This window comes from Hypomesus nipponensis, chromosome 19 (assembly GCF_054491055.1).
Source record: "Hypomesus nipponensis isolate SF chromosome 19, ASM5449105v1, whole genome shotgun sequence".
NCBI classification, from domain to species: domain Eukaryota; kingdom Metazoa; phylum Chordata; class Actinopteri; order Osmeriformes; family Osmeridae; genus Hypomesus; species Hypomesus nipponensis.
In genome coordinates, this window is record NC_140379.1 from 14,233,189 (window position 1) to 14,302,631 (window position 69,443).

At 42.8% G+C, this 69,443-nt stretch overlaps 7 protein-coding genes and 1 long non-coding RNA gene across 17 annotated transcripts; 2 read left to right on the forward strand and 6 right to left on the reverse strand.

Moving 5' to 3' along the window:
* Nucleotides 1-11,627: 11,627 nt before the first annotated feature.
* Nucleotides 11,628-13,388, reverse strand: LOC146247162 (uncharacterized). Its single transcript, XR_014732280.1, has 3 exons — nt 12,805-13,388; nt 12,591-12,663; nt 11,628-12,338 (listed from the first exon to the last, which is right to left on the reverse strand). It is a non-coding gene; the product is annotated as an uncharacterized LOC146247162 (long non-coding RNA).
* Nucleotides 13,389-13,794: 406 nt separating this feature from the next.
* On the reverse strand, nt 13,795-19,119 carry ccne1 (cyclin E1). Its single transcript, XM_084681750.1, has 12 exons — nt 18,664-19,119; nt 18,110-18,154; nt 17,788-17,872; nt 17,609-17,671; nt 17,204-17,370; nt 16,922-17,057; nt 16,307-16,453; nt 16,122-16,217; nt 15,734-15,868; nt 15,206-15,317; nt 14,842-14,999; nt 13,795-14,706 (listed from the first exon to the last, which is right to left on the reverse strand). Exons 2-12 carry the CDS (start codon nt 18,121-18,123, stop codon nt 14,506-14,508), a joined length of 1,314 nt encoding a protein of 437 aa, XP_084537876.1. The 5' UTR covers nt 18,124-18,154; nt 18,664-19,119; the 3' UTR covers nt 13,795-14,505.
* Nucleotides 19,120-19,161: 42 nt separating this feature from the next.
* Nucleotides 19,162-22,562, forward strand: LOC146247164 (uncharacterized protein F13E9.13, mitochondrial). Of its 4 annotated transcripts, none has more exons than XM_084681751.1 (7): nt 19,162-19,373; nt 19,481-19,565; nt 19,922-20,004; nt 20,257-20,437; nt 20,534-20,684; nt 20,798-20,925; nt 22,294-22,562. In XM_084681751.1, exons 1-7 carry the CDS (start codon nt 19,341-19,343, stop codon nt 22,482-22,484), a joined length of 852 nt encoding a protein of 283 aa, XP_084537877.1. In that variant the 5' UTR covers nt 19,162-19,340; the 3' UTR covers nt 22,485-22,562. The 4 variants fall into 4 exon arrangements, with proteins under 4 accessions (XP_084537877.1, XP_084537881.1, XP_084537880.1 ...); XM_084681755.1 differs by having other exon boundaries at nt 19,162-19,347; XM_084681754.1 differs by having other exon boundaries at nt 19,162-19,565.
* Nucleotides 22,563-22,604: 42 nt separating this feature from the next.
* LOC146247165 (uncharacterized) lies at nt 22,605-25,746 on the reverse strand. Of its 2 annotated transcripts, none has more exons than XM_084681757.1 (4): nt 25,603-25,746; nt 24,247-24,420; nt 23,885-24,029; nt 22,605-23,753 (listed from the first exon to the last, which is right to left on the reverse strand). In XM_084681757.1, the coding sequence occupies exons 2-4, from the start codon at nt 24,386-24,388 to the stop codon at nt 23,525-23,527; spliced, it is 516 nt and encodes a 171-aa protein (XP_084537883.1). In that variant the 5' UTR covers nt 24,389-24,420; nt 25,603-25,746; the 3' UTR covers nt 22,605-23,524. The 2 variants fall into 2 exon arrangements, with proteins under 2 accessions (XP_084537883.1, XP_084537882.1); XM_084681756.1 differs by having other exon boundaries at nt 23,885-24,053.
* LOC146247166 (protein C19orf12 homolog) lies at nt 25,339-28,231 on the forward strand. 3 transcript variants are annotated; one of them, XM_084681760.1, is made up of 4 exons: nt 25,339-25,357; nt 26,140-26,249; nt 26,880-27,069; nt 27,321-28,231. In XM_084681760.1, the coding sequence occupies exons 3-4, from the start codon at nt 26,910-26,912 to the stop codon at nt 27,584-27,586; spliced, it is 426 nt and encodes a 141-aa protein (XP_084537886.1). In that variant the 5' UTR covers nt 25,339-25,357; nt 26,140-26,249; nt 26,880-26,909; the 3' UTR covers nt 27,587-28,231. The 3 variants fall into 3 exon arrangements, with proteins under 3 accessions (XP_084537886.1, XP_084537885.1, XP_084537884.1); XM_084681759.1 differs by lacking the exon at nt 25,339-25,357 and adding an exon at nt 25,734-25,915 and having other exon boundaries at nt 26,700-27,069; XM_084681758.1 differs by lacking the exon at nt 25,339-25,357 and adding an exon at nt 25,736-25,915.
* A 1,323-nt stretch (nt 28,232-29,554) lies between these two features.
* plekhf1 (pleckstrin homology domain containing, family F (with FYVE domain) member 1) lies at nt 29,555-31,469 on the reverse strand. The gene is made up of 3 exons (XM_084682315.1): nt 31,351-31,469; nt 30,824-31,062; nt 29,555-30,609 (listed from the first exon to the last, which is right to left on the reverse strand). Exons 1-3 carry the CDS (start codon nt 31,407-31,409, stop codon nt 30,002-30,004), a joined length of 906 nt encoding a protein of 301 aa, XP_084538441.1. The 5' UTR covers nt 31,410-31,469; the 3' UTR covers nt 29,555-30,001.
* Nucleotides 31,470-33,340: 1,871 nt separating this feature from the next.
* On the reverse strand, nt 33,341-35,945 carry pop4 (POP4 homolog, ribonuclease P/MRP subunit). 4 transcript variants are annotated; one of them, XM_084681517.1, is made up of 7 exons: nt 35,450-35,945; nt 35,035-35,105; nt 34,685-34,908; nt 34,411-34,488; nt 34,181-34,263; nt 33,962-34,063; nt 33,341-33,879 (listed from the first exon to the last, which is right to left on the reverse strand). In XM_084681517.1, exons 1-7 carry the CDS (start codon nt 35,457-35,459, stop codon nt 33,743-33,745), a joined length of 705 nt encoding a protein of 234 aa, XP_084537643.1. In that variant the 5' UTR covers nt 35,460-35,945; the 3' UTR covers nt 33,341-33,742. The 4 variants fall into 4 exon arrangements, with proteins under 4 accessions (XP_084537643.1, XP_084537645.1, XP_084537646.1 ...); XM_084681519.1 differs by having other exon boundaries at nt 35,035-35,087; nt 35,450-35,940; XM_084681520.1 differs by having other exon boundaries at nt 34,181-34,242; nt 35,450-35,932.
* Nucleotides 35,946-47,779: 11,834 nt separating this feature from the next.
* Nucleotides 47,780-59,910, reverse strand: vstm2b (V-set and transmembrane domain containing 2B). The gene is made up of 5 exons (XM_084682823.1): nt 59,838-59,910; nt 58,945-59,132; nt 58,054-58,083; nt 57,163-57,562; nt 47,780-48,722 (listed from the first exon to the last, which is right to left on the reverse strand). The coding sequence occupies exons 1-5, from the start codon at nt 59,908-59,910 to the stop codon at nt 48,634-48,636; spliced, it is 780 nt and encodes a 259-aa protein (XP_084538949.1). The 3' UTR covers nt 47,780-48,633.
* Between the last annotated feature and the right edge of the window lie 9,533 nt (nt 59,911-69,443).

Sequence of the window (69,443 nt, forward strand, 5' to 3'; positions counted from 1 at the left end):
TCTACCATGGATGGCGTCTCTCACTCTTTCTCTCTCTCTATTTCTCTCTGTTTCTTTCTGTCTCCTCCTTCCTTTTTCCCGCTGTCTCTCCTGTTCAGACTTTAACCGGGCAGGGAATTGTGTGTCTGTAGAAAGACATCTGAGTGTCTTAACGTGGGCTGGAACACACACATTACGCTGTGCAAATAGGTACTCCCTCTCATTATCCTGTCCTTTCAGGAGCGGGAGAGGCGAGATGTTTGTGGTGCCTGCGCATAATTTCCCCCTCACTTATACTTCAAATATGGACAGGCAGGAAATAGAGAGACAGAGAGAGAAGAAAAGGTGGGGAGAGAAAAAAAGAGAGGGAAAGAGTGGGAGAGAGAAAGTTGATTGCTCTATTGAGAGCGAGAGCAGGAGAGAGGACAGAAAGAAAGAGGTGGGGTTGGGGTGATGGAGGGATAGGATGGGCAGAGGGGGTGTGGAGTGGGGTTAGAGGGCTTGTTCCCATGAAAGGGTTCTTATTGAGTTACTGTAACTTACACCTAAAAGTTTTTCAAGGTCTTCTGTGAATCCGATGCTGGTCTCTAAATTCTTCACCACTTCGTACAGGTCATCAAATATTGTTTTTACATCTCCAAGCGTAGAGAATAGAAACAGAGAGTAAAGGGAAATTGAGAGAATTACAGAGAGAGTTATGGAAAGTATAGAGAGAGAGAGAGAGAGAGAGAGAGAAAGCAGGAGGAAGGGAGATTGAGGGGTGGACGGGTGGAGAAAAGGAGCCAACTCAAATGAAATAGAAATCTGAATTGGAAAGAGAGGAAGAGATCAACATGTAATCCTCCCTCTAGCTGGAACAAGATGGAAAGAGCAGAGATTAGGAGATACCTACGGTATCATTACAGTTAGTTTCTGCACAGAACACTTTAAACTCACATTGAATAACTCCTAACAGGGTCAAGGAAAAGATGATTTAAGCCACTACTATATTTATGTGCAGGCTAAAACAGGATTGGGTCGTTTGTCTCTGTCGCGGTGTGTTTTAGAAACATCTGGCTCACGGAGATTTAGGTTAGACAGGTAATTAGTGGCACATATTTGTCCTAAAGACAGGTGTATTTTCATTTAGGAATCAGTTTATCACTTTTTGAGTTGTGAGCCTGTTTGTTATTAAATGTACATTCACATTCATACACACATGCAATACGCAAAAAGAAACAAAAATACAAAAATATGCACATATAAACTTAAATAAAGCACAGACATGTGCACTTTAATGCTGCATCGAAATAAGGAGCATTATCAGTGTACATTTTCATAATGTTATCGGCTGCATATTGTAAATATGTAGAACACGTGCTGACTGCAGGGAAAAGAGATCATGACCACCCATGTACTTGCAGGACGTCGTTTTCATTACACAACCTTTGCTTGTTTAAAAACTGTGTCTTTAAGCAAAGTCATATTAAATCTGAAGTATTACTGGATTATATCATCAAGAATTTATGTTGTCTCAAAAAAACTGAGTCTCTCTCTTTCGCTCTCGCTCGCTCTCTCTCTCTTTTTCTCTCTTTCTCTCTGTCTTACGGATGGTTGTTTAGCTTTTTTCCAGCTCCAAACTTTTTCCAGATTGAGCTGTAAAGTCTTTTAAAATGGAAATGTACTTCATCTTGATCATTTGGCACCCAGTGCTAATAAATCACAGGGCTCCACCACTGCTGCATCTGAACAGGATGCAAACAGAGCTGGCCGATCCTCTCCTCTGGTCCTAATAGAGGTCACATTCACAAAGACTCATTACACACACACTTACACACAGACACGTGTACACACACATATATATATATCCATGTACACAAACACACATTTTACAATCACACACCAGTTCTCTTGATTGAATATTCTCACAGAGCCATGAAAAAGACAAGCCAATCTCAAGACATAAATTGAGTTCATTTGACAATCATTGTAAGTAAACAAAATAAGATAATAATTACAGACCTTCTAACACAGACAAATATGGCAGTGTATTCCACAGGTCCATCAAGAGTCTATCAAATGCGTAGACTGAACTATACCTTACTGTGGCAGTAGACATGGTATTTCAAATTTGTATTGTAAGACGGAAAAAAACAATGAGATCACTTGTGATTCATCTCATTCCCCTGAATGGAATTATCTGCACACAAAAAGAAAATTCAAAATGTCTTGGCTGTACGGGCTCAATCAAAATATTCTGATCCTAGTTACAGAAACTGAATATGTATGAACAACTCAAATATGCTGAATTTATTTTGAATATTTAATGAGATATGAAATATAAGGCTATCTCAGCAACTAATAAAATCAGCTTTGTGTGTGAGTGTGCCATAGATTGAAAATGAAGGAAAGAGGTGAAGGAAGATAGAAAGATGCAGAGAGAAGGAGAGAGAATGAGAGAAAGAAAGAGAGAGAAGAAACATTAACGGTGTCAGGGCTTCATCAACATTCTATAACAAAATACCACGGCCGTATTTTCTAGCATCATCCACAGTCAAAATACCAACGAGCAAATCTAAGCAGCTCTTCACACGCTCTCTTTCTCCATGTCTTATTTCCCCTTTATCCCCCCCTCCCTCACTCCCCCCTCCAATCACACACCAGTCCTTCTCAATAAAACAAATTAACTGATTAGACATTTTAATCTCAGTTGTCTTTGACCTTGTAGAATATATTACTGGTGTCTACATCGCTATTCTTAAAGACAGAACTGCCCTTTTTAAAGGGGCCATGCAGGCTAACAGGTTGGGATGACTGGCTGACAGAGGCAACACAACCCCCTTCTCCCTCCTCCCTCCTCGCCCCTCCCTCCCTCCTCCCTCCAGGCTCCCAGCACCGAGAGGGTTAAGGCAGAATGCATTAACAAAAGAAAATTATAGCGTAAACAGTTCATAAAATCTCACAGCCCCTGATGTCGCGCTAGATCATTAAATTTCTGCAACAATTAGACCTTTTCTCACGACGGCAAATTGGACCCGTTGCCATGGCAAATCTGAGCCCTTAAGTCATATATCTTTGATTGCGGAAAGGTCAGATGCAGACAGCCTAATAACTCAGGGAGCTGTTTGACAGATTTCATCCAAGCATGATCACATAACAGAGCCCAACTATGTCGGCAGTTGTTAAAAGCAGGGAGGGGTCAGGGAGAAGGTTGAGGTTATGGAATGTTTTTGCTCCACTGAGCCCAGCTAGATAATCTGCCTGACCGAGTTGAAATCCTGTGGAATAGCAGCATTTTAAGGGCATATTTTTAACTATAATCAATGTGGGTGTGAGGGAGGAGAGAGAGGGCAGGGAGAGAGGGGAAAGAAGGGGTGTTTTAGAGTGTCTTTCAGGGGGTCTTTCGCTCGACCAATTTTGGATTAGCCTATCCACTGTTGTTAAGGATGGGTAATTTAATGTGTACATGCTGAGAGCAATATTCATGAACATAGAATAGAACAGAGTAAAATAGAATAGGCTGACAGGGCACCGCGTTGTGAGACCACAGTGATCAGCCATGATTTATTTAGATGATGACATACCCCCTCAGCTCAAACACATATGTTGAGGGAATTGAGATGGATGTCTGTTCTCGTGGCACTGGGAAGACTGAGATCCCACCGATCGACTTCCTAACGACCTTGACGGAGGAACTTTGAATAACAATAAGCCCTCTTTACTCTGTTAACACCAAATGTCTGATGTTGTGTTGTTTAGTGCCCTCTCTTCTTTTCCCTCTGTCTCTCTCTGTCTGTCTCTCTCTCTCCCTCTCTCTCAGGACTGTGCTGGCATTTCAGCTTTCTCCCACAGGTGCCTGGTAAACCAGGGACAACACCACCACCTGCTGGACAACAGATGAACTTGCATCTTTCGACATTTAGCCTACAAGACGCGGGGACACCTCGGGACAGTTTGGTAAGGAATTTGAATGCAGAAAGTGACAGTTACCATGATAGACAGGGTTTCCTTCAACATCCCATCCCCCTTTGCAGGGACTGGAGTGGCAATGCCCCCTGGGAGTTGTAGGACAAAGGAGGAGCTGTTTGCTGGAGGGTGATGTGAAGTGGCTCAGCTGGTCAGCAGATGCCAAACGGGCTGCTAGTCTCTAATATCCGCTCCCTTAGTCCCAGATCAACCCCAAGCCTCTACGCTCCCCCCTCTATCCTGACCTCCATACCCACTCCCATCTACTCACTGCTTACCTCCAAGCCTCTATCTCCCAGTCGCTAATCTAACCTGCTACATCCTAGCCTCTACTTCCAACCTCCTAACCTCAATCTCCTACCTCGACCGTCTACCTTCAAGTGTGCATACCCTACCTCCTACCTCCTAGGCTCCAGCTCCTAGCATTTACCACCTATCTCCTAGCCTTTTCTTTACCTCCACTCCTCTACCTCCCAGTGTCCATACCCTACCTCCTAGCCTATTGCCCCTACCTCATTTTGTGTACACCTTATCATCTAACCCATCCTCAGCCTCCTAGGCTCTAACCCACAACCCTATCCACTCATCCACTCCTCCCCTCATAGATATCTGGTAGTGACTGGATATTACCATAGGTACCACCTTCTCCACACAGTGGGTTATTGCTAAAGGCTGAGGGATCTCGAAAGGCTGTCTTATATTCAAGACATGAAACACAAAGTAACATTAGTAACACACAGTAACTAGAAAACGGGTTAAGGTGGTAGTGGACACTACAAGTGGGGGGCGGTTAATTAATACAAAGCATTTTAAAAAGCAAGCCTACCATTCTCCTCACTCCGAAACAGCAGGAACCCATGATAAGCAGCTCATCACACACACGATGTGGTGTATGCATACATTTGTGTGCAGATTCCTATATGAGTGTATGTGTCTGTGTGAGTGCATGCTGCGCGCACGGATGTGTGTGTGTGTGTGATGCTGACAAGGCTCTCAGATTAATAGTGCCTGAGGTTCCCCTGGCCTCCTGCTGCTCCTCAGCACTCCAGACTTTTTAACGGAGATAATTCACTGACATGGTGTCACTTCAGATAATTGGGGCGCGTCACCGAGCTCGCTCACCTGTCTCAGCGCAGGTGCTGAGGTGTCACCGCTGGAGGAGAGGGATATCTAGTCCACCGCCCCTTCTGAGCAACGTACAGACAGCTGCTGAGGGAGGAGGAAGAGGAGCGCGAGGGGGGGGGGAGGAAGAGTGGGTGATGGAAGATAAGAATACAGACAGAGAATTTGTAAGGGAGACACTGAAGTGTGTGCACACTACATACTGGAGGAAGGGAGAAATATGCCATACAGCAGGGGGATGGTAACTGAAGGAGGTTGAGAGAGTTAAGAAAGTTAAAGAGAACTTCGGAAAAAGGCAAGGAGAAAGAGAAGGAAGATGTTTCAGGGCCAAACTCTCTCCACTAGTCCTGTCTATTCCACAGGGCCATCCGGCAAACACAGAGGCAGGGCGAGAGGACAGGAGATTAGTGGGACGAGTAATGGAGAAAAAGTAGCGAACAGAGGCGAGAGAAGATTCGAAACCACTTGGGATTAATTGTGTGTGAGTCTAAATATTTCCACTGTGGCTCATGAACCCTGCAGGCGGGAGGAGGGGGGGGGGGTGTCGGGGGTGAGGAGGGGGTTCTCACTTGTTGTCGGGGTGAGGGTCACAGGGGGGTCGGGTATAATGTCCCCGGCCGACACGCTGGCGATTCCACACTCATTACTCCATTTACAATTACTGCTACCTATTTCCCCGAGAGGGCCGGTCCAACCATTACCACCACGACTCAAATGAAGTGGATAATTGTGTCTCTCTGCGGCACACCGTGAGACAAGAGAAAGACAGAAAAAGGACAGAGAGAGAGAGTGAGAGAGAGTAGTAGAAGGGGAGGGAGGAAAGGGAGTGCCCTCAAATGAGTGACAAAGAGGGGGGTCTAGAGTCAGGAGAGAGAGAGAGACAGAGAAAGAGACAGTGGGGGAGAGAGAGAGACAGAAACGGTGGGAAAAGGGGATGGAGGAGAGGGAGGAGAGGGATTGCCTGCAAATGAGTGATAGACAGGGGAGGCTAGGGTTAGCCGAGAGAGAGAGAGAGAGAGAGAGAGAGAGAGAGAGAGAGAGAGAGAGAGAGAGAGAGAGAGAGAGAGAGAGAGAGAGAGAGAGAGAGAGAAAATAAAAAGAGAAAAAGAGAAAAAGGTTAATTCGTCTCTGTGTGCACGTCTGTGCCCATGTTTATCCAGTGTGTCTCTTAAGCATCTGACAAGCCTCGAAAAAGTTGCACATTATGCCACATCTTCAGCCTGACTGAAGACAAATGCATAGGTTCACTCCCCAAAAAATTTTTTTCCCTTTCATTATTTTCAGTATAACGCTCGGTGTCCTGGACTGTGGCTAAACACGACTGCCCACAGGATGGAGCTCCGTGGTCCGCCTATTCATTCCACTGAATATCTTTTTTATCTTTACATAGTGTTCACTTTTGGTTGTAGGAAGAAATGTGATTTCTTAATCAGAAAGAGAGGGAAAATGAGAGAGTTGGGGGGAGAGAGTTGTTACTGAATGAAGACACATTGAAGGCAGAAAGGCCCAACTGCTCATGTCGCTACATGTCTTATTATTATACATAAGTACTGGTATGTTTGTGAACTACCTGGTAGATGTTTGATTCAGGGTAGTTAAGGTGATCAAGAAAATAGAGGAGAGGACAAAGATATAAACAAGCCACTGTCTGCCGCCAACCATCAGTGTAATCATTCTATAAAACCTCATTCATAAAACATAAGAACATTCGACACAGGTTTGTGGGAAAAACAGAGAACAACAGAAAATGAACAAAAATAGATATTCTTCTCTGATGTCTGGTGAATGTTAAAGATGAAGGGGGTGATGATTTGAGAGCAAGCCAACACAGACTTGTCAAACTTAGTGCCAAGACTATCCTTTGTCTAAGCACAGTTGTCATGTCAGGCTTGTACCCGTATTAAATATTAATTTTGCATAATAACTTTCAAAGGGAAATAAAGCATGAAGTTAATTATTAATAGTATGTATATTCAAGGCATCTTCTTTTTTTTCTCAACGTATCAAAATATCCTGCGACAGTTGCCACAGGAGAGGAAGGAATCCCACCAGCACCACACTAAAGGAGAGATGTCAGCCACCAACACTGATGCAAGTTTCTGGAAACTTCTAGCCTACATTTCACAGGTAGGGGGTTCCAGAGCAGTTACTGCTTAAGAGATCAGAAACAGAAACACACATTAGCATAAGTGTGGATGGAAAAGGAACTAGTATGTTGTAGTTGATGGATGAATAGATGGATGGATGGGTGGACGGTTGGATGGATTCTTCTCTGGTGCAGCTGGAGCCGGTGGTCCTGTGTGAGCAGACTGGGAGCCAAGGTCAGGTAATTGGCCGGCGTCATAAACCATCAACAGTCAGGGAGGAAATCATCCAGCCTACTGATGAGGGGAAATGCTATCTGAGAAACGATGGATATCTCATTTACCGCATTCTGTCCCATTTCAACACAATTTGTGATGAGCCCTGTTAATAAGAGCCCTATCTGTCTGAGGGGGCGTTGAGAGAGAGGGGAGAAAGGGAGAGAGTGGGGGGGACGCACCATTTCAGTCTCGATTTACAGCAAACTCCACCGTCTGAAAACGAGAGAGCGAAGAGAAGTGAGTACTTCCCATTCTTCCAGAGCTCTTTTAGTTTAATTCAATTGTACCTCTCAATACCTTATTTATGGAATGTAGGAAGTCTTCACATCACCCTAATGCATTAGGGGGGTGAAAAGAGATGAAGAGGGTTCTTAAGACCACGGTATGAGGAGAGATAAAACCAGATAAAGAGAATACAAAAAAATTGTTCGTTTTTCACCTTGTTCTGCAGGGAAGGTGGAAGAGAGTGGGTGAAGGTAGATGAGGTTTAGATGAGGGGGGGATACAAAGATTCGTCTATCTGGGGCATCAGTCATGGCAAGTAAGACACAGCTTACTAACAACACAGTGGGGAAAATTCTAGAATGTTATACTCTTCTAGAATGTTTTGTTTCAGAATATCAAATAAATGTGAATGTATGAAAACAGCCCCTCTATCTTCTAAAATATATGGGTTTCACAGGTTGTGAAAACTGCTTCCACTGCTTTCAGCTGGGCTGTTTCAAGATGGTGACATTTGGCAGACTGAGCTGATGAAGGATCTGACAATGCCAGAGGAATCCTAACAAGACAAAACACAGCAACTTTCTCCATCCCCAATTATGATCAAACTCATTCTGTCTCTCTCTCTCTCTCTCTCTCTCTCTCTCTCTCTCTCTCTCTCTCTGTCTCTCTCTCTCTCTCTTTCTCTCTTTCATCTCTCTCTCTCTCTCTCTCTCTCTCTCTCTCTCTCTCTCTCTCTCTCTCTCTCTCTCTCCCACCCTCTGTATCTTTCCATTGCTCTCCCTCCTCCACCCCCCACTCTCTCTCTCATTCTTTCTCTCTTTCTTTCAGCACATGAATAATAGGTCAGATGTGATCGAACAGTGCAGTGTAGCTGGCAGACAGCTCTAACCGGATTCTCAATCAATACAGCTTGCTAATGTCTCGAGCCTCTGTCGCCCGCTTCCATATTTAAATAACAGCAGAATGTGATGCCACGGTGTCACGCATCATCTAGCCAAAGTCACATGTGATTAGACACGACCATTTCATCCATGGGAGGGGGGAGGGGACACATTAGACTAATTAAAGAAACAGTCTGCTATATATGGAATGATTCTAAGCATATAGATCCCAGACGTTTAAAGGTTTCGAATAGGCACATGACCCAGAAATGCCTACACGAAACCAGTTTAGCTGCTTATTAGACAGACTGCTATGACAACCCAATGTTGACTCCAATTTAAGAAAATGTCACAAGGGGTATTTTGTTCACTGTTTGCTTAAGGTTTAAGAGTATATTGCTGAAGTGTCATTAGTTGAGAACACCCGTGCTGTTGAGAAATCAAAACCAATCCTATCAATGCATTTTTAAATAGATGTTGCGCAAATATGAGTATTTTTAAATTGTTTTGCACACATGCTAGGTAAAAAAGATGTCAAGTGCAATGCTACTTATTCCAGAACCTCACCCTAACCCTTACCTCATTTTACATAATCCTATCCTCTATAACTCAAATCTGAACCTTAACCATAACCGAAAGTGTAACTTATGCTAACCATCCTCATATGTTATATCTCCTTTTGAGAAATGCAGTAATGTAAAGATGCTTATCTAAAGTGTTACAAAGGGCAGTATGAGTGCATGAAGGATCTGCTACATCGGGCGCCCCTTATATGAGACCTCAGTATGGGGCCTTTACCATGGCTATCATTGCAACTGTCTTATGAAACAGCTGAAAAGCATAACACACAAGGCTCAGTGCATAAGGCGCAGAGTTGCCAGATATGAAATAATGAAATGACACATTCTGGAGCACATTTCCTTACTCTGTGCTATATTACCATGTCTGCAGGCACTACCTTTGTCTCCATCACGGAATTGACTAAAACGGTGTGTATTGTAACACGACACCCCTGATTTCATGCAAAATGGAGGATTATGGAATTGAATTGAACGCTCATCTTTTTTTGTTCAGATTTCTAAATTAGGATTTTCTGCCTTCATAATGACATAGAGTATTCTCTTTTTAGTCAAATCAATGGCAGCTATTTATATGAGCAGTAATCCCTCACCAAGCTCTATAGTGCCAGAAGTGGGATGGTTTAAAGTAATGCCCAAAAACAAAAAAGACACTCAATGAATGTAAATTGGTTTCTCTCTCGTTAAGTATGTCCATCTCTGAGAAATGTCTGGAAGAAAATGAAAAACACATTACTTAAAACATTAAATGAAAAAAAAAGCGTACTTTGATTTCAGAAGTGAGCATGGACTCCTGTGGAGCACTAGTTAAGGTTACAGACACAAGGCTCTCTTGAATACAACAATCTCACTATTTTACTCCCTCTCTCTCTTTCTCCATTTCTCTTCCTCTTTCTCTCTCTGTCCCTCTACCTCTCTCTCCCCCTCCCTCTATCTTTCTCGCGCTCTCTCTGTCTGAATAGAGCATGAATGCCTGACAAGTAGGCTATCATCCAAGAGATCATTAAGCAAAAGGGTTGAAGTGCCATATCCAGTGTGAGGAGGATGCCATGGCAACAGGGTTGAGAGACGAGATAAAAACAATGCGAGGCAGGAGGCAGGGCGTCAGCTGAACGATCGCCGCTGATCGATGGATCCCCCTCTCTCTCCTCCCTCTCTCATCCCCTCTGCCAGGGGCCAGTCGGGGAGGAGGGGAAGAGGCCAGGAAGCTTTAAGGCTTCACAGGTTGGGTAACAGTGGGAACCATCTTCAAAGCACCAATCGTTCTCTTCACAAGGGTCCTATTGAACATGTAATACAGGCCATTTGCATATGAACGATTACTATTACTTTACACAAAGACAGGGTGGAAGGTATCATGTTTTAGGAATATATTTTGTTTTCACACTGTTGAATACTAATAAGCTGAGTCAGTATGGAACATAGAAAGGCTGTCATTGTGCTGTAGGCCTACTTGTAAATTCCAGAGGTTGGGTTCTGGATAACAATACAGTAACATTAGGGGAGAGTGTCAGATCTGATTCAACAATATTAAAATGTGATTCATTTATTTCATATATTTTCATAACTCTGTTGTATAGAACTGTATAAACACAACATTGTCAATTGGATAAACCAACCAGTCCAGTCCTACCTAGCAGTTTCCAGCTTCTCACAAAAGTAAACAAAGTAACACTTGTCCTTGCCAGAGTTTGGATGATTTAACCGCCTTTGGCACCTTGATTTACGGTGAGAGGGACTTGATGCGCAGTGAAGCGTCTGTCTGAGGTTTGAATAGAAAGGTGTGTGTGTGTGTGTGTGATGTGAGCGCTACCAGTTTAGCTGTATGTCTTTAGCACAGGTGAGTCCTGAGTCTATGTATTATCTTCTGCAGTTGTCAGCACAGTTAGTTTGTTGTGCTAAAGCCCCATGGGGGGAGGGGGGGCAATGCCATCAGGTTACTGATGTGGCTGTGTGCCTTCTTTTAATTTTCAGAATGCTTTTTGAGGCGTGTGATAAGCTCTTCATGTATCCTACTCTCTCTGGGGCTTGTGTTCACACATACACACGCACACACACGCACAAATTCAAAACATTAACATACACACACACACAAACACACACGGGAAGTTCACTTGCAAAACAACATGTGCTAATCAATCTGTTGAAAGCAATCTGTCAGGAAATCTTTAGCATTAAGGAGGGCTCCCTGAATGGGGATCAGGGCCTACCATGGGGCAGGGCAGGCCTGGGACTTAGGAAGAGCTGTCTCCACACTCCCCCATGTGTCAATAAGGATTATAAGATGCTTTTATCTTCGCAAACACACAGGCCAGTCACTCATTTAAATGGATGAATAGTTTAGTTCTCTTTAATAAATAAAATACAGGCCTATACCCCCAAATAAATTCATTCAAATCCAGACACTTTTCACATTTTATACAATATGCCTCGTGTGAGATTTAATCTTTGGTTATTTTCTCATCCTGAAATACATCGAAGGCATCTTTGAGCATAGTTGTTGAAAACTTGAAAGGATAAACAGACACTACCTATTGTTGGTGGTACTGTCTCTTTATTCCCAACTTAAGACCCACATTTCCTTTGAGAGTATGTTGCTTTCAGCTACTGACAGACACCATATGCAAAGCAGGTGCAGGAAACACGGTGAACAAAAGAGACACTTATTGTATTTCGTGACCTACCAAAAGGCTTGTTTGAATATTAAAGATGAGAGAACTGTATTTACACTTAAAATTTCAATGGACCTAAAATAACCATATTTCTATCTCCCCCATCAAACGCAATAGCGTCAATAAATCTGCCCCTTACTGAAGAACAAATAAAAGCAAATTTTGACATTTTGCATTCAAGCCTTCCTTTATAGGTCAGAGGAAATGCAGGCCGACCTCTCATTGTTTCTAAATGCCATTTTGTAAAGCAGAGACGCTGGAATTAATTAATGCGCAGGGAGCTGCCACTGTCAAGAGGCGCGCATTAAAATCAATGATTAATAAATTCAAAACACACAACAAACTCAGCTGGGAGATGAAAATAGTATTGTGTGCTCCCCAGGAAGCGTCCCTAGCTCGGGTCCTCCCACTGGCGGGGCGGCCACTCAGATGCCTAATGGAAAATAGCCGATGCCAGCTGTGTGCCGGTGAATAAAATCACTTTAATTAAAGGAATTACAATGGAAAAGGAACCGGGGATATGTGGAACGAAATCGACAGGAAGCCAGCCCTCGTGTTCGACACACACGGCCTCTGAAAGAAGAGAAAACACATAAAGACTTAAAGGAACAGAGTGCCATTGTGTTTTTCGCCTCTTTAAATAAGACTAATCCCCACATGTTTCATTATACATAGTACAGTCTGCTTACAGATTTAGACTGCCATTTAATCAAATCCGCATTGTGGTATTCACGTAAAAGGTCTTGTATGGGCATGGTTCTGGGCTACATAGAACCAGTAAAATATAGATATTTAAAAAGTATTTCCAGTCTTTGGCTCTTCTACCTTAAGTTGAAGTTCAGTCGTGTGTCCTGTTTTTCTTTTGTTAAGGGTTGGTTGTTATGGCATGTCCAACAAACTATTCAACAAATTATGAGTGACATTAGTCTACTAATGTGGTTATACGATAATAGGACACCGATTAAAACAATCATTGTTTGTATAAACTTTCTACAGTAAATTAATTGGGACAGAGGAAACTGACATAGACGATACTGACCTTCCAGTTCACCCAAATGGCCACAAGAGGGTCACAGGTACGAGAAGAGGCTCTGTGAAGAAGAAGTCCCTTGGCTGTTGTTAGCCTATGGTTGTTAGCCTGACAAACATGACATGTCTACACTGTCCCTCAGGACCATCCTGTTCCAGTCCCACTCCCGTTCTCTGTTGTCTGACCTATCTCAATGATGCAACAGCTACAGCATAACAGACAACCAGACTACTTTAACGCATGGTGCTAGGCTGAATTATCCATTGGGGGTCATGCTGAGAGAACCATAAAGCATGACTAGCTGTCAAGCAGCCAAGGCGCCATGGACCCACACACACACACATTTGATTTTAGATCTCCCATTGCTTTCCACCACCATTATGAATAAAGTTGATGAAATATTGAAGACTAAAACGAGAAAACTAAGTCAGTGACATCAAAGCATACATACACACTGTACCAACTTGTTTACATGAGCTAGCATGTCTGAGGGGAATAGCCTGGTTAGCAGCAACCATAAACAACAGACGTCAACAACTTTGTGCTGTGGAGGAGACTGAATGGAGAGGCTAACCGGTATCTTCAGCCTTATCTGGGACAGAGGAAGCACCATACTGACATCTAGGGGTGGGTACAGGGACTTTCACATACCTGCCGGACATGTTGCATTCTAAACTGGAGAAAACTTGAGTCATGAATTCCAGGCTAACTTGATTCATATGTAAATTGTTCCTTAATGGCTCATGGACATTTGTAGGCTGAACATCTTCTTGTGCTGTATATTCCAGTGTGAAGTTGAGCTCAGAGCTGAAGGGGGATAGGAGGGAGACATGTTGGCTCCATTTTGATTTCGACCAGACCAGATCACTGTCAGTTCTACTGACCCCTTACTACCCAAGGCATGTCTGGCAATAGCTCACCAGCAGAGATCAAGCTTCCTGGGCTGAGAATAGAATTGGTCTACATTCATTTGGAAGAACACACAATTAAAGCAGGAGGTACAACATAAAAACTGTCCCGAGACAGTGGCGGCTTTATTGAAAAATATCATATGAAATAGCAGCATCTCATTGCATAAACACACTAAAATAAAAATCTGACATTTTGGAGGGAGGAAAAAAACCAAAACATTTTAACCTCAGGATGGGGAAAAAATAATTGCATTAAAATCTTAAATATATTTCATACTGTAGCTTCTAAAGCTGCCTGTCCCCCACCTTGTCCATCACGATAGCTAGGGTACTGGTCCCAAAACCTAATTTTGGCAGTGGTCTAGTTTATAAAATGGCGAGACAGATCCACAAACACACACACGTCAAAGTTTCCTCTGTTAATCCACGCCCACCTTGATTAGCAGCACTCCGAGCCAATGGCGGCTCTAGGATTTTTGGGGTAGGTGGTCCCTCCTTTATAGCACACTTCAGCATAAAAACATTCATTCATTCATTCATACTCACTCAGACGGGACCTCACTTATTCATTCATTCATTCATTTCCTTAATTCCCCAAAGCATTAGGTCATGGTCAAAGCCATGGACACGATAATTAATGCAAGCACATGTGGGCAGGGAGATAATGCTTCAGAACCCCCCCCCCCCACCACCACCTTCCTATTGGTTGGTCCAATTTAGCACACTCCTCTTCCTGTGTCCGTCCAACCAGAACAGGTTGAGGCCTCTCCGGCCACCCTGAATACTGGCTGATCTCAGGTCAGTTCAGTTTCCCCTCCTGGGAGATGGGGTGAGGGGCTGGGAAGCTCATCATGGCTCTGATCTTGGGAGGAACGGAGGCGTCCACGCGGAGGCAGTCCTCCATCTTCTCACTGCTGAGGGGCGGGGTCAGAACCCCGGAGGGCACTGGGACACTCCCATTGCACTGCACGTCCACTTCCTGGTAAGAGTAAGCCTTGTCCTGCAGACACAACCACAGGAAGAATCAGTACACGAGGCAAAAACCACAGAGGAAGAACGCCTGCACTGTCAAATCCTACACAGGAACGTCATTTGGACAGCACTGGCAGGCCCCAAGACAGGAAGAGGAACTGACCAGCCACTGCATGTAGTCTACGTGTGTCTGGATGTTGTGCATGTCGTCAGCAAGGATCCCTTGGAAGGTCTTCATGGTGGCGCTGCCCCCCTGCCTCAGAGCCATGGCGAAGGGCACCATCCACCTCACACACCCCTCCACCTCGGAGCGCTTCAGACCTGGACACAGAGACAGGCGAGTTACAGGTTGTGGTCTCGACTCTAAATCCCTATGAAGTTTCGCCAAGTGAGGTTTATAGATACGTTTTCAGAACATCTATAACATCCATCCATTTCAGGAGGTGTAAGGCTGCAGCTGTGGGTGGAAGGTAATCTGTGTATGACTTGGGCTGGAGGACACTTCTAGGTGTGCGGTGGAGACCTACCCGAGACGTTCTCCACGAGCTCCAAAGAAGAGAAATGGAAGAGGGCCGAGGCCGCCAGGACTCCGTTAGAAAACTCCAGACACCTCACATCCAGCATACATAGGTCCAGCAGCTGGAGAGAGGGGGACAGAAGTCGGCACGCATGAGTTTCACGTTAACGCACACAATATTAAATAGAATAATCTAGGGAGAAGTGCCCCAGTGATGTAGAACTGCTAAATGCTTCTTTTTGCCACTTGTTTGTCATCCAAGAGCTCTGACTAGAGGCTACACTGACAAAGCAGATACCTGAGACCCTCACAACTCGCTGCCCCGTCTTTTGTCCCTGGGGAAAAAGAGTAGGATGTAATTGTCTCAAAGTATTGTGAAAAGGTTACTGAATACCAGGACCCGCTACGTCAGATATGACATTGGAGATGTAAAGCTACATGTAGAGCAGCAATAACACGCTAGGGCTTGCCTCTACGGAACATGCCCCTGGTGAAGCGTGTGTGTAAGGGTGGGATACCATGGCGTGTGTGTGTGTACCTCTGCGATCTGTGTGAACATGGCCTGAGGGTACTGGGGTAGCAGCAGCTCATCCTGCTTCTTCAGGTATGCCACCTGCATGTAGACATTCAGCCAGGAGATGGGAGTCTGTGGGCTCAGACCCCAGTTCAGCTCCTGAGAGGGAAAACAACACACGATCAACAGGAGGCCACCATCTGCTCTGCCACCGACGTGGTGTGAATGCACCGAGTCACGGGCCAAGTTTGGTCACCCATCCACCTAAAGAAGTGATTGAGGCTGGTGAATCGAATGTGGCTTGCATCATGCAAATTGACCAGAGACGACCCTGGAGCCACACCCAGTGAGGGTCTCACAGGGTTAGGGTTACCAGGACAACAGCTCTGATGAGGAGACCCAGCATCAATACCTTCATGACGATGAGCTCCATGCTCAGAATATCATCCTCCGCACACGCCTCGTCTGTCACATAGGCAAACTGGTGGATCTTTGGAGGATACATTTCCTGAGGGGGAGGAAACCGACATGTAACTTGTATGGAAAAAACATCAGATAAACTGTCAGTCATGTCGTGGGGGGGGGGGTCCGACCTACCTCCACTTTGGCAGCGATGAACAGACAGGTGATGCCTATGAGCTGGAGGGTGGACTTGAACACGTTGGTCTGTGTGGCCATGAAGCGGTCAAAGTAGTCCTGGGCCAGGTGGTAGGTCTCCCTGTGGAGCTTGTACACCTCGCAAACCTGGAACAGAGGGGAGAGGGACACCGTCAACATCAGAAGCCACAAGCAGGGAACACAATTAGCTTGACAGAAGACCTCCTTGACAGGCCAAGTTTTGGGGAAAGGTTGAGGGGGGGTTGGTTATGGCAGGCTGGGAACACATTTGGAAACTAGCAAGTAAATAAGTAATAATCACTTTTGCACAAGTTAATAATCACTTGTGCTTTTTTTAGGTCGGGCTGATGCCCATCAGCTGATATTTTTCACCATTGAATTAAGCCAATTTGTGGGGATGCAAACAAGCTGACCTACAGCAAAACTGCAGTCAACTAAGACTGTAGGGAATGCCTCAATTAGCCTATACCAAACGTTTTTTTTAAAGACGTTGTAGTCAATGTGGTGGACAATGCCATGTTTGACAGTGTGTGCGTGAGAGAGACAGAGAGATGAACACATCCAGTGTGAGTATGTCTATGTCTGGGTACTTGCCTCCATAAGCCAGTCAAGGAGAATAGCCCTCATCTTGGGCTGAAGGTGGGGATGTTTGTCCATGACGTGCATGTCTCTCATGTAGCTCCGGTCTTTTTCCAGCATGTTGTTCCACACCACATCCTTACTCGCCCAACTGGGTGGAGAGAGAAGACAGGACAGGACATTCACTTATACACAAGATTGCCCAAACTGAATGCAGTCACTGAGATGAGGGGGTTAAGTAAGGAAAGTGACTACGACAACTTCACTTTCTTTAGGAGTGAATTAGCAGTTACGCACCACAGGACTGGGAGTGGGGAGGACCGGACGGGGGTGACAAAGATGTTGCTGAATGTGTACTGGGCCAGGCCTGCTTTGCACAGGGAGACCCGTCGATCCACTTCCATGTCGGGTGTGGGTATACACCTGTGGGGACTTGTATGACACGCCTCGGAACTCCAATATACCTGCATGAGTGGGATAAGAAACTGAAAAAACTGCTTTGTGGTCTGAAAATGTTGATGCTCTACCAGTGGAATGCAACAATGCACACAATGCCACCATCATGGTTTACACAAGGAGGAGGTGGACGTGAATAACACTGACTGTTAGGTATTACTGACAACTACTTGACATGACTGAACGGTTTGGTGGCTTACTCAAAATGACCATAATCAGTCTAGTTAACAGTCCTGGTTAAGTTACCTCAGAGTCACGATGTTTCTTCATAGACATCTCAGCAACCTCCTCGTCGGGGTCTTGCAGATACTTTGAATTGAACAAAAAGAGGGAGGTTAATGTAATTGACATCAACAAGACGGGCCTCTCTCTTGCATATCAACCAATTACAGAGGCTATTGGCCTATAAGCGGGCATTAACTTACAACAGCAACATCTGCCTTTCTCTTCCTCGAACGTACTTCATTTTCTTTAGGCACCTCTGCGATTAACCGGGATTCCGTTCCTTGTCTGCAAAAGTACAGCAATAACACGTGACCAACTTTACATTCTGTCCGACATTCTTGTGATAAAAGAGTTCTTAGTCAACAATATAATTAGTTAGGTAGCTAGATGGCTAACGCTAATGCTAGTTAGCAGTCAGTAAACCAACCTAAGCGAGTAGCTAGCTACAGTAGCTAACTAACTTTTTCCACCCCTCCATTGATAGCTCAAATTAGATCCATATCGTGCCCACATGAAACGTACCTCTTTCCTGGCATTATATCCCCAAGTGTGTCACTGGGATTAAGTCTGTAGACAAGAGATATATGTTTTTATGTGCGTATTTTTCACTTAATTTGTTTATAACACACACTCCCAACCCCCACACAAGTTGTCTCTTGTCTGACAAAGCCAGCCTCTGCTCTGGGCGCGGGGAAGTGGAACACAATGTTAAAGGTCGACAAACCATGAGAAATGTGCAAATACCTTGTTTAAGATCATGCACGTATCAAGGATGAAATCAAACATCCTTTGCAGTCAAAGGGGTAAAATTGCGATTCTGATATACAAATGAAATGTCTTAACTACCATTGCCTACTTCAGTAGGAGAACTGGCTGGTGAGAACATGGCCGAACCATTTGTTACTTTTCATTTCCATTTCAGACTATCAAGCATCCAACAAACTGCATATATGAAAACTGCAATCAATTTAATTCGACAAACAGTAAAAAATGACCGAAGGAAAGTTGTAAAAATAGTAGCAACATGCTTGCAATATAACTTGATAACCCATTCAGTTCCATTCTCTCCAACTCACCCAAAAGACTCCACTCCACTCAGAATGTTATGGATCTTCTTTTATAATTTAACGTGTACAAAAATTATATGGATGAAAGTAATATGATTTCTTTTCGAGTCGTTTAGTGGTCTTTAGCGGCTAGCAGATCTCTTGCAGTAAAGCTTGTCAGCTCAATCTGAGCTGGCGCGAGTATTTTGCGCCTTCTTTGAGAGAACAGATGACTTTATGCAGTCACAGACTGAGACGTCAGAGCGGGCGATTTAAAACTTAACTCAAAAAACTACTTGTGTTCTACAGCTCCCGTTATGTGTCGCAAACGGTATCTCACTCAACACAAACCCCACCTCTTTTAGTTTAAAATGTGCACAATAAATAGATAATTTAGCTCGAGTAATCTGAAAACATGCAGAAAGGCTCAGTTGGTCCCAACAAATGTTTCCAGTTTGCCGGCAAAAGGGAGGCGTGGTTCATTCACTGACAGCTAGTGAGGCGGGGTTTCTAAGCGGAAGTCTTCGAAGTACCGCGTGGCTACGATGACAGATGTAAACAAGGGGCTGTAGTCCTGTAAAACTCCCTCGACTCCTGCTATTAAATGAAGATTACGAAAACATACTAGACATAGGAGACTGTCATCCTCAAAACTCAACTATTGAGATAATACAAACAAGTGGGCTCGGGGCGCGCTTTTGCCGGACATGAACTGTGTGCATTTAAGTACCATGTACTTGGTCAGCTAGCTGGTTCTATCCCTTTTTCGAATGATGCCGGAGGTTTAAAGACTATCCAAACTGTGTGATTCAGTGGAATCATCTAATTGTTCTGTGTTTCTGTAAAGGAAGTAGGAGGACGAGGTTGTTTAAAATCTTTAAGGATTTGGTTGTCTGCTTGTCAACCGATAGGCCTACGACAAAATTGCAAAGGTATTATGATCAAATGTTTATGATTGTGGGCTTGAGGGCTACTCCAAAGCATTCCCCAATGGAGAGAAGGAGAAACGCTTGGACACTATCTGTAAATAGAAGCTTAAACTTTGACCAGTCACGTGGTGCTGTTGGTAAAAACGTTAGTTTGCTTGAGACAAGATCTAGCCACAACCTCAACAGACGATCTAGCTAAACTAAAGAAGAAGAAAAATGAAATTTGTGGAGTTGTTTGGTCGTCTGAAATCTGTGGTCATTGGAATGGTCCATGTCCAAGCCTTGCCAGGTAGCTATGTGGAAAAACAAATGTTATCTGAGGTTGTTTTTAGCAATCCTGTTCATATTATGTGTCATAGGAACACCTTTGAGCAGCATGGCCATCCCCCAGCTTGTTGCCGAGGCATGCAGAGAAGCAGAGATTTATCACAACGCAGGGATTGTAAGTATACCTTCTATATACTAGCACCAAAACCCTTAATATACCGATGCAAAAACAATGTTTCTAGTGTAACAGCACTGTGTTGTTCTACAGTACATGAAACATCACACAAACACCTTGTATGAGCATCAATAGATTTAGGGTTGTGGTAAGAAATTAAATTTTGTTTGAGGCCTTTCACAAACCATAACCTTCTGTTAATATTATTATATAGTGGGTGTATTGGTTTTGATCTATATCTATACCTAACAGGACGGGCTTATCATTGAGAACATGCACGACATCCCATACTCCTTCTCTGTGGGGCCAGAGGTGTGTGCCTCCATGACGGCTGTGTGTGATGCAGTGAGAGCCTCCTATCCCTCCCTACCCATGGGCATTCAGATCCTGTCTGCAGCCAATCAGCCTGCTCTGGCTGTAGCTCTGGCCTCAGGTATAAAACACCAGGCACAAACATCACCTTCTCCCCATGCATTTAAATGTATTTTTAAATCAGTGTATCATGATGCAGTACACATATGTCCTCCAGGGTTGGATTTCATACGGGCTGAAGGGTTTGTGTTCTCCCATGTGGCTGATGAGGGAATTCTTAATGCCTGTGCTGGTGACCTGTTACGATACCGCAAGCAGATAGGGGCTGAGCGTGTGCAGATCTACACCGATATTAAAAAGAAACACAGGTGAGCTGACACTCACAAACATTCAGGGTTTAAGATCCTCTGTTTAAAAAAAGGTAACTATACATTCCACATAACTCTATGCTGAGTTTGTGTGTGTGTGTGCGTGTGTCCAGCTCCCATGCCCTGACATCAGATGTGAGTGTAGTAGAGACGGCCCGAGCTGCAGAGTTTTTCCTCTCTGATGGCCTCATCATCACTGGAACGGCCACCGGGCTGCAGGCAGACCCAGCTGAACTTAAAGGTATATGGGCTCCTCTCATCACCAACATTTGAAATGTGCCAGAGTCGGGATAACATAATGTTTTTTGGACTAAGATTTTCCTTTGAAGACCCACCTATTGAGGATCTCTGTCTGTAAAAAAAGTATTTATAGTGATGCTGTGTGCCTCACTGACCACCTGAGGTAATTTCTTCTCTCTGACAGGAGTCTGACAGACTCTTGTCCTGTTAGCGAGTTCACAGTGTGGATGGTTGTCATAGTTGGAGGAGGACAGCTATATCAGTTTACAAGATCTACATTCAGAGCTGAGGGCAGCAGACACTGAACACAAGCATACGTTTGAAGCTTAACACTCTGCCATGTCATAAAGCCGGGTGTGCTGTATGCCTTGACATAGACATACACATAACCACATCAATAAGACATGCAAACACTGTCTGTCTGTCTCTCTCACACACAACAACATGCACTGTCACAGACAGGCACCCTTAGGCAGTAGTGTATTGGTAAGGGGGTCACTATGACTTTTAACCCCAACTAGCTCTAATTAGATAAATGTGTCTAGATATTTTACATGGGTTTACGGTAAGTACTCTTCTCAGAGTTGGGTATACTGTTAATCCCCTTTCTCTGAGGTGGGTATAGGCCATATATGTGTGTATACACACTAGTACACCTCTGCCTCCAAACAATTATATAGTTGCTTTTCATACACCAGTGGCACTGCACAGTGCTACCTTCTGCCACACATGATCAGTCTGTAAGTTCATTTGAACTGGTGGTTTAGCTATCCTTATGCCCATGGAGCTTGCGAGGCTGGCTGCCGGCCGCATAAAGAGCAGCTTCGTCTGGGGAGAGGGACCGTCTCTCTCCCAGACCTGGAGAGGCCTGGCTGGGCCTGGGCACACATCATGTCCATGCCTGCCTGCCTGCCCCAGCCCTGCCTGGCTAAAACAGACACCAACACCGGCTGCTATTTTTAAGTTCAGTTTCCAGATGGCTGGGACACACTCACATAAGGCTGTCAACACAGCCATCTAAACACACACACTCACATACACACTCACACAAACCAGGCCAGACTGAATGTCACCCGACCCTGCTGCCTAGTTTGGAGGTCTGCCTGCAGGGTCCCAGTACAGTTCCAGTGGGCTTCAACTGTTGGTATGGGGGCTTGGGCTGGGTCCAGTGGGCGAGGGTCTGTGGTTCGTCAGATGGCTCAGTGTGTCTGCCAGAGCCCGGGACTCTCTCTCACTGTCTTCCTCTCTCTTAAGCTTCATCTCTGGAAACAAAGGGTGGACACCATCACTAACTAGGATCGCAACTGTAGGATCAGATTTACATTTTGTGGTTTATGTATGCTTCCTTTTTCTTGTGTGTCATTCACAGATGTTGCCCAGTCTGTAAAGATCCCAACTCTGATTGGTTCAGGAGTAACCTTCAATAATGTTGAAGACTACCTGGATGCTAATGCAATGATCATTGGCTCTCATTTCAAGAAGGGAGGCTACTGGGCCAATCAGGTAGATCCAGAAAGGGTGAAGAGATTCATGGAGAAAATTCACAAACTGCGACTCTGAAAGATTTGTATCAATACCAAAGTGCAATACATGCAGTTATTTTTTAATATGTGTTGGAATACATTCATAATTCCAAAAGTGTTGTCTCCATTATTTTGCAAAAAGAGATGCTGTCAACAATTTAACAAAACAAATTTATTTCATATTTTTTTCCTTTCATAAATATACCTGATACAAAAGAACTGTATTTACAACTGGACTTTTATCTAACATGAAGCATGTGACAAACAATCACTGCAAGCTCTACTAAACTAAAAGTTATAAAATAATGTACTTGATACAAAACATTACAATCAGTGATTGATATTTCTTAGATGATGTATCGGCACCTTATGATATTACAAATAGTAGCAAAATTGAGTTTTGTTGTTTCATGGTGTGGTCACAAACTCAAAATCACAAACACTTGTTCATACAGTAAATACATTCAATCTAAGTCACCCCAATAGCATACTTTCGGCACATACAATGTATTCCTTATCACTGAAAATAATGGATGCAAATGTGCTATTGCCTAATTGCACATTGAAGTTATTGAAATGTGTACCAGTGCCATTACAAACTGTATCAAATGTCAAATAAACATTCCACACATAACATTCTAGAACTACTCCTCAGGACATTTCCTGAACTCAGACATGTTTCAACTTAAAACATTTCTCACTAAACCATATTACAGGCTTTCCCTTATTGGGAGTAGTTACATGATAGCTGACAAGTCTGGAGGGAATGGCAGGCTCAAAACGTCACAGATAAGGGTTCGGTTTTCTCAGTCAGAAGTGTTCTAGGTCATCAAATCATACAGATAAAGTTCCTGAGGTGTAAAAACGATAAATAAACCTGACTGAATTAGAGATGACCTTGAACGCACGCAGGCCAGACCTAAATCAAACACAATTGGAAATCCTTTCACATCCTTTGGGTTGAGCCCTGGTGTGGTTTTGTAGGTTAACAACGACCACTCAGTTGTTCTAACACAGGTAAGCATTTGACATGATTTCCTATCCTATTTGACAGCTCTGGCGCTGTTTATGCAAGTCTCAGTAGTTGAAGAGGCGCTGGCTGGGCTGTTTGAAGTGGCCATAGCGTCTCTCAGCAGGAGAGAACCGCGTCTTGGCCAGGTTCTGCCTGTGGAGGGCACTCCTGGTCAGCTTATTGTGCCCAGGGAGGGGCCTTGCTCTGTGGAGGGCCAAGCGGTGGACATGGCAAGGCAGCGGGGAGCCCCAGGCCGCCAGCCTCCAGGACACATGCTGCTTGATGGACACAGGCCTGCGGAGAGGTGCATTGTCGGTTAGCTGCCTACCGTGCTTGATAACAACTATGGTGTGTATGTGCGAACGCACATCTCACCTTATTGGATTAGTCAAACTGTATTGGGCCCTGACGGAATGCAAACTGACCTAGGGCAGTCTTCCTCGTCTTCATCTGAGTCCAGCAGCTCATCCTCTGTGATTCTGCTTCTCATCTGGTAGACAGACATGCTGGGGTGTTCAATCAGCATGTTCTCCAGAGGGTCCACCTCAGGCTGTTCCAGTGGGACGTTCTCTACAAAAGTCAACCATGGAATCTCTATGAGCAAGGACAAGGCAAGTCTATTATGTTCATAGTCACTGCCACAGGGTGTTAAACACTGTGGCTTCAGGTAAAAGTTCCAGAATTCAAGATTGGTCTTGAATTATTTAGTTGTGTTATTTAGAGAATCTGAGAGACAAGTACTTTGAGACCATCAGGGAAAAAGGCAGAGGCACAGATCAGATTTTACCTTGAATCCTGACGATGACCCAACCTCCCTCCTCAAATTCCACCAGGTCATTATAGGTGTCATCCACATTATCACTGGAGGCTGTGGCATCAAACTCCTCTTCTGCGTTACCAAGGAGATGGGCAAAAAGCTTTCCAAACATCCTGATGTCTCACTTGTCTCCCTTGCTGAAGTCTGCAGAGACAAAGATAATTTCATCTTGAGGACAATAAAGGTACTGCACTAGGCATTCACTGGCCTTATCAATCCATTAGCCATTCCATTTGGAAATCCAAATAATTCAATATAAGGGTACTTTCTCTCAAATTAAATGATATAACCAAAACTACAACTACAGATTAGGAATTAATGGAAAAATAGTATTGTTTTTTATATCAAATACGTTTCATAATAGCCTACATTCATCAAATTAAATAACTCCCTAAAATAAAACTAATCCAACCCTTTTTTTATATTGGTCTGTCGTTCCATAACTTGTGTGATTCTTTGACCTTCTGTACTGTGCTAATGACCCTGAGAGCACAGCAAAGGCCACAGCTGTGGTCCAGGAACAACAAGCCCCTAGGAGGCCCTCTGCTGGCAGGGAAATCCTGTGCCCTGAATACACCAGCAGCAAAAGTTACATTTGTCTAGATTGTTGATTCATATGTTTTCTTTAATCGTTAGCATGGGAGTTCCAATAACAGACTATTTTCATTATATGTAAATTATCATATCTGGTTTGTTCCAGCAAAAAAACGAACGTATTTAAAATATCAGTAGTAAGCAAAATAAATACATTTACTTCAAGTTTAAATGCTAAACGTTTTATAAAGACAACTTCTGCTGAAATAAATAGCTGTCTATTATCCAATGCACCGATATGTAAAAAGTGTTTTGATACCTTTCACTGTTTATTACAATATGTCTGTTTATCTGTATGTTTGTCTGGACTCTCTACTTAAACAACTCAGCTTGGTAACAACGTCACATCAGTAGCCTACCCCAGATCGTGACATAGCCTAACACTAAATATACCAGTAGACTCCTAACCGTTTTGGAAACCGACGGCTAATTTATGCTTTCATATCATGATGACTTCCATCAAGGGAGTAAACTGAACTATTGTCGGGTAATTGCAAAAATGTCATTTTCACGCTGTCACATTTAGACCCATTATACAAGACTAGGATATTCAAAATATGCATTGTATTATTATTTTTAAATTAAGCAATTGTATACTAAGACGTAGGATCAGAAGCGATCTGAACAGGCTACCTAGACAAAACAAGAACAATAGACGAGAACAGATCGAGTAGGTTTACCCTCTCATGCCAAAGTGTGAACAAAGTTGTATTCTATTATTATTTATCTTACCCGAGAAGATTAAAATAAATTCGAATTAGTTTTTCGTGATGTGTCGCCCGGCTGCTTTTAGAATAACTATGTAACTGTTCTGATGTTATGATTTTCAAAGTTGTTTATGAACATCTTGTCCCAGCCCTGAGTAACGTCACCAAACCAAACACACCCCTCAGAAGGCGGAGCGTCACTCCCGTTGGGAAACGAGCTTTCCCTGCGGACCTTGCTGAGTAGGCTATAATGACGGAAAGTTAACATAAACTCGGGCCATTACGATCATGTGTGCATTGCTAACTTTGAGGAGGATACATCTAGAAGTATAGTTGATGTAAGACCTGTGAAGACAACACATTTGCATTTCATGTGTTTTTACCGTTTTCTAGATTTAAACAACCGAGGGCAGCTAATAGCCTATACACACTAGCAAGGGAGGACGTTAACATAGAAACATTGTTTCAGTTTTTTTTTCGAAATTGTGCTTCTCATTGTTATTATTTTGTTTCCAAAAGAAATGTTAACAGCGAAATGCAATGTTCTTTTCTGTTCTATCAGATTCAGAACAGGAAGTAGAATGCATTCCCATCAGTCATAGCGGTGACAAGTTTACTTCAATTTGAATTGGAAATCAAAAATCCCTTGGCTCTGTTATCGAGGCAACTACGGTAGGAATTGGATCCCAGTATTTTGTTATAATGTAAGGTCTTATTGCAGGCTAATGCAATTATGTGTTTTTAAAATCGCAACACATAAGAAGGCGGATGTGGCTTTTAGTTCTCTCCTTTTCGATTTGGACTTCATATAATTTATTAATAGAAAAGTATTGGGTTTAAAGCCAAAAGCTAGTTTTAGTAGGTTAACTAGCCTACTTTTCATTAGTTGTGTAGTAGGTATTCTGAGGTAATTTCATTTATTTCATTCAGACTCATTCATTGAGACCAGTATATGAACATCCTTAATCACACATATTGTGGTATACACATTATTTTGAACTCTTGTATCTTTTATTTTCTGCTTGAAAAAATTAAAATGTTATCTAGTTCTTTCTCATATTATGTACAATCTATTGTGTACCCTACACTGAAACAATGTTCCTTTCACTTTTGGTATCTCAGCAGTTTTGATGATGGGCTAATGGCAGTTTATTGCCAACAGATGGCACTCTCCACCACTGGGAAAATGGAAAACTTAGTGACAGGGGCCAATCATAGAAAAATGATGCTTTATTGCTCTTGTGTATGACAAATGTACCATTTATACTAGACTGTCTGTTCTTTATCTTTGGTGTGTCCCAGGTAACTGGGTGATCTTCTGTGACCGTAGTGATGGCGCCCCGTATGGATGATGTCATGCGCCTGTGCAGTGACCTGTCGGCCAACCGCCAGATCAAGGTGGCGGTGAAGAGCTCTGCCAAGGGCGCAGTGGTGGCCGGAGGATCTGCATTTCTTGGAGGTCTCGTTGGTGGGCCCCCAGGGATTGCTGTGGGTGAGGAGCTAATCATTTACACATCTCCATGATCACACCAACGAATTCCCCCAAATAATGGCTGCAACACCTCCTGCACATCACATGGTGGCGCCATATCCCTTTTCTGAAACCAGGTCAGGGAGCCATGAGTGAGTGCATTACGGCCTGTGTTTATTACATCGTCTGACTACTTTAATGTCTCTTTCCTTGTCCATTCTATTTCTCTCTCTCCTCTTCCTCTCTTCCTCCATCCTGTTTCTCCCTCCTAGGTGGTGCAGTGGGGGGCATGCTGGGATGCTGGCTGACCAGTGGTCAATTCCGACCCCTACCTGAGATCCTGAACGAGCTGCCCCCCCTTCAGCGGCAGAAGCTTTACGCCGACATCATGGCTGTCCTCGGCTCGCTCGACTGGACAGACGTAGCACAGCTGGTTGCCTTGGTGATGGGGAATGCCACGCTCCAACAGCAGGTGACGGCTGCACTGCTTAGCTACGTTACCAAGGAACTGCGGGGGGAGGTGCGCTATGGAGACTGACGCCTGTTGGATGAGCCAAAATAGAACTTCCAGAACAGACATACAATGTCTGTATGAAGGGACAGAACTGACATTCTTTTGTGTTTTAGTGGTGGTGGTGGTGGGGAAACAGGGTTGCTATGAGACAGGCAGGGACTTTAAACAGTTACACAACCATATGGTTCCATCTTGCAATGAGTAAACAGGAACTTTTCCTACGTACTATTTATTGTAGAGTAATACAAATCATGCTTCTGCTTCACTATACTTGAATATGTGTAATAAAGAGACTTGGACAAGTCTCAGTGGTACCAAAGTGGCCTTCGATCCAAGTAATATGTCAACTTACACAATTCCTTTCATTTGAAACTTCCAACACAGAGCCTATATTAAGTGTTGAAGAAAGGTTACCACAGAATGTAGAAGTGTGCATATTATTAAAATAATCAATCTGAAGATTTCTTAAAGAGATCATTGTAGGCAGTGTGTGATTTAGTGTCTTGCATGCACTGCATGTGTATGAACAAATCACTATTGATATTGTAGAACTCATACAGTGAATGTGGGGGGGAAAAACTTTCAAACTTGATACCAGCATTTGTTTAGCCCTTTGTATAATCATGATACAAGTTGATGAAATAAAGTTAACAGGTGTCAATTATGAAATGTACTGTTTTGAGTGAATTTATTGTTAATCCGTTGCAATCCAATTTAGAAGAACATAAGTGAGTAGGCAATTATCAGAATGAGGAAATGACCTAAACTACAAAAGAGTCCTTCCTGAACGTAGGTTCGAAGGTACTATTACACAATGTTAGCTGAAAAACACAGGTTACACCTAGCTTGATTCTGCCTTAAAAAATAAGAAAAAATCAACCCACTTAAATGCTGAATTAAATAAACATTGCACAATATCAACAATTTTAGTGATGTAATTAATTTCTCAATTAATGATATGACTGGACTAGGTGTTGATACTGCTGCTGTATTGTCTATCTATACATGTTGTACGCTAGTTTAGTGCCACTACTATTTCCACTGTCCGGGACAGTGTTGTCAAGCTGCAGGCAGCTGCTTTAACCACTTTGACCTAAGCCTGCTTCCAACATTGACAACGACATACTGTAAGCGTAGATCTACTGAGAAGTTTACTCCTTCTACATTTTTGGAGAATCTTTCAAAACACTAATTTCCTTGTTCCCTTCGTCTTCCATTACCTTGAAATACCAGTCTTGCAGTTTCATCATACCTGCTATTTTCTTACAAGCACACATCTTGACAGTCAAACAGGTTTAAATTAGATTATACTATGTCACAACTGTCACAGGCCTTATTCAAACTCAACAAAGAGCTTGTAATGCCATTAAGTCTCTAGCTGACCTTATGATTGTTCACCAAGCACATTTGATCAAACCAAAGCCATTAGGTTTCTCCAAGATCTAACCTAACAACCGCACATCCTCTGCCGGCTGGAAATGGGCTATTCACCATATGGCAAAAAACAAAAAATCAAACTACTGAAAACACATAAGTCCTTCTAATGCATTTACAAAGGGTAGTTTCTATAGTTATGTCATGTAGTGGAATGACACTGCTCATCAGGTTTTTGGAAACGTCCTTCGAGAGCCAAAAATGTGTTGACAAAGTTTCCAAATGCAAGGACCAATAATAGACTAAAATGGGGGGCATGTTCGATCAGACCATTTTCGCAAGAGATGACTGATTGATGAAACCTACTTAAGATATCATATTTCATGTGTCACACAGGAGAACTGAATTGTTTGATTGATAACATTGTCTGAGATAGAAAGGTCATCTTATAAGTCCAGGAGTCTCTGTCTGTGGGTGTGTGTATGTGTGTAGCATAATTATCTTGAGAACTGAGGTGTTTTGATCACCAGCTGCATTACAGACACAGACTGGGCACTGCACTATTTTGTCCAAATGGATGATAATCATCAGACACAAAATACACATTTTCATTGTATTTTAATATGTTGTTACTATAACAAAGTGCATTTGATCAATAAGGACATCTACAGTAATACCGTTTTCATCATAGTTGTCACCTACTGTTAATATTACATAGAAAAAGACAGACTGACAGCAGCTAGGATTGTAAAAACCGTAAATACCATCATGGGTAAAAACAACTTCAAATGTAAACAAAAACTTATGATACAATATAAACAGTGGGTTTCATCATTATCAAGAGCTTTGTAAATGACTTCAATCTAGAATAGTTCTCATAACAGTAACATCAAGCATAAGCTATGACTGAAGATAGAGTTTGATATAATGTAAACAATCAAAATAAACAGGTTTCTTCGGAACATCTTCATGACCTTTGATCTTAAGATATAAAAAAATAATATATACAAATCTCTGGTAGGGCACTTTTGTTCACTACGTTATTAAGTTCAGTCATGCACATTGTCACGTCATTGCTGGTCTCTCATGATCAGGGTTCAGAAAAACATATGTTGAAGTGGAGTGGAGCTGAGAGTCTACACAGTTACTGAGGGCACGATCCTCCATGCTCTCCTCCTCATCGCTGGAGGGCTCATACTCCGGAGCAAGCTGATCGTCTTCGTCAGAGCCGCAGTTCATCCCGTCACTGTCACCCCTCGGTCGCAGGTGTTCCTCGACCCCCTGGTCCTGGAGATTGAGGGTACACCGCTTGCAGATTCTGACGGGCTTGGAGGAGATGTGTGGGAGCACGGCCCGGGCCTTGGAGCAGGGGTTGCACACGATGAAGCCACAGGATCGGCAGTGGTGCCGCCTGTGAGTGATATTAAACTTGCCAAAGCAGCGCATGCATATGGCGGACGCCCGGTCGGGGATCCAAGTGACGGCGAAGGCGTTGCTGGGTTTGCGGCCAGCCTTCTGCAGCCACTTGGTCCGGCAGTCCTCGATGTGCTCCATCCAGGCTTGCTTCTCCTCAGAGGAGGTGGCCGACACGAAGAAGGACTTGCGGGGGGTCTTGATCAGCCACTGGTTTTTCATGTTTAGCCCGTCCTCCAGATCCTCCAGTTCAATGTCCTCTGAAGAGGGAGGAAGAGGAAGGAGGGAGTCACAGGAGGGGGATGACAAACAGGAGCAGGGGAAGCAGGCAATAGTGAAGAAGTCACAATTAGTAACAAAATGGTGTATTGGAAAAATGGACCAATCTTATAATCACTGGTGTCATGCATTCCAGGAAAATAAGGAGGCAGCCCAGAGGCAGCCCAGGCTGTCCTATCTTAGTAAGAGGCTCACCTAGGTGGATGATCTGCTGCCTCTTGTTCCAGCGGCCGTTTAATATGATGCTGCCGTAAACTAGCACATCGTTGAACAGGAAGAAGGCTCTGGGCTTCGGCTTGTGGCGACACAGCTTCATCAGCCTGCCCTCTCCAACCAGGACTCGACCCGGGTTTGCTAGGGGCTTCCCAGGCGGGCGAAAGGAGTTCTCTACAGCCCGAATCCTTTCAGAGTTCTCCTGGTCCATCATAGTAGATCTGCAAAATATATAACCTATATTGATGCAAATTCTTCAAAGGTTCACTATGTCTTCTATTAATAAATAAAAGAGTTTACAAATTACAAAAATGTAAATATACAAAACATTTGCAATAGTAATCCACTGGGAGCAAAAACCTAAATTTAAAGCACAAAATCTTTGAATGATCATTTAAAGTACAGAAAACCTAACACCATTATTACCCAGGCTATTTGACAACTAACAGTAGATACTGCTAACAATTACCCATGTGTTGCAGTTAGGAACAAAATACTGTTCGTTTTACCTTGGTTTCCTTTTGATTTGAGTATCTTCTTTTAGTGTTGCTGTCTGCCTGTCAGACATCTAGAGAGTAGACAGTGAAAGTATCAACATGTAAGAAATATTTGTTCCTCTAACCATGAGGTAGTTCTCTTTTATAGGCTGCAGGATTGCATAAAGGGAGTTTCACTGACACCAATCCAGGAAGGGGTGGAGCTGATGCGAGAAATGGTGAACTTGTCTAACTAGTTAGAAGTATAGTGCAACTGTTGAGCCAAAACTGCTTCAACCATATTAAGAGTTGTGTTGTTTAAGGCTCAAATATATCCTATGTGAATGATTCCCAGCACATATCTTTAACATATTTCCCCCAACAATACTGTACATTAAAGTCCAAGTAATTTTGTGCAGTACACTACTTTCATTATATTTAGTAATTACACTGGGATGCACTACTCATAGCACAAAAATAGCAACATTGTAATTTAGTTCACTATGTGATACTGATATACTTGCAGGACATCCTAGCAGAAAATAAGTATATGGTCAGTAGTACATTCAGGGGACCCTAACATGAAAGAAGGGTTAAGCTACCAAAAGGTCCTAACCAATTCACCACAGAGCAAACAGAGCAAACAACCCCTCAGTACACCGTCTATTTCTGCTACTTTACAAAGAAAAAAACTGTCATAAAAACTACTTTTTTCATGTCATTTCCGAAGACACCATGCCTGACTCCATCAAAACAAGAAGTAACACCTAAGTTGTGCTAAGTTCCTTATCAATCATGTCAAACTGTATGTTTCTGTTTTGTAGGGTTCACAGGAGAGACTGCAATGTGATTGTAGGGTGAATTTGGGTAATCTGGGACATTGGGTAATGTGGGACACCTAAACTCCAGAGTATTCTTCCCTGCTATGACAATGTCTAGTCCACAGAACTATGACTCTCAGTTTAGCATGGATGTTATGTGACTGAAATCACAAAACGTGATTGGTGTGGTCACAGAAAGGGTCAGGGCACTAGTTCATCAGGAAACTCAGATGAGAAAATTCATGCAAAAAATGTAAAAGACCCGAATTCACCCTACATAACGATAGGGTTAACAGCATACACAACAGAGGAAATTCCAAAATCATAAATCTATCTTTGGAAAACATCACAGCTGCATAGTAGAAAAGCAGGCTGGACAGGATACACAACTATACCAGTTACCAGAATGAATGTGTATTGTATCTTTACAGGTTGAAAACCAACACCACTCTAAAATTGGCATAGCCAAACAGTATAAAGAATGGGATTCACTTCCATCTGCATTTTCTCACTGGAGTTAGTGGTTTTATGTGTTATGAAAGGCTATTTAACTATTTGTTGAAAAGGTGAGAAAAATTTAATATTATTTGTAGGTAAATAATGACGTTTTGCCATATTCCCATTGATTATTCCCCATTCTAGAAATGCATTGGACTGTACTGTACAGTACATCCACGTGTACTGTAAGCCTACTGCTATGACTTCAACAGATACATCAAAAAGTTTCCAACAAGAGAAAGTCACTTTTTAAAATGAGGAAAAAGATCACACACAGACAAGGAATTTACTGTGACAGGAAGGCGCATTCATCAAACATATAAATCTTAAATAAGTAGTGTACAGGTCTAACTAAAGAAACTAGGGCTAAAATATGTAAAAACTTTAGAATAAAATATAAAACAGCTATACAAACACAAATGGGGCAACATAGTGCAAAATGGCAAGGTGTCTTGTGCAGATAAAGTGATGTGTTAAAGTCCTTTGCCTTTTTGAAGAGGCCTGCAGCGGATGGGAAGGAACTGTTTTTGTGGAGTGAGGTTTTGTTTATAGATGTTTTGTTTCCTGATAGATCACAGCCTTCTGCCAGAAGGGAGTGGTTCATGTATTTACCAAAACAACAGGCCAACTCAATAAGGAAATTCCCACAAACTAACATCACACCATTGTCCCCGCAATCTATGAACAAGGCAGTGTTCAAAAAGTCATTGAGTATTTTATGCTTTATTGTTGCATTCACATACAGCATAAGACAAGGACATCTGTGTGATATTTAAGTGTCTGCATCAACCTCTTTTGGACAAAATATTACATTTCAACAAAAAGGCTCCACACTGTGACAATGAAGAAAATCTCTGAGTGGGGAGGGCAAGTTTGGACCTGTTATATTGGTTTGAATAATAAAAAATAAAAATAAACATCAACATTGGAACTGCTGTGTATGTGACAGGCCAGAAACTCCTACTAGCTGTCCCTGATATGATGCAGGGTCACCACCCTGAGACCTCAAGAACAACAGCCCTGAGAAGAAAGCATCTCTTGTCTTCTTCTTTTTATAAATAGCAGAATTTGTGTCAAGCTGTCGTTGAAGTACTTTATTTTCTCCATCACAAGTCTATAGTTCCCTTAACTTTGAACTTCTTAGCAGAGCGTTGACTGGAGCGAAGTTCAAACTTGCTGCCATAAATGTGGGACACAAAGCCATTGATCTCCACTGCAAACACACTGTTCCTCTTGGGTATAACTGGAGGAGGAGAGAAGAATGGATCAGGGAGAAGCAGCACCTGTAAAACAAGCGATGAACTGGAATCCATGAGTTCACTAACCTTTCAGTCGGTCTTCTTCAGTGATGATTTTGAAAACGTGCTTGAGCTCCTGAACCAGGATCCCAGAGGTGCCAACGTAAGACGGACACTTGGACCGAACCACTGTGTGTCAGTACAGCACAAGAACAGTGAACATCAAAGAAAAACACATTTATCTCACTCGGTTAATCGTAGGTTGGAGTGCTCACAAACGATGTGACACACGTGCACACGTGTTACCTGTCATGATGGCCCCGTGAAAGTCAGCCTTCAAAAGCCTTTGCTGAATTAACTGTGGGTTGCTGCAACAGAGATGAAAACTGCTTCTTGACAAGACACAAATCAATATGAGACAGCAATCCAAATAATTTTTACTTCAAGCACACACAAACACCTTTGAAAGAATGAAAGTGAGACAGCAAGGCAATCTTGAAAGTAAGAGGAATATTACAGTTATCAAAGATTCTTACCTATTTGGTTTTAATCCATTGCACAGGTCTACAATGTACTGTTTCCATAGTCCATGGAGAGGCAAGAAAAGTAGATATCTATAAATTAGAAGTAGACAAACATCTTGAGTACAGTTTGACCTAATATGATTATTATTTTTTTGTACCTTTGGTGGTATTAAAATTAGTCACTGCAGAAAACATATGTTCACAAAAAACCCCATTGAGTTTCAACATTGAGAAATGTGTCAATATACCAATTTTAAGTGTTTGGTTAAAAGGTCAGTGCACTAACTTCTGATGTTCTGGCTTTAGCTGAAAGACTTTCATCTCTCTCCTCTGTCTGGCATTGAGCCCCTTAGCTTTCTTCGTTTTGATCCTCGGAGTCTTTTGTTTTCGGTACTCTAAAATCACTGCTTTGCGATTCATGTATTCTTCAATCTGCTCCTGATTCTTCCCTGGAAGACTGTTCTTCAGAAAGGCATTGGTGAACTTGTCTGCCTGACTTTGAGTGACAGACTGGAACAAAAACACACCGACTAATTGCATCAAAACTTGAGTAAATGGGGGTCAGTCGTTCTGCCTACGGTTGGCAAATACAGTGTTAACTTTACATGATAGAAAGCTAGCGAGCTAGATACTCACCTGGATGCAAAGAACTTCCCCTTGGCCAGGAGGTAGACTGTCCTGCACGATACCTTTAAGTTCAGGAAACTCTTAACAAATAGAAGACATTTGGCAGGGGACATGTGCTTGCTAGCTAGCTAAGACAGGCTAACTTAGCACTAGCTTCCCACCCTTGTTAGCACTAAATAAAATAAAAAGCAGCCACTAACATAAGTTGCTTTGTAGCTAGTCAAGCTAGTATTCTCTTACACTAGTTATACCTCGGATTGGGGTACTGTTACCTACTGTTGTGTTGTTCGTGTCTACTGTCTACAGTACAGTGACTACAGTTACGCAGGCTAACTACCGAGATATGATTATTTAGCTAAGATAGAGCTTCCCAAATACACTTATTCCACTGCTCTTGTGTAAAGGTGATTTTAAGTATACTTACGCTCCTCCATTTTGATCGAACTGTTTGTATTGCTCCCAGACAATGTTATTATTACTCGCTCTAGCTAGCTACGACTATTAATATTAGAAAGTCAACGAGGCATTTCTTATGCTACTAGCTAGCACTAGCAGAGTTAGCACTAGCTTACACACACAACACATGGATCTCTAATTATAACGTGGCTTGTCAGAAAATCAAATCAAGATTTCCAGATGTATCTAGTCAACCTATAAATGTGGCATACATATACATCAATTTAGCAAATGGAATCCACAAAATCAGTAGTTAATTGTTTGGTAAAAAATTACAGGTTGACTGATCTATTTCACAGCGAAACATTATCCCACCAGTCCGCTAGGTGGTAGTGTGACTCCATTGTATATATACTCTCTGACACCGAATGAACGAACATGACGGATTGATTCAGTCATAGTTGATGTCTGATCCGTTGTAATTCATCATAGTACTAGTAGCCTACATTTTTCCAACTGTAAGGCAGGAGAAAACACTCAGTTTTTAGAATACTTAGGAAATAGTGTATCAGCGTCCATCGGAACTTCCTGGTCTCACGCACACACACATAATGGATTTAATAGGGTATGTATAATAGCCCCTAAAGGTGGCAACGATAGTTCTGGTGTGACAAGTGAACAGAACATAACGAGATCCAAATCCAGAAATAGAAAGAATAAGACTTTCTTTTTAATGCCCTCGTCAGAGATAATAATTTTAATGCTGAATGAATCCAAAGAATATGCAAGGTTCTCTAACTGCACACTTGTCTTCAAGATATAATTAAACATAAAAACTATGGATTTACGCATCATCACGTCATTCTCACATGGAAACATTCATCAGCATGAAGCATATCGGTTAATGATGGATCACTTATAATCAAATTTATTTCAAACTAATTTGTTCTTAGGTGTTGGTATATTCTATTGTCAGAACCATTGCTCAGTGTTCTTAGCAATTAGACCATGCCAGAGTAATTGATCTGATCTTCACATCTGCACAATTCCCCAAAGCTGACACATTATTATGGTATCGAGTAGCTGCTGGGCCATGCCTTGGGTGACAGTGATATTAAAACCCGCCCTCACCCTCAGGTCACCTATGGTCACCTCACATTCCCATGGAGCCACAGAGACCAAATCAATGACAGCCCCAACACAAATCCAATTATGTTTATTTATTTATTTATTTATTTATTTATTTTTTAACCTTGTTCTCAAAACTGCATTCTAAAAATAAAAAATCCAGCCTGAGCATTTCAAGTCACAGAGTGCTTGGCATTATGTGGATAATCAAAACTGATACATATATTTTTTTTATTAGATGTCTTTGTGCTATGTATACCATGATTCCCATGTCAGTAAAGTTATTCCCACAATTACAAGGATACAGACATGATACCCTCTCAGTGTGTATGCCCCGTGGGCTCATGTGTTTACGTTGTCTTTGAATGTGTCTGTTTGTGTGGTGGAGGATAGATGAAATCAAAGGGAATTGAAGATGTCAATATGTTTGTATGGACAGGAGCCTGAAGAGAAGCAGCGTGTGCTTTCCTTTTGTCAAAGGGACCATATGTCTGCCATTCTTTAAAGTAGCTAATGAAGGAATATAATTTTAAAACGTTAAATCTGTTCCAGTGCCAAAATATGGTATTTTGTGTGGGTTGGGGCCTCTGGAGATTAATGGACATATTTTAAATTATTGTTATGGTTTTAATCTAAAGACACCCCTATTAAGACCTTGGTTGACTTCAGGCAGTGCCCTAGAATCCTTATGAACACAGTAATACTTTGGGAAGATCTTGGGTATTGCACGCACACCCAGCTTAAAGTGTTCTGTGGTACAAAGAGAATCTTACTCAAGAGGATGTTTGAAAAACAAAAATATTTACATACTACTTGCAATAGAAGGAAAAGCGTGACCTATGTATGTTTTATCATGCGTTGTCCTTGCTTCACCCAATGTCTGGTCAGGTAGTCTATCAAACTAGTTGGATAACTCTTTGATGGCATGTACATATTGAAGACTTGGCATGTAATTTACTGAAATGTTTAGCTTTGCTCAGCAAACAAGAAAGTGCTGCGTTCTATGATTTAACAAATATTGTCTACCTGTTCTTTTTCTGGTAAATAAACAGAACACAAGTCTAGTAGTCTTCACACAACCACACCTTCCCACAGTTGCCTAGACTACCTAACCAAGTTTTGTTATGTTGGTTCTCCCTCCAGACGGTGTGTATCTGGCCTGCTATGATGCTGATTAAATTACACAGCGCAGTGGGCTCCCGTCGCACTCTCTTAACTCAACGCCGGCTTGTGAGCGGCCCAGCTGGGCCTGTGAGCGCCTGATGTAGTCACGGATAAGTCTGCGGATTACCATATTTCAGACAAACGAATGGCTTTGTAGAGTGGGTTTAACGCTAAACCCCCATCACAGAGCCCTGCAAAGCCACTGAAAAGAGGGTCCTACTGTGGTGCATGGACTACAAACCATCCAAAAGGTAGCTTTGTAATTGTAATGGCCTCTCGTTGGGATTTTTGCTCCACAGGCTTTCATTTATAGGATACTGGTTCATCCAGCCTTATTTGGAGATACATCGTCGAAATCACGTTTCTTAGATGGTTTATGGAAGTCTAGGGAAGTCAAACCAGGAGATATAAGAGAGATATGAGCACCTTCTGAAGACAGGTGTGGTGGGCTTAGCCACATGGCCCACCTGGCCCCTCCTACCCTCAAATACTTACAGACACACATAGCTCTCAGCACATCAGCAGCCATAGGAACTGTCTTTGGACATGTAACCTAGCTATCCGGAATAATTGGGACTTATTGAATCAACCCATTGCTAGTGGCCAATTCACTTTAACGAAATCCACTTTAGACAGGAAACTGGTAGAGATGGAGGTCAGGGGGAAACACAATTGAAAGACAGTTGACGGTTGCTCTTTTATTCACTTTAAAAGCCTGTGTGTCAAAATGAAATTAGCTTTTTTTCACTATACTTCTCTCTGTGCCTCCCCAATCTTCCTTCATTTGTGGTCCCTCTAATTCAGTGTGTCCATGATAGTCGAAGTGGAAGGTGTGTCTTCAGACATAATGGTTTTCTGGTGTACCTCGTCTCTCAACCTAATTATCCAAATAGGATTATGCACATGCAAAATTGATATTGTTGAAGGCATGAATTCTAAAAGCTATTTTGGTCATTCTTGGTTGTGCTCTTTAGAAAACATGCACACATACACAGACTAATGTGATGATTCCACTAAGGTATTGCGGGTGTCAGAAAGAGGATTTGAAGGTATGTTCGTAAACGAAAGACAATAAACGATTAAAGTGCCCCCTTCTTCTGCCTCAGATAACAACTGGGGCAGAGTTGTGTCTGCGTGCTTTGAGGTTGCATTTTGTGTGTATATATGCATTTGAGGTTGGCATTAATTTGGTCTCCCCTATTGGACCCCCACATTTGTGCCATGCTGTCTTGCTATGCTGTGTCTTGCTGAGCTAACCGGCTCCACCGAGGAGAGGGCCAGATTAAAGGGATTGATAAAAAGAGCTAAAGGAATTATATTCTCCTCAGAGGGCAACCCCTGCAGAAAGCCAGGAGACCACACACGCTCACACTCATACACATGTACACACCTACGCATCACACACTGTGTTCATGATAAGTAATGGGATAACTATCTGAATATCCACGCCCCCACATCCCCATCTCCACCTCTACCATCACCTCTGCTTATCTATCCACTACTTCCATCATGAGGTCTGCAGGTTCTATAGGCTTACAGGTCTTCAGGGTGTATAGAGCTGCATGTTTTATGAACCCTGAGATACTGCAGTGTATCCCAGTCCCAGGATAGGACTTTCTTTTACCTCATATTGACCACAGTGCAAAACAACCAGGTTGTCTGAAGGTGCAGAGGATTTTAGTCACTCAATTTCTGTGAGAAAGTGAATGCTACTTGCCCTGCAATCAAAATACCGGTGTTTACTAGGACCCAGACACCATAAAATGGTGGAGTTACTAAAAAACATTGTATTGACACAGGAAGGTGACGAGTAAAAAAAAATGCAGTTTTGTCAGTTCAACTACTTTCAGATGACCTTTTACTTCTGAGGCTGGATGTACAGAGCTAGTTCACCATGGATATCCACCTGTCATGCTTTATATTCATCTGGAACCCCCCCACCTCCTTTCTTTCCATCTCCCTCTCTCCTGCCAGCTTGTCAGTTGTCCTCAGGCTGTGTCTGTTATCTGAGCTAAAGTGGACGTCAGCAACTCAACTGGAAATGAGTGAGGCAGGACCTCAGAGAGACCGCCCAGGAAAAGTAGCTGCAGGGGAAAAATTGTTTTCCTGTTCAAGACTGTATGTTTGTTATTGTACTGTACTGTTACCTCTCTCTTGGGTGTGGGATTAGGGTTAGAGTACACTTGCCTTGGCACCAGCCAGCCACACACACACAAACACACGATAACACACACACATACACACACACACACACACACATGTACACACACCAGTTGTGTCACACATAAAAAAGGGATGTGTGCTGATCAAGTGGCTGGCCTTGTGGATGCTTGTCTGTGTGCTCTGAAAGCCTTAGTTGTTAGTCTGACAAGGCAACATAACAGTTATCACTCAGCAGAGCTCAGAGACAGTGTTCCCTGTGGATCGAGACTTGCTTGACCTTGTGACACAGACAGCTCCACTCTGGTCTTTGAATTCAGCTAAAACACCCCCATCATTGGAGCTTTGGAGTTGATTGACATAACCTCTCTGGCTGTCTGCCCATATGAGAAATGGGAAAAAGTGGTCTGTACTTTTCCGTCTGTCTTCCATAGACCCCCAGTGGGAGGGCAGGATGCTGGGCCATACGGCAGCCAGCACAGCCATTAAGACTGGGCTGAAGTGATCAGCTGACACCAGGCTTTTGGGGGCGTAGGACACAGGCAGGCAATCGCATCAAACATGACTTGAAATATGTGTCAGAGAAATGAAGATTCAGATTAGAGAATGGAGGTTGCCTGGCTACAGTGACCGTCATCATCGTCAGACTGTGAGTGGCCCATCAGTGAAACCTTGAACTCTGACTTCTAGCAGAGCATTAAAGCATAGACTGCGGAGCAAACTCAGCTCAGAGGATTCTAATGAAATTAAAACGGGATTTGTTCAAAGGCCCCCAGCCAGATTTGGATTTTAATAAGCATGTAAAAACTGAAACAAATTAATACCCTGTTACAGTACATCTCATTAAATGCTTAGGTGGGTTTGCAACCTGCTCCCTAGATAAGCAAGCAGCAAAGGCTGAGGCTCGGAGAGTCAGGGTGATAGACAGGGAGATGGGGGGATGACTGGTCGGGAGAGTGATTTTGAGTAGAGGAGGAGAGGAGGACAGGAGGACAGGAGGACAGGAGGAGAGGTGGAGAGGAAGAGAGGAGGAGAGGAGGAGAGGGAACCACAAAAGAGGAGAGGACAGAGGAGGTGGAAGGAAAGAATGGGATGTGTGCTAGTAAGCTCTAATGAACCCCTAACAGGTCTGGGATTGAGGTTGCGTTTGTCAGTCCACTTGCATCCAGTCAGTTTTAATCATGATGTAGTATGTGTATGCATGTCTGTGTGTGTGTGTGTGTGCGTGTGCGTGTGTGTGTGTGTGTGTGTGTGTGTGAGAGAGAGAGGCCTGTTAGTATGCAGATCATAAGAACACGACATAAACGTGGGCTGCATGGTTCACAGACCTCCTTAGCACTGTATGGAAATTGACTGGCTCAATTTGTTTCTCTAATATTAATTTCCTTCAGAACGCCTGTGTGACAAGCTAGAGAAGTCCTCAGCAATGTGTTACAGTAAAATGGCTCTTCTTCTTTGTTCTGGGAAATACGCTAACATTGCAAGACAACAGGACTACACAATAGAGAGTCTGGCATGTTTTTGAAATCCAGGCAAATGTCAGGATTTTATGTGATTTTATGTGATAGGGGAGAGTAGGAGAGAGAGAGAGAGAGACCGGGAAAATGAGAAGAGTAGATAGAGGAAAACATGGCAGGGAAGTGAGGAGGAAAAATAGAATGAAGTCAGACAAATATAAAAGAGCTGACAGTCATGCTCGTCCCAGCAGACAGCAGAACAGGTTGCCCAGAGAAGGGCTGTTGAGGATTCATGAAGGAACACGACCCACTTGTCTGTCTGTAATGACTCTAACTTCCTTTCATGACACCTGTTATTCCCCTCCTCCTCTTTTCTTCCCTCGCTCTCTCTTTTACATCTCCTTTCTCTTTCTCCCCCTTCCTCGACCTTCTTTTTCCTTGGCCTCACATTCTTCCTCTCCTCCTTCTCATCCTCCTTTCTGTCTTCTCTTTCTCTTTTGCCTTGTCCTCCGTGTCCTTTCTCTTCCCTGTGTTCACTTTATTACCAACATTCATCCAATAACTTGATGGAGGCTGTCTTTCAAGTATTTCTCTCTCTCTCTCCTTTATTTTCTGGGTAGCAACTCCAATATGCAATTCAGATTTTTAAGTTAAACACTTCATCCCCATAAAACCTAAGATTGAATCCTCTTGACGTCCTCCCTTATTTGATGAAACTGCATATAGATTTTTTGTCTGTTCTTCCTTGAACCTAACTCTGGCAGACAAGCATTGTTATTTGAAATTATAACCAGACAACCTCTGCCTGACACAGCCAATATCCCAGCTCCTACAGAGACAAAATGTTACGTAAAGGTAAATGCAGGATAGGAGATATTGGTACGGAGGCCATAGATGGAGATTTGTGACCTAACCTTCCTCAGCATGGAGATTTATCTATTCCTTGCTCATCTAATGTGGCAGCCATTTTGGAGATGGGTTTGTGCACTAAGCAGCGAGGGCACATGTTTGTGTGTGTGGATAGATTTGTTTTGACACAACCAGGACTGGAGCACAATAGACTCATCTTAAGGAACATTTACATGTTAGGTTCTTCTTGGCTTCACAAATGAAACAGTGTGAAGTCTGTGTCAACCCAAAACCATGATCCTCAGACAATAATTAAATATATCATTCAGGAGTTAGGTTCCCAGTTCCCAGTTTTCAATTCCATGTCCATTGACAATTAAGTAAATTGTTTTCATTTAAATTCATTTAATTCTAAACTGTTTACCACCACTGTTAATCCTTTTAGTATTATAGCACTAATTACAGCTTAAAAATCAGAAACATTGCTGGTTCGTCATGATTTAGAACACTGTGAAGGGAACTCTGTAAAACTGAATGTATTTTACTATGAAAGAACTTGAGCTTTTGGAAGGACATGACAACTTTTTTGGGACAAATTAGAGATTCAAATTGGAATAGAACACTTATCTTCTCAGGGCATATAAGAATGAATCTATAGTGAAAATTGTCCAGCGTTGATATATGATTATCACGTTGCCGTAGGAGCTATTGATGGGAGACTATTGTCAAATAGAAAGGACTCTGTAACAACATAATTAGATTCTCACAGGTTTTCCTCCACTTTCAAAACTGAATGTGAACATGAATAGAACACACCTTGTTAAGAAGCAAAGCGGCAACATTTTCAGTTTCTGCCAAATTAGATCAAAACAAGCCATTATTCAGGACTATTATGTTGTTTTCTTTTTTTTTTTTTTACCTAATCACAGCATTTTTCTGGGGAGATACCTTTACTAATGTTGGTCAAGCAGTTGAAAGGAAATAGCCAAATAATAGGGAAATACATTTCCTAGATACAGCAATACAGTGGCTACAGTCGATACCATCCTTACAATAGACATAGGCCGCTTATCTCACCATGGTACAAATGGAATGTAGTTTATTTATCCCAGAGGGGAAATTGCTGCATTAAAGCAGACATAAAGAAATAATAAGAAAAAAATGGTATAAAAAAGGGTTACTTTACAGGGTAATACACAGGGAACGTACAAACAATTCAAAAAGGGGAAACACAATACAAAACTAATAACAAGCATTGTATGCAACACTGGTAATGTGCATACTGCTAACGTTTAGCATGAACCAGTGAACTGCATCGATGAGTGTCAGTGTGTATATAAATGCAGAAGTTCTAATATAGAGAGGTGAACCAAGTACTGTGATATGTACCTTGTACTAAACTTAATAATGCAAACAGCGCAGTGCAATGCAGTATAATTACAGTTAAGGAATGGGAATGTCTCGAATGGTAACCTTGAGGTAAAAGTTGAGGTTAAGTGATTGAGTGGTGCCCCAACAGCACTGCCAGTGTTCAAGCTGACACTATAGAGTAGATAGTAAAACATGCATAATCCCCAACAACCCAGTGACATCTCCCAGGACAAGTGCAAATGGGTTTTACATTAAAATCTTTCAAGTCTGGAATTCATTATTTACATGCTTAGTGATCTGTTAGAGTTTATAGAGGAGAAAATGAAAACTTATCGAAAATATGAAAGGCGATTTGATATCCAGCTAAACATGATTTCCTGTACAAGATATTAATGAGAGGATTAGCATTACTTGGCAAGCATGAGTCACTGTATTTTAGTTTCTATTAGGTTTGTGAATTGTAGGCCTTGAATCTATGTTTGATTGATGAAATGCAGATCTGTATTACTGTTCAAATGTTAGAATAGTACTTTTATAGTATAGTTTTTTTCATGCATTCCTCATAATCTACATATGTACTTCACAGTTTCTACCATTTTGTGAAGCCCTGTACACCCTGTGCATCCTTGTATCAGTCTTTGATTCTGGGGTTCATCTAATGATTGGTTGGATCAACAGAGCAGTTCCAGTCCTGCATTTTATATGCGGTCCAGCAGTCGTTACCTTTGGAGATTTTAGTTTCCTGTCCCTGTTTGACCTGCAATCCAATCAGCTGTGGGCTCCAGTCATGGATCTGGCCATCAGATGTCACCAGCTCACTGGTGCTCTGACGCCAGATGTTCACTGCTACATCGTCAGACTCTCGGATTATATCCCTTCATCCCTCCATCCCTAAATCCCCCCCCCCTTCCACCATCATTACATGTCAGTCTACTTCCTGCTCCTGCATTCATGGGGTCACAGCAGGTGCACTGACCATTGAGGTCTGGAATCCTGATGGTTCTGAGTGGCTCTGTTTGATGTTAGCTTCTTAATTCTTCTGTAGATATTTATGTATGCTAAGTAATGGAAGCTAACATGCTAGGTTTCTGTTTCTTTGGCTTTTCACTATGGAATATTGAAAAAAAGATAAATTATCTCTGACAATGTTGGATGTGAAAGGTCCTTGTACTTGTAAATACACACACACACACACACACACACACACACACACACACACACACACACACACACACACACACACACACACACACACACACAGCTGACCCAGAGTGATTTAATATAGATACAACAAGTGGCTAGAGAAGTCCATTCTCTGAAAATATTCATATTTTATTGTGTATTCTCTGGTTGTTGAATATATGAGATCTGGCAGTTGGAAGGAACTATATCTGCCTCAGGCACTTCTAGCTGATACTTGATTCTATCTTTTAAATTCATGTTTCATTATGATTCCGTCATGCCCTCCACCTCACATACAATCTAGGAAAGTTGGTCCTTTTGGCATACTCATATTTCGTACAGAAAAACAAAAACGTACAGAAATTCAAAATGTAAATAAATTCAAAATGAAAGCAGCACTGGCGGACTCCTCTGAAACGTTGCGAACCCAATTGACATGATATATACATGTATTTCATACATGTACACAATATTTAAAGACAATTGTACCAATGGCTGATATTATTGTATTTTTCACAAATTGTCACTGTAGAGATACGCCCCTGCTGCAGACATTATGGGTTATTAAGATTTTTTTGTTCCCCATGAGCAATAAGCCATGCATACCAACTTTACCACATTTTGGCCTGATGGGGTCAAAATGCCATCCTTTTGAAACTTTGAGGCGGGTCTGTAGGGCCTCCTATGCCCGCCCATGAATTGCCAGTGTCCAGAAGGCTGATATTTAGTCCAGATATAGTATAAAATGAATGGCTAGTGTCCCGAAAGGTTGATATTTTGTTCAGATATCTGGAACTCTTGTCCCCAGGTATAGCTGTTAACCAGATGGATAACCAGTGATATACATTTTAAGCAACATGCATAAGTGTACATCATGTTCATGCCGTGCTATTACCACCATTAAAGGAGTTAGTTCATCCAGGCAGCCAGATGTTGTCTTATAATGATCATGATGATAACATACTGAATCTGACCTTGGCAAAACTCCAGCATGTGGTTTGTAACATTTGTATCTTTAATGCTGTTGTGTTGGAAACATTGAAATGGTTTTCCTTAAGAACAATCTGATTACATGCTCCATTAAAAGTGTTGTGATCCAAACAATAAAAACGTCATCGGCATTTCATCCTTTCTCTTTTTTTCCATTTTGTGGACAGACATGTTGTTGTTTTTTTATTGAAACCATGTTTGACCAAACATCTCCACAGACTGCCATCAGGAAGCATACAAATAAGCCTTCATCCCTGTCATTGGTGATGTTTCAGTGCTTTAAATAACATGACTGTCTCTGAATTAATGTGGTATCAGCTGGTAGAATTTGTGACCTAACTGACTGATTCATAGATATTTACAATTGTATTTGTGTACGTAACATGAGCGGCTGAACTAATTTGATCCTTTGCTGTTAGCATTTTTGGTTTCATATTTCGGAATGAACGTTTAAAAATATTGATAGAAGTGGGAAATGTAGGATGGAGGGAAGAAGAGAAGGAGGAAAACCGGAATGAAGGGAATAAAGGAATGTGTAAGTCTGTGTGCAACAGAGAGGGAGTCATGGTTGGAAAATATGGTAGGAGTGAGCAAAAGATGGAAGGAGGGAGGGATGGAGGAAACGAGGGGAAGAGGGATATAAAGAGAGAGAGGGAGGATGGGAGAGAGGGATTTGCTGGGGTATTAATCAGAGGAGAAATAACCACAGTGTGGTGTGTCTTTGTCGACTGGGTCCCTGGGAAGAGGCCATTAATGTATTATGCAGAGAAGATGTGTTGAAACTGCCTCATATGCATCAAGCCTCCCCTGCAGGAGAAACGACACTGTTCACCTCTGCTGTTTGTCTGCGGGATGCTGAGGGTGAAAGGGGTAGAGATAGAAACAGAGAAAAGGGACTAGAACAGTAAAAAGGACAGACTAGAGTGTGGACAGTGACAATGAAGGAGACAGAAGCATGGACAGTGATAAGGACAGAGCCAGAAAGAGAGAGGAGGTGAGAGTAGGTTACAACTGGTGATTCACCATGGCAAAGAGAGTGTACTCAGGACCTTGTCAGCTGTCAAGTAACTGCTATAATGTTCCTGTCAAAGCAACATTAATGTGAAGGGAAAAACAGGTCTATACAGAACAGGTCCTCCACCACATTACAGCACATTAGTATTTCTGCTCCTAGTTTTATAATGGATAAACAACCCACTCACATTTGTCACTGTGCTAGGATGAGCATATGTTCCAGAGATGTTCCAACCCATGCATAGGAGAAATACAATCATAGAATGCCTTTTTCAGAGGTGCGTCAAGTGTTTATTTGTGTATGTATTGTGTGTGTGTTTGGGTGTACCATACCTGTGGTGCTTCCATTAAACCAATTGAAGTTATTTAGAAGTGGAACCAGAGTCTATCACACTGCTCACACACACTAATGACACCACTGACTAGAACACAGAGTTCTTGGAAGCCCCGCTGGTAGGAGATTGGAGTATACACGAGGCTTTATGATTCCTTACAGCAATGCACAGACACATCTGACTAAGAAAACCAACATCTCCTTCCCTTTCTTCCCATAACCATCTCTGTGGTTTGTTAACTTTCCTCACGTGAGCATTTCTGACTGCTCTTGTGTGGACCGTGTAACCCTGTTCTGCTTCGACTGGAGAGCTTGTTACGTGACCTCAGCACACGCGGGAGGGCGTCTCCTGCACAGAGATTCACATGTGTTGTTGGTGTCTGCCTATGTGTAGACAGGATGTTCTGTGATGCCTCTAATCACATCAATCTTGACTAGAATATGGACCAGGATGGCCCAATAGAGAGTCTTTGGTTAGGTGCGGGCCTGCAGGTCTGTGTGTATGTGTGAGGAATTGAGAGTTTCAGTCACAGATTCACACTGTCGGGATCATTATTTATTACAAAAACAACAACCTTTATTTCAACTGGTGTTGGCAACATACCAATACGTTTTTTTTTTTCTTCATATAAATGAATGTCTTACCTTGATCACCATATCTTTGATAAAAATAAACATCATTGCAGGTGACGAACAACAACTATGGTAATGTGTGCCTTATTTAATCAAAATATATCAGGTCATATTTGTATACAGCATGAATCAATGCTTAAATGAGTAACAGAACAGAGAGAGTGGTGGCTTGGGGAGACAGAACAGAACACATAGACTCACACACACTCTGATTGAGAGAATCGTGAAAAACAGTCCTGTGAATGACACACACCTCCCGCGTGAAGTCATAAAAGATGGCTGACTGCTCAACAGTTCATGCAGATGACCCCCCCAACCCTCCCCCTCAAAAAACTATAAAACCAAAATACTAGTGGTGTATGTATATTACATAACAAACTCAGATCAACTGTAATGAAAGCAGCGGTGATCAAAAATAATTAGGAGATGAAATATTAAAAGTCTAGTCAAATGAATCAAATTTGAAATATCATACAGATGTTACATTTAAAAAAGAAAGAAAAAATCTAAATAACAAGGATAGAAACCAGAAAATAAATAGGAAGGGCCATGCATGAAGCAAGGCAGAGGCTGTCTGAAGACTGGATGCAGCTCTAATCAAGGTGGATGACAGTGTGTGTATGTGGACCACAGTTGTGTGAGGCTTGTTATCACAGACACTAAACTCCTGTAGATCATGCTTCCCATACCGCCCACATACAGTTCTTCGACCCCTCCACAATCAGGTCCTCAGTTAGTCCGTGTTTGAAGACCACACCTCTACTAATTCAGTCTTTTCTCATCTTTCGTTAGTCTGTTCTTCTCTGGTTGCATTGCTCCGTTCTCCTCAGTGATGTGCCTTACCGGTATACATCTATTTATAGAATATTTTCCCCTTTGTTTGGTTGATAAAGTGAACATGTTGTTGGGTTGTTGTTTGGTTGAGGTCTCTTAATGGGCAAACAGGAAGGGGAGGAGCTTATGCAGGAAAAGGAGGGTGACAAGGAGGAGTGGGTCGATGGTTGTCATGGCTCCGGAACCTAGGTTGACCAAAACAACAATGACAGAATTATCAATACAGTACTGTATTTTTTTATGTTTCAATGTTGTTTGTGAGTGTGTCTTTGTGTGTGTGTGTGTATCACAGATGTGTGTCTCGTATAGCATAGAATATTCCAGCACACTACAGCATGCATTTATAAACACCCTGGCTTAAGAGGAGCTCTACCAAACTACCTCTTCACCAGATTACCCCTACCCTGCCGAACAAATGTGAGAGAGTAGCTATGTACAGAACAACAAGTGAATGTGGTCTGGTTTGTCAGACAGAGTCTAAAAGAGGCAGTGGCCTAATCAACTGTATACAAAGTACATCCACTCTTTTTTTTTTGATGGAGGCACAATAATCTAGTACTTATCTACCACTTATCTGCCATAACACACCATTCCAGTAAATGGGCTTTTAGAGCATGCCCACTTCTGATGTTTCCTCTAACAGTTCCAAGGACAGGTAGTTTAATACTATTCTAGGTAGGGAGAGTAGTCTAATGTATAGCGTGGCTAAGGGGAGTGGTAGACCTGGGTGGGTGGTCTCTCTCCCTCTAACACTGTTAGAGCTAAAGGGGGTTGTATAGAGAGCTGTAGAGAGAGACTGTAGTGAGAGCTGGAGAGAGAGAGCCTTAGCTAGAGAGAACTGGAGAGAGACAGTAGAGCAACTGCAGGGGTAAAAGCTGTTTCATTATGATGATGAACAAGGGTGACTACACCACCGGGTAAACAAACCCTGACACATACACACCCATCAAACAAAAACTGAAGAAAAAAAACAGTGTGCACACACACACACCAACAGGAGCGTGGGCAGAACACAAACATCTACCCACACATATACACACACTCACACACGCACATACAAACAAACAAACAAAAGGCAGTGCCAGATGGATGTTAGTGTTAGCAGACACAGAAGTGTAATGAGAGAGTGTTTAGCTGGGCTGCAGCTCCTGTGCTATCTGTAGTGTGAAGCTGCCGTCTGTCTGACATGCTCACCAGTCTCCCAAGGCCTCGCTCCACAATGCTCTGCAGCACATACACACACACACACACACACACACACACACACACAGACACATACACACACCAAGTACAACACACACCACATAAAACAAACACACAACACATAGGGCACAAACAGCACATGCAACAGACATGCACACCAAGTACAGCAGACACACACACAGCACATATAGCACACACGCACCATGAACAGCACACACACCAAATACAGGACACACAAAACACATGTAGCACACACACTTGCCATGTTTTCCACTTCTTGTACACTATATTTGATATACATGTCTCTCTCTCTCTCTCTCTCTCTCTCTCTCTCTCTCTCTCTCTCTCTATTTCTCTCTCTCTCTCTCTTTCTGTTTCTCTCTCTCTCTCTTTTTCTGTCTCTCTCTCTCTTTCTGTCTCTCTCTCTCTCTCTCTCTCTCTCTCTCTCTCTCTCTCTTTCTGTCTCTCTCTCTCTCTCTCTCTCTCTCTCTCTCTCTCTCTATGTCTCTCTGTCTGAGAAAAGGGAGGTTTCGGGTGACAACTGCTTATACAAGGGGCAGCAGGAGACAGCTGTCACTGAACAGCCCCTGTCCATCACTCTCCCTTGCGGCATTATCTCCTCCCTCATCACCTCCATCTCCTTCATCATCCCCTCTGACCTCCTCCCACTCTGCCGTTCCTCCTGTGCCTTTGTTCATCACTCTTTCTTTTCATCTCCCTTTCCCTCTCCTTCACCCGTCTCATCAACCACTTTCATACATTTCACTTTTACATACACCAGAGCTCATCTTCTAAAACGTTTTTGGGAGCTTTATTACATTTAATTTTTAGAATATGCCCCATTCAGGATACCTGTTACTGTGTACAACCAATTAGTCCAACATCAAAGACAATGGCTGGGTTACAAAACCTAAAAGGTCAAGTAAGTAAAATAAGTTTTAATACAAAGTGATCTCAACAAAAGAGTTGCAAAGAATGTATTTTGACCCTTTTAGGTATAATACTGTAATGACATCAACACAATAGGAACCAAACCACTAATCCCACACATCACCCAAACACTAGGCCTAATCCTGTTCACAACAGTATAAATAACAGTTTTACAGATATAATGGCTATACCTCCTACAAATTTTGGACAACAATACATTTTGACAAGGAAAACTTTTAATCATGTTCAGAACTAGACCAGATACCTTCCACTGAGGAGCAGATACGTACTGACCAGGATATAAACCGTATCAACCATGGCAATCATTGTTGTTCCAGATCTAGCTCTATAATGGGCTCTGCATTTCTTTAAGTTAACCAGTTTACACAGCTAAATATTCAATGTCTGCCAGACATCGAGCCAACTGCACACAAACAGCATCTTATTGTTCAACAGTAAAGGCCAGGTAAAGGTCCTTCATAGATGATCTCCCTTATAAAGGCAATCAGACTTCTATGATTTACATACAAAAGCCATCCGTTTAAAGTAGACTCCAGATCCTGAAACCAAGCTTAATATACCCATCTGTCTGGGATATGGATCAAGAAGATGAGAGAAGAAGAACGAAGAAAGGAAGGATAAGAATGAATGAGATTGACTGCAGCAGCATGAGCTTAAATCAAAAGATCAGATTTGTGCTCAGTGAGGAAAGAAGGCTCCAGACCAAACCCTAGGCTGATTCTGTGTACAGAATCTGGCTGTTTGCTGTGATTCCACTGATGACGTGACCTGCTTACAGAGTAAAGACTGTAATTAGCAAACACACAATCTGACAGCTAGGTTTCTCTCTCTCTCGCTCTCTCTCTCTCTCTCTCTCTCTCTCTCTCTCCCTCCCTCTCTCCTCTATCTATCTATCTATCTATCTATCTATCTATCTATCTATCTATCAATCTATCTATCTATCTTTCATTTGTCACTCGTTTGATCTTTCAAACTTTTTCTCCTCTCCCCAACGTATCATTCCTCCTCTCTGTCTATCTTTCTCATCCTCCTTTTCTGTCTCACTTTTTCCATTCTCACTACAGTAACTTCCCCTTTCATCCCACCTCTCTATCCTACTCTTTCGTTTTTCCACTTAGTAAAGTGATAAGTGCAACAGTGACTGGAGCTATCTGCTTCTATCGTGGCTATTACAGACATGTAACTGGTGCCTCCAAAACACTCTCTAACTGTATCCTACAATCCTCTGGGCTTCAAACTGCAGGTTCTTGGCAATTTCCAGGCCTTTGTGAAGGCTACATCTGCATTTCTCTGCATGAAGAGTGATAGAAGTGCATGTTTGTGTTTGTTTGGAGGGCTGGGAGGACCCTGAGTGAAGAGCAGTGATGGACTAAATAGAAGGTAAATTGGAAGGACACAAGAGGGACCAGGATGCCTGGTGTTTTCTCTCCCCCTGCACAGCCCTCTCAGAATGCACAGCAGGCTCAGGCATAATCACAATGTTTAAGGGAAAGGGGAGGCCACTTATCGTAAACGATTTTTCGGAGACAACTGACTGTTCTGCCATCATAGGCAGTGCCACCACAGTGAGAGTTGACTGGGTTCTCCAGGGGAGGTGAACTGATACAGGACCAGTGTGTTCATATCCTAGCATGACAATGTGTTCCTCCAGATCTCCAACATTCTTCCAAAACTGATAAACCTACACCTTCATAGATAAGACCCCATTGCATTCTGGTTTAAAGACTGATGAAGAATACAATTAATTTATTGACTAGTTGGGGATGATAAGCTCAATAATAAAAACTGTTGAGGTTGACGAAACAAATGATGTGATGCCATATCCACCATCTTACCCAGGTTTTTTCTGGGATAATCGTTGCTCATCATCATGGCTGAGAGGTTGTGCTCCACTGAGTGGCTGAAAACCGTCAACTAGGGGTGACAGTTAAGCCTCTCCCTGGATGTAATCTATTGTGTAATCATCGACATTCCGGTACTTTAGATGGACCATGATATTCTTATAGGAACAGATTTGGTAGCATCTGGAAGGGCTAGGGGACCTCTCAATGGGTAAGGACTTGGATCCTGAATTCAGGGCACTGGTGGCAATAACCAAGCGGCCTAGCCCTCAGAGGGGAGGGCCTTCTGTAGATGACAACCACAGTGCACTGCTTCTATACTACTGCAGGATGGAATAAATGGTTGACGCCGGTCAAAGTCACAGAGACAGAACACAGTGTACCGGCAGAACTGAAGAGCCTCTTACACAGCCAGAGAGCAACACACACACAGGCGGTTATCTTACCCTGGGTTCTGTGGTCCTCTTGCAGCACAGTGACATCCAGAGAGCATCTACACTTACCAGGAGTGGTCAGTTCTTCCTCTAATAATAGGCTAGCTCATCTATGGGCTTTGCTATAACTTATTTACACAGTCCTGTTGTGTCCAAGAGCTGGTTTCTAACCGGATTCATACAGGTTTAGATTTTTTGGATGTTATTCACTACAGAGATACAGCTGAACAACTGAACAACTAGAGGTTGTAAGATGTTGTGCTCACACATGGACACAGACACGCAGACACGCACACACGGTTTGTCGGCAGCATGAAGGATTTAGACAAGAGAGACCAAGGTCACCCAGGGTGGCACGCACTTCTCAGCTTTGTGGGTGGAGACCCATACTGACAGAGCTCTTGCTCATCAGCTTGTGTCTGGCTATCCAACTTCCCTGTAACCAGCAGTCCTGGTGGTTCCCTTCCATGGCATCACACCTGTCTAGTTAAAACCCCCTCTCTGCCCCAGCCACATAGTGGAGTCTTCTTCTCTGAGCCATACAGACTGTCTTTTCTTTCCTTTTATCACGCTTCCGCTCGCACTTCTGTGTCTCTCTTATTTTCTCTCTGTCTATTTTTTCTCTCCTTTTCTCTATTTCTTTCTTTCACTCTGTCTTTTATTTTTCTCAGTCAACCCTGTTTTCTCTCTCTTTTGCTTTCTGCCTTTCGGTCTCTCCCCCCTCTGTCATCCCAGTTCCAGATGGTTACACAACTGACCTATCAGACCAGCTGGTACTGACCCTGCCACAGCAGTCACATACGGGGCAGAATGGTAGAAAGAAAATCTGTTTCTGAATAATATTGTTTCTGTAAAAACATGCAACCCTTAGTCCCTCACAAACACTCTCATATCTCGTCATGCATCATAAATATTGCAGATATTCCGTGTCTTGTCAAATGTCCTGTTGATGTAGACATTGATGGACAAACTTCACATTTTGACCGACTCTCCAACTGGGAAATGTCAAACGCCAAAACCTTGGGAACATGTGATGAATATGTGACATATGTCCATCACTGATGCCGAGTCGTTGCCAAACCGTGCCTGAGACCAGACAGACAGCCCTCTGACAGTGGTTCCTTCATTCCTTGTGGCTCGCTCTCCTGCGAGGCTTCAGAGAGATGGAGGCCAGCACAGAGGCACAGGGCACGTTTATCTGTTACCCCCGCACGGTCACTAAAGCCCAGATGAAAAATGAAAATGTGAGACTCAATTTGAGACACCTGCCAGCGTGCTGAGGGCTGGGCTTATCGGCCACCCGCCCCCGGCATTTCCCCTTTAATATTAATTGTTTCTGCCACTCAGTCAGATGACATTGCAGAAAAGTGACAGATGCAAGCATTTCCGAGAAGCAGAATCTCATTTTTTCCTCTCATCCCCTATTCTACAGCTAAGTGTTGTCCTGTGGTTAGGGAAAGGAGAGAGGGCCGATCTGTCAAATCTGCCAAGGTGCTTTTTAACCTTCGCAATCTGTTGACAAACACGGCAAGGGGCTCACTTAGAGAGAGGGGAAAAGGAGGGAGAAAGCCAAGACGGATTCCTGAGTTCCTCCGTCAATGTAGAAATGTCAGAGTGGCCTTTGCTGTATTTGATTTAGACAGGCAGAGACGCATGAGGAAGATGCCAGAAAGCTTCACTAAAGGATCCTCACAGCACTGTTTTGGAAAAACACAACATCAAATTCTTGAACTTTCTTTTGAGCTCTAGTCATTAGGTTTAGAGCAGATCTTGCTTTCTAGTCTTCATACACAGCTGTCTTCTGAAGACGAGGCAGGGGCTCTGTAACAGAACCTGCAGTCTACTAGATCCTGTGTAAGTACATTGGGACAAGCCTTGGCTCATTCTGTAATTACTTTGACCCTGACCTTGTTGGCAGTGCGGAATACAGAGCAATTACACGGTTCACCAATAAAATATTATTTATCCCGATGGCCCAGGTAAATCTGCTGTAAACAAGATTTAATTTTGACAAGACTAACCTAGATAAACAATGACTGCATGGAGAATCTGAAAACAAACAGGTGCTCTTGACTCAATCTGCTACAACACTGTAGCGTAATCTGATCAAAAGAACAACTTTATTGTGAAGTACAGCGATTTCATCACACACAGCAATTCAATGTCTCTATGTGTAGGTCTATCATGTTTGAGCTCAGCCTGGTGTTTTCTGTGTTTACTACTGGAGCCAGTCGTGTGTGGATCAGTAGGCTGGCCCAGGCCCTGTATTCTGTGGATCGCCCTCCAAATGGCCGCCTGGCTGACTCGCTCAGCCGGGGATGCAGGGCAGTACACAGCCAAGACCTGCCCACTGCTGCTCACACGCACACACACACACACACAGACAGACACACACACACACACACACACACACACACAGACACACACAAACACACACACACATGCACACTCACACAAGCAAAACCTTCACTGTTTGTGCACATACACACACACACACACCAATAATAACAGCAGTACTTAACATCTAATGCCTTGTTCACTGTGCTGAACAAACCTGACGATATCCAGAACCTTTCAGGCACTGTAAATGAGTGCATCACCAGACTATCATAACATGCTTTATTGAGCTCACCTCCGTGCAGCTCAGTGTGTGAAAATGACACTGAAGGAGCCTGTTTTTTGCCGGCTGGTGCAATTGCTAACTTAATTACTCCTTTAATTTGCAGTCGGTTCCGTTCCAGATAGATTAAGCTAACTGGGGTTTTAAGCCTGAGTCTGTTTGCTAAGACTAGAGTTAAAGAAGCAAAATATTTGCGAGACTAACTTGGCATGTGAAAGAATCACTCCCTAATCACAGCAGACCCATCCCAGCAGAGTCATAATGATGGCCCCAGGGAGAGTTACAGAGTTAAATACGGAAGGGCGTGAATGTCACAGAGTCCATCCTATCCCAGAGACCCCAGTCAACAACCCAACAATAATAGGTCATAATCCAAGCTATTACTCTTATTTAAGCCAAACAACATCGACATGATATACAATATACAATTACATACAATATGCGCACTCTGCAGAATACCAAACCCCACGTACCAATCCCTCTCATACAATGGCCTTGTCAGTCAGGTGGGCAGACTGTCCGCAAACCAGCCATAAAGACAAACAGGCAGAAAAGCCTACAGGTGAACACCCAGACACCCCCACAATGCTGCACCACCCCTGCGTCAGCTGCAGTGGTGCGTCTGAAATGGCAAAGCAGGCGAATTAAACGCTCCTCACTGCAGACTGTGAAAATTTAATTATTCAGGAGTGTGCTTCATCGATCAGTAGCAAGGCGCTCAAGCATGCTCGATAGCCCCTGCCGTCACTCTCTTTTTCGTCTCTCTCTCTCTCTCTCTCTCTCTCTCTCTCTCTCTCTCTCTCTCTCTCTCTCTCTCTCTCTCTCTCTCTCTCTCTTCCTCATTCTCCAAGGCTCTGTTTAAGACAGCTTCTTGCCTGCCATCCCATTGCCATAGACATTGAGCATGGGGCGACATACCCCCTAGTCATCACTTAGAGGTTATGTATCTCAAACATTCACATATAGTCATTTAGCAGACGCTCTTATCCAGAGCGACTTACAGTAAGTACAGAGTACAGGGACATTCCCCAGAGGCAAGTAAGGTGAAGTGCCTTGCCCAAGGACACAATGTCATTTGGCATGGCCAGAAATCGAACTGGAAACCTTCAGATTACTAGTCTTATTCCCTAACCGCTCAGCCACCTGACTCACAGGTTATGTCATAGGATAACCAGTGTATCTCACTCTCTACTTCCAGGGGTGAAGGAGGGGTTAAGAAGAAATCCAAAGGACTTCATTGTATTTTGCTGAGGTCATGCTATGCCACTGCCCAGATGAAAAAAATGCTTTGACTGTTCCTTAAAATATGTGTTTCATAAATTATTGGCCTACCTTTAAAAACACACATATCACTATCTGGCCTATTTGGTCATTTTCTATTGAAGCATTTTTAACTGTCATTCATGAACATACTTCCATGGTATTTGGCAGCTCCCTTAGATTATCAAAGCAGTTGACGAGTAGGCCGATTCGGCTCAAGGTGCTGGCAACGTTCGCATTCACGCACTCACTCTGCCACCCTTTCAGTACGATCCCACTTTCTACCACTAGGGGTCACTGTTGCACTTCAACCTACCGGCTCCATGCTGTTGACGGAGGATGCCTGCATTACCGGGCCGAGGCGAGGCGGAGGACTTCGCTGCAGATGTTGTGGTCGTCGTACTGAAAGGGAGAAGGCCCGGTCCGGCCTGAGCAGGCACGCGAGGCTTTTCCTGACTTGGCTCCGATGTCGCCCGCCCCCCTATAGCCGCGGTGTTGCTATTCCTAAGCGGCCACCGATTTTGGATGTGAGACACTGCCTCCTCCGCCACCATACCGTCGCGGGGGGTCACCCGCAGAGTGGCCTGGACCTTGTATTCCTGAGTCTCATCGGACCATAAATCGGAAACACGACACTCGTACACGCCCTCATCCTCTTTGCGGATCTTGGACAGGCTGAGCCTGTGTGATATGGCGTTGCCCTGCACTCTCACGGTCTGCAAAACAGAAGGACAACGCAGTGAGGACACTGTAGAGTTCTGTCGAGGCCGGGCGCGAAGCCCGTCAACTATTTTACATCGAGGTCCAGTGAACAAAGTGTTTATGGAACCATTTGAGTCCCCGCGGAGACCTAAACTTCCCGAGCAACAGAGCGCCATCCAGGAGCAGATTGAAAACCGCACTTTGATTCATACTCCGCGACATCTAATATGTTTGAAAAACAACTAAATTAACTATTTGCATAGTGAGCGAGATATAATAACCCCAAATAATATGCCTCGCGTATGTTTTCATCAGTGCTATTTTTCATTTGACTGCTATTTGGGGCACACAGTAAATAGATGGATATTTGGTTTGGTATGTGTTTAAGCTGTAGCTACTTGATATTAGGCTAGGTCTGGATCGTTGATTCTTTCATATCAATATAACACATTCTTAGCCAAACAAAAGCCCTACAAGTATAATGTTACATTGAACAAATACTTACGCTTATTTTTGTGGCATCCTTTGCAGTGACCTGAAATCAGAAATGCATCATGAATTAAATTGTATACATTTTTATATATACATCAAACTCATGAAATTGTCTATGACAATGGAAACCATCACGTCATCCGCTGCCACAGCATTGTGCTATTTATCTGCGCTTGACCGGGAGTTGGGCTGTGACGCTGTCGACATTCCAGTGTAGCGAAGAGCGCGTTGCCACTTCAGCACCACGGACAGCAACAGTTGCGCTCTGATAAAGATGCCATTTACGAGCTTTTCAGTGTTTTCCACAGCCAACCGGATGAGTTTTGACAGGACAAAATGTTAGGCCTACTGATCGGGTTGTCCTAGGCCTAAATTTCCCTGGACAGTTTAGCCCATGCAGAGGGAAAAGGTGACTTATGTCAGAATAAGGGCATTTAAGAACATAGGCTAGGTTAATTATACAACGGGCATATTATGCATCCTGCCTGAAAACGGAGATTAACGCAACGGATTTAAATGGCCAACAAGTGCCCTTTGTGTGTGCCCCTTTTCTCCTCCCACCCTCCCACCCCGTTCACACATCCTCTAGAGTACCTAATACAAACGGAAACGCCGTAGTTATAATCCGCAGCACATCATTTCCTAATGCTTTGTTGGCAACACGTTATAAAGTCGATCAAGCAAATAGCGAAAGGGAGAGGCCAGGCAAGCATACGGCCAAGCCGTGATTAAAAGTCGAATTGTATTATGGACTAATGTGGTTTCAGTCTGTACACCCACTACAGGAAATACCTGGGCGTCTTAAACCGTGTAATTGTCACACCCCTTTCCCCAGGGGTGCCTTGAAGCCAAGCTCGCGCACTCGGCTGGAGGCAACGTTACCGGGAGGCAACATTACCGTTACCTTTGCTCTGTTCGCCGGAGCGCTGATTTGCAGTTCCTGTGCAAGTTCTTTAGGAGCGACTTCCTTCAGGTACCACCACTGGATCTCAAGCGAGAACGGCGTTGCTCCAACGGCCCGGAAGGCGCACGGCATCTCCACGTCCTCCCCCTCACCCACACTCACATCTTTGGGTACTTCAGTAAACGAAGCTGGGGGAGAGGCAGGGTATAGACGAGGGTGAAACGAGGGGTTAGAGATAATGGGGAATACAAAATAAAAGAAACATCTGAAATGGTGACGCCAGCCAACGTGCCATGATCAATTATAGCTCATCTGGTCCCTAGCTCGTTTGAATTCTACAAAGTAATGCAAATATAAAGAAATAGTAATAATTTCCTAAATGAGACTCCTGAAATGGCAAAATTACATAGAAAAAAGCAGGTCGTGAAATTGATCAGAAGTTAAAGCAAAAATGTATCTTTAGTGTCCAATAAAAATTCTCTCAGGGTGCCCATATCTATGATAACCTAAAACTAAACAATTGTAAGAAAATATATGATATCTGTCAAGAGGGATTCCTCTCTATAGAGGAAGAACAGTGAATCACATCTAAAAAGAACAGTTTAGACAAACCTGCAGAATCCTGATATGAGTCTGCGTAACACTCTAATAGACCATAATTTATTGTCCCTTTATTAAACCCTTAATAATCAACACAAAACCATAAATCCATGAAATAAACGACAAGCTGCAGCAGAATGATGCATTTGGAAGCAAAATGAAAAGCAGTCATGGTCTCGCCTGCTGTTGATATGAAAACATCTAACGGCAAGGATGATTAACAACATGGTTGGATCAGTCTTGTATGGAAAAAAAAAGTCTCTCCATACCAATGACACTTCAAGTTTACTTACCATGTACACAAAATAACAACGGTGTATTCAGAATTAAATAATAAAGAACGCCGTATAGTCCCCGTTTTTCCATCTCCTAGATACTGTAGTTAGACTAAAAGAGGACTACTGATGGTCATTTGACCTAATGCGTTACTATATGAGTATAATTCCCATCATAGGTTCGCTGTAGTCTGTAGTTTGTCTTTTTTTCTTGTTTCCAACTTTGAAGATCCATATAACAGAGGCTACTCCATGTTACGACGTTGTGCCAAACAAGCAAACATTTACAATCCAGAGATGCGCATCAGAAATCCCTCTCGCGCACAGAAACGCTACTATGCGAATATACTTTTCTGCGGCTGTTCTGCAATTCTTTATTATCCTTTTATAACGATGACTTCTATTTTCCGTGGTGCATTACGTCGAATCCAAACTTCTCTTCGGCTGAAAGACACCTGCTCATGGTGATGTCTGCAATAATGTAGGATATCCCGGGCAATTCTCCGACACCCATCAAATAACCATCCCTGGGTCCGAGCCTAGAAAGAGGACCTGACGGGGAGAGATTTAAGGAGAGATTCCCGTGTTTTGTATCACGACCTGGAGGATCAGTCGATAGTTCCTTCTATCACCACCGGATCCCTCAGCTTTGTGTGTAAGTGCATACCAGTGAAGAGGCGCCTGTGCATTTCCAGAACTCTCGGACTCTCACAGTGTGACATGCGCGCGACGCCACCGATAGCCCCTGACGCGCACTGGAACTGAACCAACCTTTTCTGTCTCTCAAATAAGCGCGCGCCTACAACCTACGAGAATAATTTTCACCACCTGACGTCCATGCCACGCCAATTCCGAAAATACTCAGGAGCAAGATGATTCATGTCTCTTTCTCCACAACAGCAGCAAACCTTACTGAAATTAACTGCACTGGACTGTGGCAGTCTCATTTGATTCTGTAATGTGGATCTTTAAAACTGCGGATCCCAAAAAATACCCCCCACACCCCTAATATATCCGTCAGCTGTCACGCAGCCTCCGGTATTAAACCGCAGGGATAATCTGTCGTCCGCAAGACAATGTGATAATTCGGATTAAAATCCCGCTGTATGAGGTCTACATTACTACTATTACTATTCGACCTTGGGATTCATCATGATTTTTTTTTATAGGACCTTAAAAAATATTCAACCATGTCACAAGCAGGTAAGCGATGTGCTATCTTGAAAATTGAGTCTCATTCAGTGAAGAAATGCTTTGGGTGAAGGAGTTTCATTCCTCAGTGCTTTACCACGTAGCTGGATGGCCGGTACAGATGACTGTGCATGTAACAGGTGTCTAAGAAAATTGCACTAATAAGAAAGGCTTGCATCTCGGCACGACTTAAATATTATGAAGAGCACTTATAGTACTGTACTGGGAAAGACACACACACACACACACAAACAAAAACACAGACACTCACTCACTAACTCACTTACTATTCACTCAGTGGTGATCTCGATCTGCCACCATTCTGTCTTTCCTTCACTGTTTCTCCTGAGGTGTCTCAGTGCATGGTGTTCTGCAGCAGACTGATGCTCTGGCTGAATCCTAAAACCACTCTCCCTCCATCCCTTTTCCCCTCCTTCTCTCTCTCACTCTCTCATTCTCTCTCTCTCTCTCTCTCTCTCTCTCTCTCTCTCTCTCTCTCTCTCTCTCTCTCTCTCTCTCTCTCTCTCTCTCTCTCCCTCCCTCCCTCCCTCCCTCCCTCCCTCCCTCCCTCCCTCCCTCCCTCCCTCCCTCCCTCCCTCCCTCCCTCCCTCCCTCCCTCCCTCCCTCCCTCCCTCCCTCCCTCCCTCCCTCCCTCCCTCCCTCCCTCTCCCAGCTGGCTGCCAATAATGCAGGGCTTGTTCACTGAATTCTCCCTTTAGCACTTCACATTGAGCCTGGAGAGGGATGCCTGTTTAGAGAGAGGGAGATGGAGAGGGGGAGGAAAGGGGAAAGAGAGGGGAAGAGAGGGAAGAGAGGGGGACGGAAAAGGGTTAAAGAGAGGCACTAGGAGTTTAACATTTTCTGGGTGGCTTTGAGGGGACCACAGGCACACACGTGCACACGCACGCACACACAAACACATGAGAGTGAGCACATGCACACACACACACATAGGTGTGTACTTGCACACACCCACATGTGTGAACACAGACACACACAGAAACACACAAGAGACACACAGGAGTGGTAACATACACACACCCCTTATTGATCAAAGCTAATAAATGAGTAGACAAAAATAAGGCATGAAATACATTTTAACTCATATAAATGCAAATATGTTAATTCAATCAATTGGCATTTTCAAACGGTGATATTGATCGGCTTATTGTAAAACTGTTTTACATGGAACAGCAAGTCTGTGGTCTTATTCCACGGTCGATACAGCCAACGCCTGAGCCGACTGACAAAGGCCAGGTCGAGTTAAGACTTTGATTTCCAAAGATGGATTATGCTGGAAATCACTTTTGTGTTCAAAGGCCCAATGACATCACCCTACAGCACCGCAGGGGCCGGGATCCCTACAAGTCCTGACCTGGATGAAGCCTGTCCAGGGTTCATCCACACCTGCGCTGGTGGATGGACAATGAGTTTATTGTCCACATTTTCTAAAGAAAGCATCTCTCTGCAGACTTGGCCACTCTCTCAGTTTGTCTCACAATGAATCATAATCCTGACATGTCTTGTGCATTTTCAAAGTTGTTTGACTGGCTTAGTCATACTAGCACATGCTTGATATGTGTGGTTGTGTCTTGGTTGTCATAAACTATTTAACAATGTTTGATGTTCATTTCTTTGTGTATTTGTGTTAATTCCTCTGTGCATACCATATCCCTAACATTGTGTGGAGAGAGTGACATAAAGAGTGCAATAGAAGGGTTTAAGGGTAAAGTGAAAGTGCAGCTGAGAGAAAGAGAAACAGAGAGTATGGGAGCTGGGGTGATGTATCTCAAGTGTGTCTGTGTGTATGTGTGTGTGTGTGTGTGTGTGTGTGTGTGTGTGTGTGTGTGTGTGAGAGAGAGAGAGAAGAACAACAAAGCTGGAATGAAGGTATATGTTTGGTCTAAATAGAGAGAAAGGGAGAGCTGTCTGCTCTTTTCTGACAGCTCTGCTCAGAGCTCCTGACAGTTTGGTCCATTTAACCCAGTACCAGGATCATAGTTAGTTATTCACAACCTTGGCTGTTACAGGGTTGACAAGTCTCTCTCTCTCTCTCTCTCTCTCTCTCTCTCTCTCTCTCTCTCTCTCTCTCTCTCTCTCTCTCTCTCTCTCTCTCTCTCTCTCTCTCTCTCTCTCTCTCTCTCTCCCTCATACATCCCCCCTCTCTCCCACTCCATGTTTGGTTCCATCTCAATCTCTAATTCATGATGTTAAAGATGGGATATTCATGTGAACATGACAGGCCATCGCTACTCTGCTGGTCATGCAGTATTCTATAATAGGCCATTACACAACACGGCAACAACTTCACCCTAGATGACCCACAGCTTGTGAATAAGGCATCACCCACCTTGATGCCTTTATGACTAATGTCTTCTACTTGATGATTCTAATTGCTTCCTGAATAGCAGAAGAAACATTTAATGAGAACCCCATGTGCTGCATTATTATTCTGAATCTTGAACACATAATCAGTACTTTTATTTGAGCACTGAGAACTCTAGACTTCCCTGGAAAAAAAATGTGTAACAATGGTATTCATCTGACCTTGAGACAAAGTCACTATTATCTGTACCAGAAGAAGAAGAAAAAAACAGCAAAGACACTCCCTACTCCTTACAAAATCAGACCATTTTAATAGCTTCTATTAAAACAGCCCCTCTGGAACAAAAAGGACAACTTTTTTATTTGAGAAAAAAAACAACTTTATATATAAAATGGGATAGAAAGCCTCTGTACACTGTCACCTAAATAAAAATGTTCTATTATGTACTCCCTGTGCCCCCCTGCCCAGTCTCTTCTCTCTCTCTCTCTCTCTCTCTCTCTCTCTCTCTCTCTCTCTCTCTCTCTCTCTCTCTCTCTGTGTATGTAGAAGCATCAGTCTTGCTGTTTCATTTTCAGTTCTATATTCGATCCATGACCCCGCCAAATTCAATTTATTTACTTTACCTTGGATGACATGATTCCAAGACAGCTCTCTATTTCTCTTTAAGTCAACAGAGGGTATTTTAAATTCGAAATAGCCACACAACAAATCTCTGGCCCTGCGTGTATCTTCATCACACATGACATTTGTGTTTTTCTTTCAGGTTACGTGAAACACGTTACGTGTGCATCCGCTGTCAATGCAAAATTGGGAGAGAGGTCATTGTTATGTGGAATCAAACAATCTCTTCTGCTTATTTTCCAATTAGGAGGATGCCCTGTCAGCACAGAGAACACCAGCAGAGACATTGAGGTCTCAGTCGTTCAGCCACAAACGCTGTCTCTCTTCAACTCTGTGCTCTGGAAAGCATGTGGCTTTCTGTTCTTCAACTCAAGAGGAGGTTTGAAGACATTGAGAATACATACAGGAAGACATTATCATTTAACAGACAGAGAAATATTTAGCATCATTAAATTTATCATTTGGATCATCAGCGGTAACTTACCAAAGTCTGTCTATTTGTCCCAGTTTGTCACAATATAGTCTGTTACAATTCAAAGATATTTTACTGTAATTGAACCTGTGACAGTTTATTCCAGTCAGCCAGGAACTATTGACTTTCTTACTTTAATAAAATGTAAAACTACTGTTTCCCTCTCCACTGGTGATTGATTTGAACAAGATTGCCATTGTGATTAATTTGCACGTACTGTGTCCGACAGAGGAGCACTCCACTGCATATTACTCTGGCAATCATAAACTAATCAAAATACTAAAAGTGTGTTTTGCTAGTTTATAACTACATAGATTTTCAGAATAATGTGAAGGCTTCAATGACTCAAATTAGCTAATCATCATCTGATAATTACAGCAAAAATAGGTAGACAAGTATCATTTCAAAACTCCCCACGTACTACTTAAATTATGACATGATGTATCCATTATTCTCCAGATCCTCATGGTGACTGTGCTATAGAAAAGCAAATATATGCTGAAATAAATGGGGCAACACAGTGAGAGAGAAAAACCCATGAAGGAAAATGTCATGTCAAATTAAATGAACTTGAACTATTCTCCCCTTCTGTCTCTTCCCCTTTGCTCCTCCTCTTCCTAAGAATACAAAGTCTCCATGTTTTCCAAAATGAAAAGAATGAATGTCAAATTAAAACCCCTCAGTTGTGGGAAGAAGAATGCTACAGTAGCAGCAACACAAATTGTAAAAATTCTCATGTTGAAACGTTGGGGAACTCCACTCACCAGAGCCTGATAGGAGCGTGCAGTGGCAGTGGCAGCCCAGTAGCGTGCATTGGCAGGGCCTGTGCCCCAGTAGTTAAGCCTGGGGTGGAGTCTCTGGCAGCCCCCTGCTGGGAGCTCCCTAATCACTGCAAACGACTGGAGAAGCAGGAACAATAGCAGCCTGACACCAAGACAGAGCGGAGAGAACGAGAAACGGGGGAGAGAGGAGGGAGCAGCGATAAAGAACAGTGAGAGGAAAAATAAAGTAAAAAGTTAATGATTGAGAAGAGATGTTTAAAAGTTTGTGTGTGGCACACCATCATGCTTGGAAGGATCCAAGTCTGGATACAATGATTTATATTATATGATTGACACTGAAGTTTGAATAATCCAGTTTTTCTCAACAGCTGAAACACTAAACCCCATTGGCTGAACAAAGTTCTCAGTTGCCTGAACTCATTTAGCTAATTGTGTAGTCTGTTGTCAATACTGTAAACCATTTCACATGGTAAAACGCAATTTGCAGATCTCACTTTGACTTTTCAGCAAAACTAAACTCAAAACACATTCTGCACTCAAATGCACATGTCATCCATACTGGTAAACACAAGTGGCAACAATCAAATACAAACACAGAAAACATATAATTGGTAACACTGTCCTAACACTGACAAATGTGCTGTATTTCACTTGTTTCAAATGATGTGACACAACCAATATAAGCCAGTTCAGAGAGCCAACAGGTTATTGAAGGTGGGAAAATATTGCTTGTGATGTCGATGAAGTGTTCTGGCCTGAACTAGCCCAAAGACAAGAAGAAGCACATTGATCACATGTTTACTGCTTTGATTTTGGTCCCTTTTGTCGTATTGTATACTGTACTGCATTTAGGCTGTATACTGTACAATGAACAACTTGTATGGCCCTGAACGTTGTGCTTTCCCTTTGTTTCAGTAACAGTACTGACTGCTCAATAGATTTTGATTGGTTGCAGGTTCATATCAACAAAGAACAATAATTACAGCATCACAGAGACAAAGGACCAGTTTGTGAGATGCAGGGTACAGTACTATTTAGGGGTACAAGGAGGAGGAAGAACAAAAAAAATTGCCAAGAGCAAAGCAGAGTAGTAATTTCTGATCAATTTTGAGCTACCATTATAGAACATGTTTTTGTTTATCAAAAGACAATGACGGAAAAATATGATATTTTTCTTGTTGAACAATGTGTTTTCTATTTTTTAGTGTATTGTTTACTGATTGCTTGATAGTGTATATAATTTGATCACTTTGTTTATGATTTGAGGGCAGTGTTTGATTTTGAGCACAGGTAAATCTGTTTTGAGGCAAAAGTTTGATTTTGCAAGAGGAGTCATAGGCTTGAGGAGCGCTTGAAGATGAGGTTATGTGTGTACGTAAGATCTGTTAGTTTACAATGTTCTGCCTTTAGAAAAACATGAATGAAACGTAAATGTAAGAATTTGGAAACCATTTAGAAATCACAGTACAAAGACAAAACTCAACTGTCAATAAAAGACTAGAAACTGCTGACAAAGGCAGGGTGTGATGTTGTGCACAACCAGTGTTTTGTCACCATATGCAGCTCTGTGTGATGTTATTGAACATTACTGGAAGTTACACGACAGCCTCTCGTAAATGACAGCTTTCCTCCAACTAGCTCTTTTGAGAGGCAAACATGTGTGATTCACTCTGTCTTCTCTGATGTCAGTTGTTTCTGTGGCTGATATGATCTCTCTCCCTCCCCCTCCTCTTTCAACTCCTCCCTCCACTCCCCTCTATCTGGGAGTGAGAAACACAGAAGAGAGTCAGAGTGGTATGGCATCCTGATATTTATTGTCATTGGAGAGGCTCTGATTACTAGTATTTGTTCAGAATGAGGAGAAACAGTCACAGCAGGCCTTGCTGCATCACACAATATGTTGTCAGTCTGTGGGCCAACTGTCTTTGCTCTCTCCCCTTCTCTCTTTCTATTCTTTTTCTCTCTACATATATCTCTCGCATTCTTTTTTTCCTATAAATGTAAATAAGCAAATGCAAATTATTGTTATATATAGGTTGCCAACGCACGTAGCTGCAATTTTACTCTCTCTCAGCTCTTCCTTCCTTTATTTCCTCTCTCTCTACATTTACCCAACGTTCTCTCTCTCACCCCCCCCCCCCCCCCCCAAACACTTCATCTCTGTCCTCTCTGTCTTTTGCTCTATCCATCTTTGTCTAGCTTTATCTTCTGGCCCTGGCTCATTCTTCTTACATACCCACACACTGTTAGAAAAGCCCCCTTCTTCTCCGTCTCAGGTCACAGATCAAATATTACTCCCCAGACCCCTTATTTCTGTCCGTCCTTAGCCTGGCACATAACTGGCCTGACTCACTTCGCACAGTCCCTGAAGAGGAAGGTAAGAGGCAGTGGAAATGGTCTCTCTCTCTCTCTCTCTCTCTCTCTCTCTCTCTCTCTCTCTCTCTCTCTCTCTCTCTCTCTCTCTCTGTCTGTAGCTCTCAAGCACACACACACACACTCTCGTCTATCTCTGTACTCTATGGTATTACTGAGCATGATATTGTTACCTAAGTTGTAGCTCTGACAGAAGGTGATGACTGCAGGCTGAGTATTTGTATAGCTACAAACTGACTGGGTGAAATGAGACCCCCACGTACACAGAGTGGATCACACCCTCTCTCCAGTGCCAGTGTTTTCCTGTCAGTTGCCCTTTTCCTGGTGACACCAGACCTGAGGCAAAAAGTGCTGAGCTCATTTCAAGGTTTGGATTACGTTCTAGACGGTGAGGTCATCAGTAACAGGGCTGACTGATGTGCTGAATGGTAGGAGCTTGGAGCCCCTCAGTGTTCCAGAGTCCCTGGTGACTCTTGGGCTAATGGGGCCCTAGCTAGATGGAACTCCCCTTCCTCAAGGGTATTCACCAGAACTGCCTGGATGGCAGAAAACATCCCAGAGCTTCTGGCTAACAATACATCAGAGCCAGGCCTCAGTCTAACAGCTTTCAGCCTTTCTATCTCTTCACTTGCTGCGTCAGACAGTGGAAGAGAAAACATATCTAGCATTATCCACAGTGAAAAAAATGAGAGGAAGGTGTCAGGGGGTATCCTTCCGATGTACAACATGTTTATTGGTTTACATGAGTATTGCCTACAATCACATGGTAAGCAGTTGTTTTATGCCCACAAATCCACACACACAAAGACCAGGAATAACCATGTCCAAGTGTATTTAAAAGACAAATCTGATACCCTTTACACGCCACACATTCAAATCCTATTGTTCCTCCCATCCCTCCATCAAACAGAAAGGGCCCTTTCAGTACCTTAAGATCCCCTCTGTTGAAGAATCATTGCCTTTTCATGTGATTCCACTTTAGATAATAACGTGATAGATCTTCAAAGCCCGCATGCTCATCTGAAGCTCAATACATAACCTTGCACCTTCCTCTGAGACAAACGCTGTATTATCATGACAAAACCACGCCACGGCCCCTCTCCTCTCCAACATTCATTAGCATTTATATTGATGGCGCAGGCTGAGGTATAGCTAAAGTTGGCATAAGGTGCCTCACCAACAACTGACAGGGCAAGGTGGAATAGAGAGAAAAAATAAATCGACATACAGAATGTCTTAGAACAACAGAAGGTTCTGTCTGGGTCTTGTGTAGTGTGAAATATGTGAAAGATGCACGATAAGCTGTCCTGGGCACAATGAACTAGACAAACACAAATATACGCTTCGCTTTTTCCTTCAAAAAATACTTTTCTTTAAGAGTACCTTAGCCCATGCAATAGAATGCAAGAAATTAGGAAGTAGGAAAAGGAGAGAGTCTCTGAGACGTGTGAGTTGTTTTTGTGTCATTGTTTCAAGGTGCTTTACCAAACACACCCTCATGACAGGTCTCTCTGCTGCTCTTTATAAAGACAGACACGCAACACTCTATTAGTCAGAAGGTTGCCGGTTTGATTCCCGGTCTTGCAAAATGACGTTGTGTCATTGGGCAAGGCACTTCACCCTACTTGCCTCGGGGGGAATGTCCCTGTACTTACTGTAAGTCGGTCTGGATAAGAGTGTCTGCTAAAAGACTAAATGTAAATGTAAGCACTGCATTCCTCTACCATTAAACACTGTCAAATGCTAGAAAGTAGCCATGTTGAAAGGAACTTTTTTGTCAGTTTGAATTCCAGAAATATGTGTTTTATCTGATTTGTCTCTATTGATCAATACAAAAAATGATAACCCATTTAAAGACA

Bases quoted from the DNA above. Each gene is read 5' to 3' on its own strand.
- ccne1 (XM_084681750.1), bottom strand. The intron at 16,454-16,921 runs GCAAGTACCCAG...CCTCTGTTCCAG, and splicing joins TCCTTGACTGGCTTATGGAG to GTTTGCGAGGTGTACAAGCT. The intron at 15,318-15,733 runs GTACACACACAC...CCCTCTCTCCAG, and splicing joins TGTTCACACAGATCGCAGAG to CTGCTGGACCTATGTATGCT.
- LOC146247164 (XM_084681751.1), top strand. From the start codon at position 19,341: ATGAACTGTGTGCATTTAAGTACCATGTACTTG. The intron at 20,005-20,256 runs GTAAGTATACCT...TATACCTAACAG, and splicing joins TTTATCACAACGCAGGGATT to GACGGGCTTATCATTGAGAA. The intron at 20,438-20,533 runs GTATAAAACACC...TATGTCCTCCAG, and splicing joins GGCTGTAGCTCTGGCCTCAG to GGTTGGATTTCATACGGGCT.
- LOC146247165 (XM_084681756.1), bottom strand. From the start codon at position 24,388: ATGTTTGGAAAGCTTTTTGCCCATCTCCTTGGTAACGCAGAAGAGGAG. The intron at 24,054-24,246 runs GTAAAATCTGAT...CCTTGCTCATAG, and splicing joins GGTCATCGTCAGGATTCAAG to AGATTCCATGGTTGACTTTT. The intron at 23,754-23,884 runs GTCAGTTTGCAT...ACCTCTCCGCAG, and splicing joins GACGAGGAAGACTGCCCTAG to GCCTGTGTCCATCAAGCAGC.
- LOC146247166 (XM_084681760.1), top strand. From the start codon at position 26,910: ATGGCGCCCCGTATGGATGATGTCATGCGCCTGTGCAGTGACCTGTCG. The intron at 27,070-27,320 runs GTGAGGAGCTAA...TCTCCCTCCTAG, and splicing joins GCCCCCAGGGATTGCTGTGG to GTGGTGCAGTGGGGGGCATG.
- plekhf1 (XM_084682315.1), bottom strand. From the start codon at position 31,409: ATGTCTGACAGGCAGACAGCAACACTAAAAGAAGATACTCAAATCAAA. The intron at 31,063-31,350 runs GTAAAACGAACA...TATATTTTGCAG, and splicing joins CAAATCAAAAGGAAACCAAG to ATCTACTATGATGGACCAGG. The intron at 30,610-30,823 runs GTGAGCCTCTTA...CTCCCTCTTCAG, and splicing joins GCAGCAGATCATCCACCTAG to AGGACATTGAACTGGAGGAT.
- pop4 (XM_084681517.1), bottom strand. The intron at 34,909-35,034 runs GTGAGTATCTAG...TTTTTGTTCCAG, and splicing joins GGGAAGTTCTTTGCATCCAG to TCTGTCACTCAAAGTCAGGC. The intron at 34,489-34,684 runs GTTAGTGCACTG...TCTAATTTATAG, and splicing joins CTAAAGCCAGAACATCAGAA to ATATCTACTTTTCTTGCCTC.
- vstm2b (XM_084682823.1), bottom strand. From the start codon at position 59,910: ATGGAAAAACGGGGACTATACGGCGTTCTTTATTATTTAATTCTGAAT. The intron at 58,084-58,944 runs GTAACGGTAATG...TTCTGATTTCAG, and splicing joins CTCCGGCGAACAGAGCAAAG to GTCACTGCAAAGGATGCCAC. The intron at 48,723-57,162 runs GTAGGTTGAAGT...TGGTCAACCTAG, and splicing joins CCGTCAACAGCATGGAGCCG to GTTCCGGAGCCATGACAACC.